The sequence below is a fragment of the Triticum aestivum genome, chromosome 1D, assembly GCF_018294505.1.
Source record: "Triticum aestivum cultivar Chinese Spring chromosome 1D, IWGSC CS RefSeq v2.1, whole genome shotgun sequence".
NCBI classification, from domain to species: Eukaryota; Viridiplantae; Streptophyta; class Magnoliopsida; order Poales; family Poaceae; genus Triticum; species Triticum aestivum.
This window is the reverse complement of record NC_057796.1, coordinates 276,209,981-276,282,069: the sequence shown is the minus strand read 5'-3', so window position 1 is coordinate 276,282,069 and position 72,089 is coordinate 276,209,981.

Sequence of the window (72,089 nt, the reverse complement as noted above, 5' to 3'; positions counted from 1 at the left end):
AGAAATATTCGGGACTTTGGAGGATTTCGGGGGTCAACCTAATCCCAGATCTGGATCGGGAGCTGGCACGGAAGTCGAGGCAGCAGCGCGAGCTCGCCGGAGATCGAGGACTGGGACGCCGAAGGAGACGGGGCCGGAGCGGCGGGGCGCGGCGCCGGCGGGAGGTCGGAGGAGGCGGCGGTCGCGGGCTTCGGCGGAGGAGCTCGGGCGCGGCGAACGGCGGGCGGCGGCGCGGGCTGGTGGACGGCGGCGGATGCAAGGCAGCAGGGAGCCGCGGCGGAGACGGATGGCGGCGAGCGGCGGCGGAGATCCGGGGCGCGGGGGAGCCGCGGGAGGCGCTGGCGGCCGCGGGTGCGGGGCCGTGGGGGCCGGTGGACGCGCCCGGCGGGCCGGCGGCGGAGGAACAGCACGGTGCTGACGTGGCGGCATCTCACTGGAGCGGGGCGGCAGCGGGTTTCGTCCGGCGGCACGTGGACATGTCCGCCGGGCGAGAGGGAGGAGAAGGCTAGGGTTTGGACGCAAATTTCGGAGGGGGAGGTGCTTATATAGGCATAGGAAGCTAGGAGAGTCCAAATGAGGCACGGTTTTCGCCCACACGATCGTGATCGAACGACCGAGAGCATGGAGGGGACTTAGAGGGGTTATTGGACTGTTTGGAGGGGTTTTTGCTGCAACACACAAAAGGACTTTGCGATTACCTGGTTAACCGTTGGAGTATCAAACGACCTCCAAATGGAACGAAACTTGACAGGTGGTCTACCAGTGGTGTACCAAGGCCACTTGGCAAGACTCGGTCCATTCCGAGAAAGTTTAACACCTGCTCACGAAAAGAGACAAGAGGGGGTGCGCCGGTGCATGTGGGAGTGCCGGATTGCAAAACGGACAACGGGGAAAATGCTCGGATGCATGAGACGAACACGTATGCAAATGAGATGCACATGATGACATGATATGAGATGCATGACATGAACAAAATGCAAAACGAAAGACAAAACCCAACCACGGAGGGAATATCATAACACATGGCCGAAAATGGCAAGAGTTGGAGTTACAAATATGGAAAGTTACATCCGGGGTGTTACAAGATGGCCACCAATTTATCTTTAGCTTGTTCGTCCATCCGAATGAGTTTCTTCTCGCGTTCAGTGTGGACCTGGGGCACTTCAACCATGAATCCAGTCTGCACCACGTTCCACATAACATCATCAATAGCTTGAAGACGGATCTTCATCTTCTCTTTCCAGAAGGATAGTCTGTCCCATCGAAGATAGGAATCTTGAGGTGTGACTTGTAGCTCACTAAAGACATACTTAAACTCCAAGGTGGTTAGACCAAAATGAGCAAAGCCAAGGAGTACCTTGCTCTGATACCAATTGTAGGAATGAAGTATGTCTACCATATGGGGGCGAATGGGAGTTTCAAAATTTCTTCGGAAATATCAAAACTCTCAGAACCCAGCAGTGGAGCGAATGAAAATAGTCTAGAGCGAGCGAATACAAACTAATGAATGGAAACTAAAAGCATGCATCGAGACAATTCACATGATTGAAACAGTTCGAATGTAAAGAGGAGAAGCAGAGGTAACCAGTGATGCTCAATGGAGACAAGGAATTTGGTAGACCAGTTCGCCCTTCTACACAAGGACTACGTCTAGTTGGAGGGGTTGTGATTTAACACAGAAGATAAACTCTCTTCGCCCTATTCTCCTCAACAATTGGTTCATCAACCAATGTTGATCACTTGTGATAGATACTTGAGGCGATCTCTGAAACTTTATAGACTTCTTCTTCGAGAACCACAATTACTCTTGGTCTCTGAAGAAATTGACACCTAATCGTCTAGAGAGTTTGCAGCTCTCAAGAGTGATAGGCGGAGCGTACTGGACTTAGATTCGAATGATGTTGAACCACTATCTAATTTTTTGGCTCTAGGGGTTTTCTCTCGGTAGATTTTAAACTCAAATCACTCTAGAGAGTGGATTGCTCAACAATCTTCTCACAATCAAATGGAGCAGCCACCGGACAACGCCGATGCGGGGTGGCTATTTATAGCCGGAACCTTCCCTGGTGCGAAATGACTATTTTGGACACGCGGTCCAACCAATGGCCAACCAACACGTTCACAACGGTTGGATTTCAAGAGCAATGGTAACATACTTGAGGACCAAGTAATGCTAACTCCTTGGTCAGAGACAAATCTCTCGCAGCGAAGAAGATCATAGTCTCTTGCTGGCAAGTATTTGCTCAGAACACAAAGAGATTTCTCTCACAACTTTCACAGCATTTGGGTTTAGCATCAGAGAATCAAAGCTTCGAACGCTACACCCCTCTTAGTAGTACAGTGGTCCTGTGACTCAATAAAGAGAACAGAAACAAAGAAATAAATGCTACGTCTTCACTTTATCTTCAATCTTCTCGGTCATAGTCACTTTCTTCGGACGAGCACCGAGCCAGTTGCTTCGCATCAGCAATTTTTTAAGGGTCACTCTTGTTATCATAATCTTCGGTGATAACGTTCACTTCCACGCAAGGGATTATCTTCAGAGTTTGAATCAAACTCCTCTTGACTCTAGGGACCTATTACTCTGTGTGCACTAGCAAACACATAAGTCTCATACTGTTTATGTCAACAAACTCCAAAACATAAGGAGGCAAATTATTGCACCAAACACAAGAGCCATCAACCGCTGGTAGAGATCTTGGGGATCTTCACCTTCATTCATGACAAAATCATCGGTCACATCCAGTATGACCTCAAAGTTGGAGCATTGAATGCTCGAGCTTCGCTTGTACAAAGAGTTGGTTTGCTCCCATGCATCTTTGGCAAGAGTGAATGGTCGCAAGTGTGGGAGCTCTTAGGGGGGCATGAATGCTTGGAGAATGAACAAAGCGGATGTGTTGACTTGGTTGTCCACTTATTCTCTTGGTGTCAAGTTTCTTGGATCATATAGATGATAGCCTTATTCAATGATCCTCCAAAGTTGAGTAGAGGAGTTGTTCAAATGAGACTTAATTTGAAAACCCCAATTAGTGAAGTTAGTCAAATAAAGTCTAGGAGGAGGGCCATGATTGTATATATGCAGCGAGGGAAGCGGAAAACAATAGGCCGGAGGAGGGCGACCTTGGCACGGATGCCCGACCCATTTTTCCCTAGGGAGATTGGACCCCAAGCCCCTAGTTGCATCATTGGCGGAGTCGGCATCCACGCCCGAGGAGGAAGCATCCACTACCTTTTTGGGAATGGTCACGACTGTGGGTAAGACCGATAGGAATTTTGACAACAGACCTTTCACCTGACTTAGAATTGATGTTTTAGGTGAGTCCATGGACCCATTCAAAACATCTCTAGTAATTATCGTGTTGTGCGGGATGGGAACAACAACTTGTTGAGGTGGAAGTTGTTGAAGGATAACTAGGTTACCATCAACCACACCATCATCATCATCCATACTCTTTAGGTGGTGAAGCCCTAAATAAAGAGATGAGGCTCTGATACCAATTGAAAGGATCGGTATAGTCGACTAGAGGGGGTTGATAAGGCGACTAACGGAATTTTAATCTCTTTCACAAATTTATGGCTCGACAATAAATTAGGTTTTCTAGAGATGCAACTATGTGGACAACCTATATGACGAGCAATACAGGTAACAAGTCAAGCAAGAGTAAACACAAGATATAAACTTGCACAAAGTAAAGGACCGAAATAACCGCAAATGGAGTCGATGAAGACGAGGATGTGTTTCTGAAGTTCCCTCCTTTGGGGAAGGTACATATCCGTTGGAGGGGTGTGGAGGCACGATGCATTCCAAGTGTCCCAGGTACTCACCCTATTCTCTCACACTCTCGCACACAATGCAACACTACTGCAGGATGCTGCTAACACGACACGACAATCAGAGACCCTTCGACGTAACTGTGTGCGATGCATTAATCGCAGATGATGATGGAATAAAACCGTCAAAAAAGATACAAAATGTTTGCGATGGCGTAGCCAACAATCACGTTTCAGATTTTAGTTGCGTGTGTGATGCATGTCATACAGTTCACTCGAATGAACTGTTTAGGATGAGCTTAACAACAGAAATGGGCAACTAGATGAAGGTGTGTGCTATATACGACATACAGTTCACCCTGATGAACTGTTTGTGATGAGCAAAGACAACAGAAACGGTCAGCCAGATCAAGGTGTGTGTGATATACGACATACAGTTCACTCGGATGAACTGTTTTCAATTAGGCAACACAACAGAAATGGTCAGCCAAATCAAGGTGTGTGCGATAGAAGGCATACGGTTCATTCTGATGAATTGTTTACATTTAGCCAAGAGAACATAAATGATTCAACTTAACAAGGTGTGTGTAATACGCGGCAAACAGGTCCGTAATCAGAAATGTGTGCGAAGACCGATAATAACACAGACGAGTGCTACTAATAAGCCGTGTGTGTTGTGGGCAAACGCTTGCTGGTATACAATTGTCAGTGATTGATGACATCATCACCGACGGGTTCCCTAGTATGGTCCATGTGGATGTCATTGCACACAGAACAACAACATATGTACTTATAACTTATAAGGACTTGATTCCATAAACAAATTGAACATCCAATTACATAGGTGGCTAGTATACACATGACCTTTGCACACACTAAAGTATGTTCCAAAATGCCTAGAAAACTCAAATAATGTGTAAAAGGCAAATGTAACCCTGAATAATTTCATATTCTCTGTAAAATAAATCGAGGCGGGAAGAGACAACATATGTCATTTCACATACATTGGTGACAAGTTCCCTCTCGGAACCATGAGGCTTTTTGAGAGAAGCTCCGTTTGTAAGAAGTTTATACCAAAACTTGTCCCAAATTGGACTAATTTTTTGCCACATCATAGTACCATGCCAAGTTTCACGATTTTTAGGCGAGTTTTGGATTTACAATAATTTTAAAACCAGGTTTCTCAATGTTTACTGTCAAGTCGACACCGCCTTGGATAGGCTTTTTCCTCGTGGGTCCCAAATGTCAGAATCCAAATATGTCACTACCATGCAGCTTTTCTTATTAAGAATTATAGCCCATTTTGTGTGCTAGCTGAAAATAAGTTTGTGGGCGTTGCGGGGGCTAAGAACTTGCGGGTTCTGTAATCAAGAAAGATCTCAAGGATCCGACGAGAGTGATGTTCTTTCCCTATGTTGAGATTGCTCATAATATTTATGTCTTAATTAAAGAAATGGCAAGCCATTAGCCCAGTGTGAAAGAAAAATATGGGTCAAAGCCGAGTTGAAAAGGGTAACAATATCTAACTCCAGCTTACAAACGTTCCAAAAGCACGAGGATTAATTGTTCATCAGGTTTAGACAAAACCTAGATTAAACAGGGCAATAACATCTAATTATACCAAAGTTTTGGGCAGCCACAATCAAATGGATCGGTCTGATCCATAAAATCAAGACCCCTGGCCAGAAATTCTACAAGTACATGAGGACAAGTTGTTGCACATAGAAGTCGAGCATGTTCAGAAGCCCTTTTGTCCACCTGAAACTTCTTTTTATGCTGTTAAACACTTGCAGTCGTGAGAAATTTTTCATTACGAAACTTAATCCTCACGAACAATAGTTCCCTCGCATTCAACATGAAGAATGTGACAAAGCTAGTGTTTGAAGGGTTGGATGCATATCCTTCCAGCGTTACTGTCGTCAAATGAATGTCATGAGATCTGAAAATCCTGGTGCTTCTTGAACCATTGATTGGTTATACCTTTTTCTCCTTGTGTTAGTGCCTAAATAGAGATGAAGATAGAAAACAGTTAATTTCTCAAAAAGAGTATGTTGAAAGAGCGATATCTGAACAACTAATTATAGTACATTATATATGGGCTTTCAATGTGCGTGAAATCATCACCTTTATATACAAATTCTCCAGACATGGAAAGCATTGCAGCAAGCCAATAATCGTGTTCAGATCAAAACACCACATACTGATATGTAAGGTCTTGATAGAATCCACCACCATTGATAGGATGGACAAGCTCTTCATTGAGCATAGAACATAATATTAGTACCAAAAGTGTACTCCAAGATGATACTTAACTTATGCGCACAAATGAAAAATGCAGACTACACCAGTGTACGTGAATAAGATACAGTACCTCAATAGGTGTGAAGCCAAACACCATCTTGAACCATCTAAAAGGATAACGAATTGCACCCAAGGTCTCTAGTTTAGGCGCAGAGACCACATTTATTTGCGAAGGTACTATACAAGAATCAAGGAGCAACCTTTGAAGTGACGGGGCATCTTTGATGATTAAATCATGTCCGAGAAAACAAATTCCCATGCTTACAAGGTGAGGAGACTTTATTTTGAGACAACGGATACGAATTTCTATTCCAAAAGCAAGCATCAAGTGCTCCAGGGTAGGGCAACTGGAGTGGATGATGTTGTGCAGTGCGGCCTCCGATACATCAACCAACACAAGCACAAGTTTTTTAGCAGTGGGAGTCGAATCATTTGTACCAGATCGTCTGCTAGATGGCACTGGGCGAAGGTGGTGGTGTGGAGAGAGGAGGAAAACCACGAGATGGACATCGTGTTGGGGAACGTAGCAATTTCAAATAAATTCCTACGCACACACAGGATGATGGTGATGCATAGCAACGAGAGGGGAGAGTGTGTCCACGTACCCTCGTAGACTAAAAGCGAAAGCGTTATGACAACGCGGTTGATGTAGTCGTACGTCTTCACGATCCGACCGATCCAAGTACCGAAAGCACGGCACCTCCGAGTTCAGCACACGTTCAGCTCGATGACGTCCCGCGAGCTCCGATCCAGCAGAGCTTCGCCAGAGAGTTCCGTCAGCATGACGGCGTGGTGACAGTGATGATGATGCTACTGACGCAGGGCTTCGCCTAAGCACCACTACGATATGACCGAGGTGGAGTATGGTGGAGGGGGGCACCGCACACGGCTAAGAGAGATCAACTGATCAACTTAGTGTGTTCTAGGGTGCCCCCTACCCCCGTATATAAAGGAGCAAGGGGGAGGCCGGCCGGCCCTTGCAGGGCGTGCCAGGAGGAGGAGTCCTCCTCCTAGTAGGAATAGGACTCCCCTTTCCTACTCCTACTGGGAGGAGGAAAGGAAGGAGGAGAAGGAGAAGGAAGGAGAGGGAGGAAAAGGAGGAAAGTGGGGGCCGCCCCCCTAGTCCAATTCGGTTTGGGCTAGGCCGCGCGCCCTGCCTCCTCTCTTCCACCACTTGGCCCATGAGGCCCATTACTTCTTCCTCGTATTCCCGTAACTCCCTGGTACCCCCGAAAATACCCGAATCACTCGGAACCTTTCCAATGTCCGAATATAGTCGTCCAATATATCGATCTTTACGTCTCGACCATTTCGAGACTCCTCGTCATGTCCCCGATCTCATCCGGGACTCCGAACTACCTTTGATACATCAAAACACATAAACTCATAATACAAATCGTCACCGAACGTTAAGCGTGCAGACCCTACGAGATCGAGAACTATGTAGACATGACCGAGACACGTCTCCGGTCAATAACCAATAGCGGAACCTGGATGCTCATATTGGCTCCCACATATTCTACGAAGATCTTTATCGGTCAAACCGCATAACAACATGCGTTGTTCCCTTTGTCATCGGTATGTTACTTGCCCGAGATTCGATCGTCGGTATCTCAATACCTAGTTCAATCTCGTTACCGGCAAGTCTCTTTACTCGTTCCGTAATGCATCATCCCGCAACGAACTCATTAGTCACATTGCTTGCAAGGCTTATAGTGATGTGCATTACCGAGAGGGCCCAGAGATACCTCTCCGATATATGGAGAGAAAAATCCTAATCTCGATCTATGCCAACTCAACAAGTACCATCGGAGACACCTGTAGGGCACCTTTATGATCACTCAGTTACATTATGAAGTTTGGTAGCACACAAAGTGTTCCTCCGGTATTCGGGAGTTGCATAATATCATAGTCATAGGAACATGTATAAGTCATGAAGAAAGCAATAGCAATAAACTAAAACGATCAAGTGCTAAGCTAACGGAATGGGTCAAGTCAATCACATCATTCTCATAATGATGTGATCCCGTTTATCAAGTGTCAACTCATGTCTATGGTTAGGAAACTTAACCATCTTTGATCAACGAGCTAGTCAAGTAGAGGCATACTAGTGACACTCTGTTTGTCTATGTGTTCACACATGTATTATGTTTCCGGTTAATACAATTCTAGCATGAGTAATAAACATTTATCATGAAATAAGGAAATAAATAATAACTTTATTATTGCCTCTAGGGCATATTTCCTTCAGTATCCCACTTGCACTAGAGTCAATAATCTAGTTCACATCGCCATGTGATTTAACATCAATAGTTCACATCTTTATGTGGCTAACACCCATAGTTCACATCGACATGTGACCAACACCCAAAGGGTTTACTAGAGTCAGCAATCTAGTTCACATCGCGATGTGATTAACACCCAAAGAGTACTAAGGTGTGATCATGTTTTTCTTGTGAGATAATTCTAGTCAACAGGTCTGTCACATTCAGATCCGTAAGTATTTTGCAAATTTCTATGTCCACAATGCTCTGTACGGAGCTATTCTAGCTAATAGCTCCCACTTTCAATATGTATCTAGATCGAGACTTAGAGTCATCCAGATCGGTGTAAAAGCTTGCATCGACGTAACTCTTTACGATGAACCTTTTGTCACCTCCATAACCGAGAAATATATCCTTATTCCACTAAGGATAATTCTGACCGCTGTCTAGTGATATACTCCTAGATCACTATTGTACCCTCTTGCCAAACTCATGGTGAGGTACACAATAGGTCTGGTACACAACATAGCATACTTTATAGAACCTATGACTGAGGCATAGGGAATGACTTTCATTCTCTTTCTATCTTCTGCCATGGTCGGGCTTTGAGACTTACTCAATTTCACACCTTGTAACACAGGCAAGAACTCTTTCTTTGACTATTCCATTCTGAACTACTTCAAAATCTTGTCAAGGTATGTACTCATTGAAAAAACTTATCAAGCGTCTTGATCTATCTCTATAGATCTTGATGTTCAACATGTAAGCAGCTTCACCGAGGTCTTTCTTTGAAAAACTCCTTTCAAACACTCCTTTATGCTTTGCAGAATAATTCTACATTATTTCTGATCAACAATATGTCATTCACATATACTTATCAAAAATGTTGTAGTACTCCCACTCACTTTCTTGTAAATACAGGCTTCACCGCAAGTCTGTATAAAACTATATGCTTTGATCAACTTATCAAAGCATCTATTCCAACTCCGAGATGCTTGCACCAGTCCATAGATGGATCGCTGGAGCTTGCATATTTCGTTAGCACCTTTAGGATTGACACAACCTTCTGGTTGCATCATATACAACTCCTCTTTAATAAATCTATTAAGGAATGCAGTTTTGTTTATCCATTTGCCAGATTTCATAAAATGCGGCAATTGCTAACATGATCCGGACAGACTTAAGCCTAGATACGAGTGAGAAACTCTCATCGTAGTCAACACCTTGAACTTGTCGAAAACCTTTTGCGACAATTCTAGCTTTGTAGATAGTAACACTACTATTAGCGTCCGTCTTCCTCTTGAAGATCCATTTAATCTCAATGGCTCGCCGATCATCGGGCAAGTCAATCAAAGTCCATACTTTGTTCTCATACATGGATCCCATCTCAGATTTCATGGCCTCAAGCCATTCCACGGAATCTGGGCTCATCATCGCTTCCTCATAGTTTGTAGGTTCGTCATGGTCAAGTAACATGACCTCCAGAACAGGATTACCGTACCACTCTGGTGCGGACCGTACTCTGGTTGACCTATGAGGTTCGGTAGTAACTTGATCTGAAGTTTCATGATCATCATCATTAATCTTCCTCACTAATTGGTGTAGGCATCACTGGAACTGATTTCTGTGATGAACTATTTTCCAATTCGGGAGAAGGTACAATTACCTCATCAAGTTCTACTTTCCTCCCACTCACTTCTTTCGAGAGAAACTCCTTCTCTAGAAAGGATCCATTCTTAGCAACAAATGTATTTCCTTCGGATCTGTGATAGAAGGTGTACCCAACTGTCTCCTTTGGGTATCCTATGAAGACACAATTCTCCGATTTGGGTTAGAGCTTATCAGGATGAAAACTTTTTCACATAAGCATTGCAACCCTTAACTTTAAGAAACGACAACTTAGGTTTCTTGCTAAACCATAGTTCATACGGTGTCGTCTCAACGGATTTAGATGGTGCCCTTTTTAACGTGAATGCAGTTGTCTCTAATGCATAACCCCAAAACGACAGTGGTAAATCGGTAAGAAACATCATAGATTGCACTATATCCAATAAAGTACGGTTATGACGTTCGGACATACCATTACGCTGTGGTGTTCCAGGTGGCGTGAGTTGCGAAACTATTCCGCATTGTTTCAAATGAAGACCAAACTCATAACTCAAATATTCTCCTCCACAATCAGATCGTAGAAACTTTTATTTTCTTGTTACGATGATTTTCCACTTCACTCTGAATTTATATGAACTTTTCAAATGTTTCAGACTTATGTTTCATCAAGTAGATATACCCATATCTGCTCAAATCATCTGTGAAGGTCAGAAAATAACAATACCCGCCGCGAGCCTCAGTATTCATCGGACCACACACATCAGTATGTATGATTTCCAACAAATTTGTTGCTCGCTCCGTTGTTCCGGAGAACGGTGTTTTAGTCATCTTGCCCAAGAGGCATGGTTCGCAAGCATCAAGTGATTCCAAAAGCCCATCAGCATGGAGTTTCTTCATGCGCTTTACACCAATATGACCTAAACGGCAGTGCCACAAATAAGTTGCACTATCATTATTAACTATGCATTTTTGGCTTCAATATTATGAATATGTGTATCACTACGATCGAGATCCAACAAACCATTTTCATTGGGTGTATGACCATATAAGGTTTTATTCATGTAAATAGAACAACAATTATTCTCTAACTTAAATGAATAACCGTATTGCAATAAACATGATCAAATCATATTCATGTTCAACGCAAACACCAAATAACACTTATTTAGGTTCAACACTAATCCCGAAAGTATAGGGAGTGTGCGATGATGATCATATCAATCTTGGAACTACTTCCAACACACATTGTCACTTCACCCTTAACTAGTCTCTGTTCATTCTGCAACTCCCGTTTCGAGTTACTAATCTTAGCAACTGAACTAGTATCAAATACTGAGGGGTTGCTATAAACACTAGTAAAGTACACATCAATAACATGTATATCAAATATACCTTTGTCACTTGGCCGTCCTTCTTATCCGCCAAATACTTGGGGCAGTTCCACTTCCAGTGACCAGTCCCTTTGCAGTAGAACCACTCAGTCTCAGGCTTAGGTCCAGACTTGGGTTTATTCACTTGAGCAGCAACTTGCTTTCCGTTCTTCTTGAAGTTCCCCTTCTTCCCTTTGCCCTTTTCTTGAAACTAGTGGTCTTGTCAACCATCAACACTTGATGCTTTTCTTGATTTCTACCTTCGTCGATTTCAGCATCACGAAGAGCTTGGGAATCGTTTCCGTTATCCCTTGCATATTATAGTTCATCACGAAGTTCTAGTAACTTGGTGATAGTGACTAGAGAACTCTGTCAATCACTATCTTATCTGGAAGATTAACTCCCACTTGATTCAAGTGATTGTAGTACTCAGACATTCTGAGCACATGCTCACTAGCTGAGCTATTCTCCTCCATCTTGTAGGCACAGTAATTGTCAAAGGTCTCATACCTTTCGACATGGGCATGAGTCTGAAATACTAATTTCAACTCTTGGAACATCTCATATGCTCCGTGGCAATTTAAAAAGCGTCTTTGAAGCCCCGATTCTAAGCCGTAAAGTATGGTGCACTAAACTGTCAAGTATTCATCATATTGAGCTTGCCAAACGTTCATAACGTCTGCATTTGCTCCTGCAATCGATCTGTCACCTAGCGGTGCATCAAGGACATAATTCTTCTGTGCAGCAGTGAGGATAATCCTTAGATCACGGATCCAATCCGCATCATTGCTACTAACATCTTTCAACTTTATTTTTCTCTAGGAACATATCAAAAATAAAACAGGGGAGCTAAACGCGAGCTATTGATCTACAACATAGATATGCTAATACTACGAGGACTAAGTTCATGATAAATTAAAGTTCAATTAATCAAATTACTTAAGAACTCCCACTTAGATAGGCATACCTCTAATCATCTGAGTGATCACGTGATCCAAATCAACTAAACCATGTCCGATCATCACGTGAGATGGAGTAGTTTTCAATGGTGAACATCACTATGTTGATCATATCTACTATATGATTCACCCTCGACCTTTCGGTCTCAGTGTTCCGAGGCCATATCTGCATATGCTAGGCTCGTCAAGTTTAAACCGAGTATTCTGCGTGTGCAAAACTGGCTTGCACCCGTTGTAGATGAACGTAGAGCTTATCACACCCAATCATCACGTGGTGTCTCGGCACGACGAACTTTGGCAACGGTGCATACTCAGGGAGAACACTTTTATCTTGAAATTTAGTGAGAGATCATCTTATAATGCTACCGTTAATCAAAGCAAAATAAGATGCATAAAGGATAAACATCACATGCAATCAATATAAGTGATATGATATGGCCATCATCATCTTGTGCTTGTGATCTCCATCTCCGAAGCACCGTCATGATCACCATCGTCACCGGCGTGACACCTTGATCTCCATCGTAGCATCGTTGTCGTCTCGCCAACTATTGCTTTTACGACTATCGCTACCGCTTACTGATAAAGTAAAGCAATTACAGGGCGATTGCATTGCATACAATAAAGCGACAACCATATGGCTCCTGCCAGTTGCCGATAACTCCGTTACAAAACATGATCATCTCATACAATAAAATATAGCATCATGTCTTGACCATATCACATCACAACATGACATGCAAAAATAAGTTAGACGTCCTCTACTTTGTTGTTGCAAGTTTTACGTGGCTGCTACGGGCTGAGCAAGAACCGTTCTTACCTACGCATCAAAACCACAATGATATTTCGTCAAGTTAGTGTTGTTTTAACCTTCAAAAGGACCGGGCGTACCACACTCGGTTCAACTAAAGTTGGAGAAACTAACACCCGCCAGCAACCTGTGTGCAAAGCACGTCGGTAGAACCAGTCCCGCGTAAGCGTACGCGTAATGTCGGTCCGGGCCGCTTCATCCAACAATACCACTGAACCAAAGTATGACATGCTGGTAAGCAGTATGACTTGTATCGCCCACAACTCACTTGTGTTCTACTCGTGCATATAACATCTATGCATAAACCTGGCTCGGATGCCACTGTTGGGGAACGTAGCAATTTCAAAAAAATTCCTACGCACACACAGGATCGTGGTGATGCATAGCAAAGAGAGGGGAGAGTGTGTCCACGTACCCTCGTAGACCGAAAGCGGAAGCGTTATGACAACACGGTTGATGTAGTCGTACGTCTTCACGATCCGGCCGATCCAAGTACCGAAAGCACGGCACCTCCGAGTTCAGCACACGTTCAGCTCGATGACGTCCCGCGAGCTCCGATCCAGCAGAGCTTCGCCGGAGAGTTCCGTCAGCACGACGGCGTGGTGACGGTGATGATGATGCTACCGACGCAGGGCTTCGCCTAAGCACCACTACGATATGACCGAGGTGGATTATGGTGGAGGGGGGCACCGCACACGGCTAAGAGAGATCAACTGATCAACTTGTGTGTTCTAGGGTGCCCCTGCCCCCGTATATAAAGGATCAAGGGGGAGGCCGGCCGGCCCTTGCAGGGCGCGCCAGGAGGAGGAGTCCTCCTCCTAGTAGGAATAGGACTCCCCTTTCCTACTCCTACTAGGAGGAGGAAAGGAAGGAGGAGAAGGAGAAGGAAGGAGAGGGAGGAAAAGGAGAAAAGGGGGACGCCCCCCTAGGCCAATTTGGTTTGGGCTAGGGGGGCCGCGCGCCATGATCCTCTCTTCCACCACTTGGCCCATGAGGCCCATTACTTCTTCCTCGTATTCCCGTAACTCCCCGGTTCCCCAGAAAATACCCGAATCACTCGGAACCTTTTCGATGTCCGAATATAGTCGTCCAATATATCGATCTTTACGTCTCGACCATTTCGAGACTCCTCGTCATGTCCCCGATCTCATCCGGGACTCCGAACTACCTTCGGTACATCAAAACACATAAACTCATAATACAAATCGTCGCCGAACGTTAAGCGTGTGGACCCTACGGGATCGAGAACTATGTAGACATGACCGAGACACGTCTCCGGTCAATAACCAATAGCGGAACCTGGATGCTCATATTGGCTCCCACATATTCTACGAAGATCTTTATCGGTCAAACCGCATAACAACATGCGTTGTTCCCTTTGTCATCGGTATGTTACTTGCCCGAGATTCGATCGTCGGTATCTCAATACCTAGTTCAATCTCGTTACCGGCAAGTCTCTTTACTCGTTTCGTAATGCATCATCCCACAACTAACTCATTTGTCATATTGATTGCAAAGCTTATAGTGATGTGCATTACCGAGAGGGCCCAGAGATACATCTCCGATATACGGAGCGACAAATCCTAATCTCGATCTATGCCAACTCAACAAGTACCATTGGAGACACCTGTAGACCACCTTTATGATCACCCAGTTACGTTGTGATGTTTGGTAGCAAACAAGGTGTTCCTCCGGTATTCGGGAGTTGCATAATCTCATAGTCATAGGAACATGTATAAGTCATGAAGAAAGCAATAGCAATAAACTAAAACGATCAAGTGCTAAGCTAACGGAATGGGTCAAGTCAATCACATCATTCTCATAATGATGTGATCCCGTTTATAAAGTGACAACTCATGTCTATGGTTAGGAAACTAAACCATCTTTGATCAAGGAGCTATTCAAGTAGAGGCATACTAGTGACACTCTGTTTGTCTATGTATTCACACATGTATTGTGTTTCCGGTTAATACAATTCTAGCATGAATAATAAACATTTATCATGAAATAAGGAAATAAATAATAACTTTATTATTGCCTCTAGGGCATATTTCCTTCACATCGGTGGTGAGGGCACAGATACATCGGTTCGTGGTATGTTACATACATAGTCATGGTAGAACTCAAGCTACTCGAGTTTTTTGAATTGACGGGATGTCAGCCAGGCGCCCACCGTGCAGGGTATGTCCAGCACGTAGCATGCCGGGATGGGAATGCGTTGAACGGGGCCCTGGTGGGAGGAGATCATGGCTCCGGGGAGTTCAGAATCATCATCGACAGATAGCTAACGACAATCGAGATTAAGAGGCGCAGCGCGCCACTGAGTGTGCTACCGAGACGGGAGGACTTGTGTGTGGCAGCCATCCTTGGTGGGGATAAGGGAGATGATCTCATGAAGGATGGCAGGAGATCACCGATGTGGTCCGCCGGAGATTCTACGGGTTCTTCAGATCCAGGGGGCCCTGGCCGCTTCTGGTCGCACTACCGTGTGCAAGATCTACAACTGACAGCGCCGCTGGCCGGAGCCTCATCTATGTACATACCAATCTGAAATAAAAATGGCAGAAACATATATGTAGGACATTCAAAATCAATTCTCAAGATCTGGAAGAAAAAAAGGTACAAACATATATGTAGGACACTCAAAATCAATTCCCAAGATCTGGAAAAAAAGGCACAAACATATATGTAGGACATTCAAAATCAATTCTTAAGATCTGGCCATGAATTATTAGCACACACGCTAACCCTAGTCGGATTATTAGCAAATCATGTGTACTCTGATTTCATGGACTGAGAGAACATAACCATAGGATTTGTATTCGAAATAAAATAGAGGGGGTGGGGAGTAACCAGACAAAACACATGATATGTTTGCCACACAAATGGGTATAGATGACTAACCGGTTTTTCATCGAAGTCGCAGTCGTTGCCGGAATTGCTGTGGACCTCCGGCTCCGGCTGGGGGCGGGGGGCACGACGGCGCCGACGAAGTAAAGGTCATGTTGATGCGCCCGCGAGACCTCGTCGGTGGCGACGACAACCTCTGTGCCCAGCTTCACGCATTGCATGGGTGCTTCACTAGCCCCGGCGTCGCCTCTCCCTTCGATGGTGCGCTTCGGCGGCATCCTCATACACTCCAGACGGCGGTGACCACTCTGGACCAGGGGTGCGGCCGCCTATTATGGCCAGTGGCTCGGGCGCGCCATTAATATGGAGCAGTGGGAGCAAGGGGGGCGGCGGTCAAAGGCTGTCTTGCCTCCCGGATAGCCTGCGCGGCGGACTTCTGGCATGCCTACCATAATTTCACACAGCTACTCGCACACCTCCCGATGACACGGCGCAGCGAAAACGCCTCCCGCTAATTCACACGCCTGCACGCACGCCTCTCGATCTGTCTACACGGCGGACTACTGGCATGCGTCCCGTCAACTCACACCTGCTCGCACGGCAGACGGGGCATGTGGCGCCACGTATATTGTTTTTCTTTTTTGATGATTAGTTCTGCCGCTTTATTTCTTAACCGAAGCATGGCACGTATATATTGCTGGTGTAACGCACACGGTCCGAATATATAATCCGTATGTGATATTTGTTGCCAATTATTAACAATCTCCCGTTTGTAAGAAGATTATATCAAAACTTGTCTCAAATTTGACGAAAAATATAATATCACAGTCTACTGGTGTCCATATGACACCACGATAAGTTTCATGAATTTCAAGTAAGTTTTGGATTTACTAAAATTTGAAAATCAATATTCTCAATGTTTTGAAATCTCTTGCACGGGGAAACATGCACCCAGGGTGTAGCGACCAGACCTCAAACAGTCTAATCTCTGTGCATCAGTGTCATCCCTGGATCGGTAATGCTGACAGGCACAGTACTTGAAGGATTTATAACAGAGTAGCAATCACACACTCATTACATAGAATGTCTCAAAAGAGAACTTATTACAATAAATATGGCTTGAGGCCATCTAATACGATAACAGCGGAAGGCTTGGAGTATAAAGTGAGTCCATCAACTCCAACGGCATCACTGAGTGAAAGACCACGACCTAAGGCTCCTTACTCGTCGTCTGAAAAGTCTGCAACATGATACGTTGCAGCCCGAAAACGGGTCAGCACATGGAATATGCTGGCAATGTAACACAAGAGAGTAATGAACAGAATAAAGCTATCACTATATGCATATATGGCTGGTGGAGGCTATATGGTTAATATGTTTTGCGAAAAGCCAATTTTTTCCTACAACAAAGGAATAAATTTTTATTTAACTATCATGGTGGTTGTTAAACATTGAGGATGGTAAACCCCATCTCAATCCCAATTAAAAGGTAATTAATAACCCAATCAAAATTAATCTTGTCATAGAGTGATGAGATCCACATGATAATCCAAGAACCAGATACTCAAGATGTCCATAACCGGGGACACGGCTAATCATGATTAGTTTGTACACTCTGCAGAGGTTTGTGCACTTTTCCCCACAAGACTCGATCTCCTCCGTTGGATTTCTCGCACTACATGATGTTTGAGAAACGGATGACCGAGCCACGGTCATTCCGAAGAGGTCCCCTTAACCGATAGATAGGCTTGTACACCTACAATCCCCTACATCTGCTAGCCCATCATGGAAAAGTATCCCACAACTTAGTCAACTATGCCAGAGCCCATAATGGCATGTGGCTGCACACAGAAGTTTCTAGCATGAATAATCTTATGATCCCTTTGAGCCTGGGTGGCAGTCCATAGTAGAATCACAAGGTACCCCAGGATTTCCAAAAATACAGGCAATCACAGGAATTCCCCAGGTGCCTCAATCCACCCAGATGTGTATTAAAGTTGCCACCTTAAGTTAACCATTAATTAACAATACTCACATCTGTCATGAATACACTCAAACCCAATCCACGTCTACGAGCATAGCATAGTAGTATAAGAAACGTAGAAGTAACTCCCAAGGTTTGATAATAAACAGGTGAATAGGTACTACCTCATCTACTTCCCAAACCCACAATTTAAATCAGATCCTAACCATGCAATTGTTTGAGGCTTGATCTAATGCAATAAAACTGGGTAGTAAAGAGGTATGATCAAAGTGTTACTTGCCTTGCTGATGATCCGCAAAACCTAGAGACTCGTAGTAGCACGCTTCACACTCCGGGTACTCTATCGCAAACAAAAAAGCATACAATATGCAATCAAGCAAGGGCACGGCTAAAACTCAAATAAGAGATCTAACTAGAAAGTTCAACTTAAGAACTCTGGTTTGCAAAAAGAATCAAATCAAACGAAGCAACAAAACTCAAACGGCGAAAGAAACAAGCTTCATTTACTAATCTGGACTAAAGTCAAATTTTACAGTAGCAAAATCTTGTTCAAGTTGGTTAAACAGAAAGAGGGCTTCAAGACGACACTCTAAGCGCTTGAATCGCCTGATTCCGATAAACGAGCGAAAAGTTAAACTAAAACGAAACTCGGATCAGAAATCGCGATCGAAAATAATCGCGGAAAATCCGAGAAATGGAAAAACTGACGAACAGGCTAACGAACGAATGTTCGCTGTCTGCGGCTAAATGGTGAAAACCGTTCGTTAAAACGAACGTACGAACGGGCGTTCGCTAAATAACTAAACCGAACAAATAAAACCGAACCGATCTAATCTAAAAAAACGAATCTAGGTTTTCTAAAAAAAGGTTGACCAAAAAAATAAAACGGAGACGAACGGCGGCGGCGGCGGTCCGGCGAGGCGGGGCGGCTCCGGCGGCGGCGGGCTTCGGCGCGGGGCGGCGGCGGGCGACGGCGGCGGCTAGGGTTAGGGTTTGGGCGCGGGCGCGCGGCGGGCCGGCGGCTGGGCCTTGGGGCGGCTCGGGGCAGCGGCTTATAAAGCCCCCCCCCCCCCGGACGGAGTCCCGCTCGGGTACGGCCCGGAGTCGGTTTCTCTTTAAAAAAAATTCCAACGTGCAGAAAAAGAGAGAAAAGAAGTACTAAACGGACTCCAAAAATCCCGAAATAAAATTTCCCCGTCCTCTAAAAATAGGCCGGACAAGGTGAACATTTATTTGGGCCTAAAATACAATTTTGAAAAACGCATATTTTTCCTAATTCAAATAAAATAGCGATAAAACTCCGGATAAAAATCTTATTTGATTTTAATATTAAATCTCCAATATTTCTTTATTTTGAGGAAGTCATTTTATCCTCTCTCTTTTTATTTTTATAAAAGAAATATTCAAGAGAAAATAATTAAAATCAAACGATCCTCTTTTCAAATTCGAGAAAAACTCGAATATGAAAATAATGAAATCCCCAACTCTCTCCGCGGGTCCTTGAGTTGCGTAGAATTTCTAGGATCAAACAAAAATGCAAATAAAATATGATATGCAATGATGATCTAAGGTATAACATTCCAAATTGAAAATTTGGGATGTTACAAACCTACCCCCCTTAAGATGAATCTCGCCCTCGAGATTCGGGTTGGCCAGAAAATAGGTGAGAGTGATCCTTCCGTAGGTCTTCCTCTCGTTCCCAGGTGGCTTCATCTTCAGTATGGTGACTCCACTGAACTTTGCAGAACTTGATTACTTTGATGCGTGTGACACGGCTGGCAAACTCAAGAATCTTAACTGCCTTCTCCTCGTAGGTCAAATCGCTATCCAACTGTATCGCTTCCAGCGGCACTGTATCTCTCAGAGGAATATCAACCATCTCTACGTGGCACTTCTTCAACAGAGAAACGTGGAACACATCGTGAACTCCGGACAATCCTTCGAGTAATTCCAACTTGTAAGCAACTTCTCCCATACGTTCCAAAACTTCGTATGGTCCCACAAAACGTGGTGCTAACTTTCCCTTAACTCCAAAGCGCTTCACTCCTCGAAGTGGGGATACACGAAGATACACTTGATACGTCTCCAACGTATCTATAATTTATGAAGTATTCATGCTATTATATTATCCATCTTGAATGTTTTATGGGCTTTACTATGCACTTTTATATTATTTTTGGGACTAACCTATTGACCCAGAGCCCAGTGCCAGTTCCTGTTTTTTCCCTTGTTTCAGTGTTTCGAAGAAAAGAAATATCAAACGGAGTCGAAACGGAATGAAACCTTCTGGAGAAGTTATTTTTGGAAGGAAAGCAACCAGATAGACTTGGAGTGCACGTCAGGAAAGAAACGAGGGAGCCATGAGGTAGGGGCGCGCCCACCCCCTATGGCGCGCCCTCCACCCTCGTGGGCCCCTCGTGGCTCCCCTGGCGTACTTCTTCCTCCTATATATACCCATATACCCTAAAACGATCGGGGAACAGAATAGATCGGGAGTTCCGCTGCCGCAAGCCTCTGTAGCCACCAAAAACCAATCGAGACCCTGTTCCGGCACCCTGCCAGAGGGGGATCCCTCACGGGTGGCCATCTTCATCATCCCGACGCTCTCCATGACGAGGAGGGAGTAGTTCACCCTCGGGGCTGAGGGTATGTACCAGTAGCTATGTGTTTGATCTCTCTCTCTCTCGTGTTCTTGAGGTGGTATGATCTTGATGTATTGCGAGCTTTGCTATTATAGTTGGATCTTATGATGTTTCTCCCCCTCTACTCTCTTGTAATGGATTGAGTTTTCCCTTTGAAGTTATCTTATCAGATTGAGTCTTTAATGATTTCAGAACACTTGATGTATGTCTTGCCGTGCGTATCTGTGGTGACAATGGGATATCACGTGATCCACTTGATGTATGTTTTGGTGATCAACTTGCGGGTTCCGCCCATGAACCTATGCATAGGGGTTGGCACACGTTTTTGTCTTGATTCTCCGGTAGAAACTTTGGGGCAATCTTTGAAGTACTTTGTGTTGGTTGAATAGATGAATATGAGATTGTGTGATGCATATCGTATGATCATGCCCACAGATACTTGAGGTGACATTGGAGTATCTAGGTGACATTAGGGTTTTGGTTGATATGTGTCTTAAGGTGTTATTCTAGTATGAACTCTTGAATACATCGATCCGAAAGAATAACTTTGAGGTGGTTTCGTACCCTACCATAATCTCTTCGTTTGTTCTCCGCTATTAGTGACTTTGGAGTGACTCTTTGTTGCATGTTGAGGGATAGTTATATGATCCAGGTATGTTATTATTGTTGAGAGAACTTGCACTAGTGAAAGTATGAACCTTAGGACTTGTTTCCTAGCATTGCAATACCGTTTACGCTCACTTTTATCATTAGTTACCTTGCTGTTTTTATATTTTGAGATTACAAAAACCTATATCTACCATCCATATTGCACTTGTATCACCATCTCTTCGCCGAACTAGTGCACATATACAATTTACCATTGTATTGGGTGTGTTGGGGACACAAGAGACTCTTTGTTATTTGGTTGCAGGGTTGTTTGAGAGAGACCATCTCAAGCTACGCCTCCCACGGATTGATAAACCTTAGGTCATCCACTTGAGGGAAATTTGCTACTGTCCTAGAAACCTCTGCACTTGGAGGCCCAACAACGTCTACAAGAAGAAGGTTACGTAGTAGACATCAGGCAGTTTCTAGCGCCGTTGCCGGGGAGGTGAGTGCTTGAAGTTATATCTCTAGATCTTGCAATCGAATCTTTTAGTTTCTTGTTTTATCACTAGTTTAGTCTATAAAAGAAAACTACAAAAAAAATGGAATTGAGTCTACCTCATACGCTTCATCTTTTTAATATCTTTCGTGACTATGATGGGACGGAAAATTGTGCCAAAGTGTTAGAAGAAGAATGCATTAGAATGTTTGGCACTAAATATTTGAATGATGAGCATGCTTGCAATGTTGTTAGTATGAATTCCTTGAATATCCATGATGATAATGATATGCAAAGCCACAAGCTTGGGGGAGCTATGTTTGATGAAGATGATATGTTTAGTCCCCCAAGTTTTGATGAGCAAATTTATTATGATGAAAGCATGCCTCCTATCTATGATGATTATTGTGATGACACGTATGCCATAAAGAATAATGATAACCATGAAACTTGTCATCTTGATTTCAATTTTCATTCCCATGATAGTTATTTTCTTGAATTTGCTCCCACTATTCCGAATGAGAAGAATTTTGCTTATGTGGAGAATAATAAAATTTCTATGCTTGTAGATCATGAAAAGAATGCTTTAGGTGCTGGTTATATTGTTGAATTTATTCATGATGCTACTGAAAATTATTATGAGGGAGGAATATATGCTTGTAGGAATTGCAATAATATCAAGTTTCCGTTCTGTGTGCTTAAAGTTTTGAAGTTATGCTTGTTTTGCCTCCCTATGCTAGTTGATTATTGTTCCCATAAGTTGTTTGCTCACAAAATCCCTATGCATAGGAAGTGGGTTAGACTTAAATATGCTAGTCATATTCTTCATGATGCTCTCTTTATGTTTCAATTCTTATCTTTTATGCGAGCATCATTGAAATCATCATGCCTAGCTAGGGGCGTTAAACGATAGCGCTTGTTGGGAGGCAACCCAATTTTATTTTAGTTTCTTGATTTTTGGTTCTGTTTAGGAATAAATAATCCATCTAGCTTCTGTTTAGATGTGGTTTTGTGTTTTAATTAGTGTTTGTGCCAAGTAGAACCTTTGGGAAGACTTGGGTGAAGTCTTTATGATCATGCTGTAAAAAAACAGAAACTGTAGCGCTCACGAGATTAGCTTAAAATTTTTACTGGAGAGTTATATTTAGTTGATTCTTTTTGCAGATGATTACTAGACAAATTCCTCAGGTCCACCAATTTATTTTAGAATTTTTGGAGTTCCAGAAGTATACGTTTGATACAGATTAATACAGACTGTTCTGTTTTTAACAGATTCTGTTTTCATTGTGTTGCTTGCTTATTTTGATGACTCTATGGCTAGTAAAATAGTTTATAAATCATAGAGAAGTTGTAATACAGTAGGTTTAACACCAATATAAATAAATAATAAGTTCATTACAGTACCTTGAAGTGGTGTTTTGTTTTCTTTCGCTAACGGAGCTCACGAGATTTTCTGTTAAGTTTTGTGTTGTGAAGTTTTCAAGTTTTGGGTAAAGATTCGATGGACTATGGAATAAAGAGTGGAAAGAGCCTAATCTTGGGGATGCCCAAGGCACCCCAAGGTAATATCCAAGGACAACCAAGAGCCTAAGCTTGGGGATGCCCTGGATGGCATCCCCTCTTTCGTCTTCGTTCATCGGTAACTTTACTTGGAGCTATATTTTTCTTCACCACATGATATGTGTTTTGCTTGGAGCATCATTTTATTTTGTTAGTATTTTCTTTCTGTTACTTAGAATAATGTTTTGCATCTCTATTTTCAATAAAAATGTCAAGGATAGCCTTTACCATGCTTATTTTGCAAGTATACATGTTGCTGTTTCAAAACAGAAAGTTTACCGCTGTTGCAAAAATTCCCTAGAAAAGTCAGAATGTAATAAAATGTTGAAACCTTTTGCATAATAATATCTGATAAATTTACCACAGTGGGAATTTTCTTTAATAATTTTTGGAGTTAGGGAAGTATGATGAATCTTGCATTCTTTACAGACTGTACTGTTTTGGCAGATTGCTGTTATGTTGGCATTGTTTGCATATGTTTGCTTGTTTAATGATCCTATTTGAGGATAGGACTATTAAATATGCAGAGGCATTTAGTATGCAATGTTGAATAATAATTTTAGTGATTTGCTACAGTATAGTATGATAAAGTTTTTGCATTGGTTTATACTAACTTATCTCACAAGTCCTTGTTGAGTTTTGTGTGGATGAAGCTTTTGAGATTTAGGGAGACCGTGATATGAGAGGAATTAAGGAGACACAAAAGCTCAAGCTTGGGGATGCCCAAGGCACCCCAAGATAAAATTTCAAGAAGTCTCAAGCATCTAATCTTGGGGATGCCCCGGTAGGCATCCCACCTTTCTTCTTCAACAATTATCGGTTAGTATTGGTTGAACCTATGTTTTTGCTTCTTCGCATGATGTGTGATATCCTTGAAATGTCATTTATTTTGTTTTGCTTGCTGTTTGAATAATATCCCAAGATCTGAAATTCTTAAATGAGAGAGAGTCTTCACATAGCTACATAATTATTTAACTACTTATTGATCTTCACTTATATCTTCTTGGAGTAGTTTTTCATTTACTCGTGTGCTTCACTTATATCCTATGAGTAAATAGTTGAATGATTTGAATGTCATAAATTATATATGTTTCATATGCTTATCCCATGCGGAGTAATGACTCCACATATAAGAAGTAGAGGTGGTAAATTTATTGAAGGTTAGCAAACATTGTATTGGTCACTTGAACAATTCATGAAAGAATATTGAAGGAAGAGAGATTTCACATATAAATATACTATCTTGGACATCTTCTATGATTGTGAGCCCCATTAATTATTTTCAAACCTGAGCAAATTAGTTGAAGTTGGACAAGGAAGACAACATAATGAGTTATGCTTGGGTATATTTGTATAGAAGTTATATTGTTATGGATCCTATAACATGTGGTGCTTGCTATTTAGAATCCTTTGCTAGCCAAAATATCTGTACTAAGCGGGAATACTGCTTGTGCATCCAAATTCCTTGAACCAAGTTTCTTCCATGAGTGTCCACCATATCTACCTATATGCGGTGTTTACCTGTCGTTCCAAGTAAATTTGCATGTGCCAAACTCTAAACCTTCAAATAATAATCTGTTTTGTATGCCCGAATCGCTCATGTAGCGACTAGGGCTAGCAGTATCTTCCATGCTAGGTGGGTTATTCTCACGATGAGTGGACTCCGCTCATTAGTCACGAGAAAATGGCTGGTAACTGGGATGCCCAGTCCCATGATCAAAAGATCGAAATCAAATCAAAAATAATTGCAAACAAAACTCCCCCAGGATTGATGTTAGTTGGAGGCACCCGTTGTTTCGGCCAAGCCATGGATTGATGATTGTTGGTGGAGGGGGAGTAAAAATCTTTACCTTTCTGTTTGGGAACCGCCTATAATGTATGTAGTATGGAAGATATTGGGAACTCTTGGTCGTTATCTTGACAATGAAAGCATAACTCTCAAAATTATTTTCATCTCTGTTTTTGCTTCGACCTCTGGCAACTCTGCAAATCCCTGCTTCCCTCTGCGAAGGGCCTATCTTTTACTTTTATGCAAGGGTCAGTAGTATTCCTTCTCATTCCAACCTACTCTTTAGTTGGCAAGCATCATGTGATGGAAAGATCTAAGCATATAGGGCCATTCAAATATATTTGAGCATGAATTATTAGGTTGACATTACCCTTGAGGTAAAAGGTTGGGAGGCGAAACATTAAGCCCCTATCTTTCTCTGTGTTCGATGAATACTTTTTTTCTAAAAATATGCTTTGAGTGGTAGCAATCATGGAAGACTAAATGATAGTTGAGTATGTGAAGTTTGCTGAATCAAAGCTCTGACATAGACTCTTCCTGAAAAAAGATGAATTGCAATTGTTTGATGACTGAGAACATAGTTTGTTAGTTTTCAAGAAAGTTTATGATCTATACATTAACATGTGAATAGTTTGTTACTTGATCATGAAAAGTTCTATGAGTTGAGCTACTGTTATGACATATAATGATGCTAGAAAAGGTGATTGAAATTATCATTGATCAAACTTGTGCACCTGCTAGCATTCACACTTCATAAATTATTTCTTTTATCATTTACCTACTCGAGGACGAGCAGGAATTAAGCTTGGGGATGCTGATACGTCTCCAACGTAGCTATAATTTATGAAGTATTCATGCTATTATATTATCCATATTGAATGTTTTATGGGCTTTACTATGCACTTTTATATTATTTTTGGGACTAACCTATTGACCCAGAGCCCAGTGTCAGTTCCTGTTTTTTCCCTTGTTTCAGTGTTTCGAAGAAAAGGAATATCAAACGGAGTCGAAACGGAATGAAACCTTCTGGAGAAGTTATTTTTGGAAGGAAAGCAACCAGATAGACTTGGAGTGCACGTCAGGAAAGAAACGAGGGAGCCACGAGATAGGGGGGCGCGCCCTCCACCCTTGTGGTCCCCTCGTGGCTCCCCTAACGTACTTCTTGCTCCTATATATACCCATATACCCTAAAACGATCGGGGAACAGAATAGATCGGGAGTTCCGCTGCCGCAAGCCTCTGTAGCCACCAAAAAGCGATCAGGACCCTGTTTCGGCACCCTGCCGGAGGGGGGATCCCTCACGGGTGGCCATCTTCATCATCCCGACGCTCTCCATGACGAGGAGGGACTAGTTCACCCTCGGGGCTGAGGGTATGTACCAGTAGCTATGTGTTTGATCTCTCTCTCTCTCTCATGTTCTTGAGGTGGTACGATCTTGATGTATCGCGAGCTTTGCAATTATAGTTGGATCTTATGATGTTTCCCCCCCTCTACTCTCTTGTAATGGATTGAGTTTTCCCTTTGAAATTATCTTATCGGATTGAGTCTTTAATGATTTGAGAACACTTGATGTATGTCTTGCCGTGCGTATCTGTGGTGACAATGGGATATCACGTGATCCACTTGATATATGTTTTGGTGATCAACTTGCGGGTTCCGCCCATGAGCCTATGCATAGGGGTTGGCACACGTTTTCGTCTTGACTCTCCGGTAGAAACTTTGGGGCAATCTTTGAAGTACTTTGTGTTGGTTGATGAATATGAGATTGTGTGATGCATATCATATGAGCATGCCCACGGATACTTGAGGTGACATTGGAGTATCTAGGTGACATTAGGGTTTTGGTTGATATGTGTCTTAAGGTGTTATTCTAGTACGAACTCTTGAATAGATCGATCCGAAAGAATAACTTTGAGGTGGTTTCGTACCCTACCATAATCTCTTCGTTTGTTCTCTGCTATTAGTGACTTTGGAGTGACTCTTTGTTGCATGTTGAGGAATAGTTATATGATCTAGTTATGTTATTATTGTTGAGAGAACTTGCACTAGTGAAAGTATGAACCTTAGGCCTTGTTTCCTAGCATTGTAATACCGTTTACGCTCACTTTTATCATTAGTTACCTTGCTGTTTTTATATTTTGATATTACAAAAACCTATATCTACCATCCATATTGCACTTGTATCACCATCTCTTCGCCGAACTAGTGCACCTATACAATTTACCATTGTATTGGGTGTGTTGGGGACACAAGAGACTCTTTGTTATTTGGTTGCAGGGTTGTTTGAGAGAGACCATCTTCAACCTACGCCTCCCACGGATTGATAAACCTTAGGTCGTCCACTTGAGGGAAATTTGCTACTGTCCTACAAACCTCTGCACTTGGAGGCCCAACAACGTCAAGAAGGTTACATAGTAGACATCAACACTCTGTCTCCAACTTCGTAAACTGTCTCCTTGCGTTTAGAAACTGTATAACTCTTCTGCCTGGGCTGGGCTACCTTGAGTCTTTCGCGAATCAGCTTAACCTTCTCCTTAGACTCTTTAATCAAATCTAGTCCAAACAACTGTCGGTCTCCAACTTCGTCCCACAACAACGGTGTTCTGCACCTCCTTCCGTACAGTGCTTCGAAAGGGGCCATCTTCAAACTGGCTTGATAACTGTTGTTATAAGAGAACTCTGCATACGGCAAATTATCGTCCCAACTAGATCCATAGTCTAGCGCACAAGCTCTCAACATGTCCTCCAGAATCTGATTGACTCTCTCAGTCTGTCCAAGAGTGGTTCCCAAAGTTTCATGCAACTTATTCCAAAACTTTGAAGTAAACTGGGTTCCTCTATCTGATACAATGGTCCTCAGAACTCCATGCAGACATACGATCCTGGTCATGTATATCTTTGCCAACTTAGCACTGGTGTAAGTGGTCTTCACTGGGATGCAATGAGCTACTTTCGTCAAGTGATCGACTACAACCCATATCGAGTCATAGCCTGAATGAGTCCTGGGTAATCTCGTGATAAAATCCATGCCTGGCTTGTCCCACTTCCATTCGGGTATCGGCAATGGTTGTAGCAATCCTGTTGGCTTCTGATGCTCTGCCTTCACTCTCTGACATACATCACAAACTTCTACATACTCTGCAATATCCTTCTTCATTCCGGTCCACCAGAAACTATCCTTCAAATCCAGATACATCTTGGTATTTCATGGGTGAATCGAATATGGCGAATCATGGGCCTCTTGCAGAATCAACTTCCTGATCTCCTGATCATTCGGCACATATACGCGGTCCTCAAACCATAAGGTATCGTGCTCATCCTCATGAAATCCTTTCGCTTTTCCTTTGCTCATTCTTTCCTTTATTTCGGCTATCTCCTTGTCCGTCTTCTGAGCTTCTCTGATCTTATCCATCAAAGTAGACTGAATCTCTAAAGCTGCTACATAACCTCTCGGAACTATCTCCAGACATAGGTCGCGAAGGTCTTCTGCCAACTCCTTGGGTAATTCTCCGGTCATGAGTGTATTGACATGACTTTTTCGGCTCAACGCATCAGCTACTACGTTAGCCTTTCCGGGATGATAATGTAATCTCATATCATAATCCTTAATGAGCTACAACTATCTCCTCTGCCTGAGATTCAACTCCTTCTGCGTGAAGATATACTTCAAACTATTGTGATCCGTGTATACCTCACAATGGTTTCCGATGAGAAAATGTCTCCATGTCTTCAATGCATGCACTACGGCTGCTAACTCCAAATCATGCGTAGCATAATTTAACTCATGGGGTTTGAGCTGTCGTGAGGCATATGAAACAACTCTTCCCTCCTGCATAAGTACGGCTCCAAGTCCTCGACGAGAAGCGTCGCAATACACTTCATAATCCTTGCGTTGATCTGGCAGAATCAACACTGGTGATGTAACCAAGCGTCTCTTCAACTCCTGAAAACTAGCCTCACATTCCTCAGTCCATTTGAACTTAGTGTCCTTCTTCAACAACTCCGTCATAGGCTTTGCAATCTTTGAGAAATTCTCAATGAACCTCCGGTAGTATCCTGCGAGTCCAAGGAAACTCCGGATCTCTCCAACTGTCGTGGGTGACTCCCAATTTGTCACAGTGACAACCTTGGTGGGGTCTACGCTATTCCTTCTCCGGATATAACATGTCCAAGGAATCCAACTTCCTTCAGCCAAAACTCACACTTGCTGAACTTGGCGTATAACTGATATTCTCTGAGCTTCCCAAGTGCCAAACGCAAGTGCTCTTTATGTTCTTCATTCTTCGAGTAGACCAGAATGTCATCAATGAACACCCCGACGAACTTATCCAAAAACTCCATAAACACCTTGTTCATCATGTTCATAAAATAGGTAGGTGCGTTAGTCAGGCCAAATGACATAACGGTATACTCATATAGCCCATACCTTGTGGTAAAAGTTGTCTTAGGTATATCCTGCTCTCGAATCTTCAGCTGGTGATACCCTGATCGCAGATCAATCTTGGAAAACACCTTAGCTCCTTGCAGCTGGTCAAACAAATCATTGATCATCGGTAGTGGGTACTTGTTCTTGATCTTCACTTCATTCAATCCTCGATAATCAACAACCATCCTTAACGATCCATCCTTCTTCTCCACTAGAAGTACTGGGGATCCCCAAGGTGACGAACTTGGGCGGATATAACCTTTATCCAGTAACTCCTTAATCTGCTTCTTAATTTCCTCCAAATCCTTTGCGGGCATTCTGTATGGTCTCTTAGATATTGGCCCTGTGCCTGGCAAAAGCTCAATCAAAAACTCAATGTCTCTATCCGGTGGCATGCCTGGCAACTCTTCTGGAAATACATCCGGGAAATCCTTTACCATTGGTACTTCCTCCTGTACAACTCCTGATAAGGAATTTACTTTAGTCCTATTCGGCACATGCTGGGATACATACTTGATCCTTCTTCCTTCTGGGGTGGTGAGCAAAATCATCTTACTGGCGCAATCGATGTTTCCTCCATACATCGATAGCCAATCCATAACCAGAATCACATCCAAACCTTGTGATTCCAAAATTATCAGATCTGAGGGGAAACATGCCTACCTATGGTCAATGGCATCTGAAAACATCCTTGGCTTGCCATATACTCTGCTCCTAGCGAGCTTACTAACAAAGGTGTACTAAGAACTTTGGTGGGCAGTTTATACTTATCCACAAATCCCCTTGATATGTATGAATGCGATGCACCCGTATCTAAAAGAACAACTGCAGTAAATGTCTTAACCAAAAACTTACCTATTACTACATCTGGTTGAGCTTCAACCTCTTCCAGGTTAACGTGGTTCACTTGTCCCTTGTTGAAAGGGTTGGGCTTCTTCCCAGAGCTTCCATTGCCGTTTCCATTCTTAGCTTCAGGACATTCATTGGCGTAATGTCCGGTCTTCTGACACTTGTAGCAAGTAACGTGGCTTAGATCTTTCTTGGCGGGTGTTGCCGGGTTGTTACGGTTCTGTCCGCTACTTCCTCCATTACCATTCCCATTCTTGGGGCCACTATGATTGTGCGAACTTCCTCCATTATGAGTGTGGCCTCCATGGTTATGAACAAGTCTTCCCGAGTTCGGGGGTGAAACGGGGTCTCTGCTGAGCTCCAGAATTATACTTCCCTTGTCCATACTTCCTCTTGCGGCTGTCAATCTGCTGCTGCTTCCCTTCAAGCATGAGAGCTCTATCCACCAACTCCTGGTAGTTATTGAAATTTTCCACCATCAACTGCATGCTCAGCTCATCATTCAGTCCTTCCAGAAACTTCTCCTTCTTAGCTGCATCTGTAGCGACGTCATCCGGGGCATAACGTGCTAGCTTACTAAAGTCATCCACATACTGGCCAACAGTGCGCCCTCCTTGGCGTAAGTTGCGAAACTCACGCTTCTTCATGGCCATAGCTCCTGCTGATACATGGGCAGTGTGAAAAGCTTGCTGGAACTGGTCCCATGTCACAGTGTCAATGGGGTAAGTGACTATGAAATTCTCCCACCATGATGTTGCGGGTCCATCAAGCTGATGTGCGGCAAAACGCACTCTCTCCGCATCTGTGCATCCTGCAGTAGTCAACTCCCTTTCAATCTTGCGGAGCCAATCATCTGCAACAATCGGCTCGGTGCTACTAGAGAACACCGGCGGATTCAGCCTAAGAAAACGGGCTAAGTGATCAACTGGTGGTGGTGGTGGTGGGTTGTTGTTGTTTTTGTTCCCCTGGTTCTGATTCTGGACTAGTATCTGCATCAATGCATTCTGTTGCTGGATCAACTGAGTGAGCTCAGGTGGGAAAGCAAATCCATTGTCGCGTCTCGGAGGCATCTGCTGGGTTTAGAAAAGATGAGAAAACATAGTAGAATGAGGTCTAGGGGAAAACACTACCCATATGCACATGAGACAAACACAAACATATCACTCAATCAAATCAAACAAGGGCATACAATCGGTCTAGAACTATCGTTACAAAAGTGCTTGGACTATACTATATACATGGTGGAATACTACTACTGATATGGTGGTCGACTAGAAAAATTGATCGGTCGAAGACTCCATGATATCTGCTCCAGCTTCATCAATATAGTCATCATCGCTATCGTCAGGGTTCGAGTCAGTGTCGTCGATGATGATGTAGTTCTCCGGGCAAGTGGAATCGTCGTCTTCTCCTCCTGGCGCGGGGTCTCCCATGAAAACTCCTAGCTTCCTTGTCAGGTCGTCATTCTTCTCCAATAGTGTGCGATTTCCTCCTCATATCATCGCGTGTAGACTTGAGTTCTTCCTCCAGTTCCGTGATCCTTGTCATCGCCTTCTTCAAATCTGTCATGCCTGCGCACATCTGGTTCTCCTAGTGTCGAATGTGCTGGTTTAACTCCTGGATGAAAGCAGCAATCGATCTATCCTTCCTGGTGCTGATCATCTCCCATTGGTCATCTCGGCGCCCACAAATCTAGTAGACAGTATCCTTGAGATCCTGGTGGTAAACTTCTCCAATGCGTCCCATGGTGATGTGGGCTGCCATACTCTTTCCTAGACTCTAGGTTGATGCATCAAAGGAAAACTCTATGGGCTCAGTGACTGGCGTGAATGTCCTTCCTGGAACTTGAACTTGAATCATCCAGCTCTCCTCTTCTGGTAAAGTGGTGTTGTAAGTCCCGGTGAAGCTTGGTATTCCGATGTTCAGGTACCTAGTGACTTCCTTCAAGTGGCGTCCAAAAGGGGTGTCTTCATCCGGTTGCGTGAACCTGATCCTTGCATCCGCCATCCAAAAGAGTAGAAAATGGAGAGGAGTTAGAAATGAGAAGAGAGTAGTGATCTAGGGCTTTAGCTTAGTGGTCGTGTCCTACAGTCAGCGTGTGCTCTGATACCATCTTGTAGCGACCAGACCTCAAACAGTCTGATCTCTGTGCATCGGTGTCATCCCTGGATCGGTAATGCTGACACGCACAGTACTTGAAGGATTTATAACAAAGTAGCAATCACACACTCATTACATCAAATGTCTCAAAAGAGAACTTATTACAATAAATATGGCTTAAGGCCATCTAATACGATAACAGCGGAAGGCTTGGAAGATAAAGTGAGTCCATCAACTCCAACGGCATCACTGAGTGAAAGACCACGACCTAAGGCTCCTTACTCGTCGTCTGAAAAGTCTGCAACATGATACGTTGCAGCCCGAAAACGGGTCAGCACATGGAATATGCTGGCAATGTAACACAAGAGAGTAATGAACAGAATAAAGCTATCACTATATGCATATATGGCTGGTGGAGGCTGTATGGTTAATATGTTTTGCGAAAAGCCAATTTTTCCCTACAACAAAGGAATAAATTTTATTTAACTATCATGGTGGTTGTTAAACATTGAGAATGGTAAACCCCATCTCAATCCCAATTAAAAGGTAATTAATAACCCAATCAAAATTAATCTTGTATAGAGTGATGAGATCCACATGATAATCCAAGAACCAGATACTCAAGATGTCCATAACCGGGGACACAGCTAACCATGATTAGTTTGTACACTCTGCAGAGGTTTGTGCACTTTTCCCCACAAGACTCGATCTCCTCCGTTGGATTTCTCGCACTACATAATGTTTGAGAAACGGATGACCGAGACACAGTCTTTCCGAAGAGGTCCCTTTAACCGATAGATAGGCCTGTACACCTACAATCCCCTACATCTGCTAGCCCATCATGGAAAAGTTTCCCACAACTTACTCAACTATGCCAGAGCCCATAATGGCATGTGGCTGCACACGGAACTTTCTAGCATGAATAATCTTATGATCCCTTTGAGCCTGGGTGGCAGTCCATAGGAAAATCACACGGTACCCCGGGATTTCCAAAAATACAGGCAATCACTGGAATTCCCCAGGTGCCTCAATCCACCCAGATGTGTATTAAAGTTGCCACCTTAAGTTAACCATTAATTAACAATACTCACATCTGTCATGAATACACTCAAACCCAATCCACGTCTACGAGCATAGCATAGCAGTATAAGCAACGTAGAAGTAACTCCCAAGGTTTGATAATAAACAGGTGAATAGGTACTACCTCATCTACTTCCCAAACCCACAATTTAAATCAGATCCTAACCATGCAATTGTTTGAGGATTGATCTAATGCAATAAAACTGGGTAGTAAAGAGGTATGATCAAAGTGTTACTTGCCTTGCTGATGATCCGCGAAACCTAGAGACTCGTAGTAGCACGCTTCACACTCCGGGTACTCTATCGAAAACAAACAAGCATACAATAAGCAATCAATCAAGGGCACGAGTAAAACTCAAATAAGAGATCTAACCAGAAAATTCAACTTAAGAACAATGGTTTGCAAAAAGAATAAAATCAAACGAAGCAACAAAACTCAAACGGCGAAAGAAACAAGCTTTGTTTACTAATCTGGACTAAAGTCAAATTTTACAGTAGCAAAATCTTGTTCAAGTTGGTTAAACAGAAAGAGGGCTTCGAGACGAAACTCTAGGCGCTTGAATCGCCTGATCCGATAAACGAGCGAAAAGTTAAACTAAAACGAAAATCAAATCAGAAATCGCGATCGAAAATAATCGCGGAAAATCCGAGAAAAAGAAAAACTGACGAACAGGCTAACGAACGAACGTTCGCTGTCTGCGGCTAAACGGTGAAAACCGTTCGTTAAAACGAACGTACGAACGGGAGTTCGCTAAATAACTAAACCGAAAAAACCGAACCGATCTAATCTAAAAAAACGAATCTAGGTTTTCTAAAAAAACAAATGGTTAACCGAAAAAAATAAAATGGAGACGAACGACGGCGGTGGTCCGGCGAGGCGGGGCGGCTCCGGCGGCGACGGGCTTCGGCGCGGGGCGGCGGCTGCAGGCGGCGGCGGCGGCAGACGGCAGCGGCTAGGGTTAGGGTTTGGGCGCGGGCGCGGGGCGGCTGGCGGCTGGGCCTTGGGGCGGCTCGGAGCGGTGGCTTATAAAGCCCCCCCGGGCGGAGTCCCGCTCGGGTACGGCCCGGAGTCGGTTTCTCCTTTAAAAAAAATAATTCCAACGTGCAGAAAAAGAAAGAAAAGAAGTACTAAACACACTCCAAAAATCCCGAAATAAATTTTCCCCGTCCTCTAAAAATAGGCCGGAAAAGGTGAACATTTATTTGGGCCTAAAATGCAAATTTGGAAAACGCATATTTTTCCTAATTCAAATAAAATAGCGATAAAACTCCGAATAAAAATCTTATTTGATTTTAATATTAAATCTCCTATATTTCTTTATTTTGAGGAAGTCATTTTATCCTCTCTCTTTTTATTTTTATAAAATAAATATTCAAGATAAAATAATTAAAATCAAACGATCCTCTTTTCAAATTTCGAGAAAAACTCGAATATGAAAATAATGAAATCCCCAACTCTCTCCGCGGGTCCTTGAGTTGCGTAGAATTTCTAGGATCAAACAAAAATGCAAATAAAATATGATATGCAATGATGATCTAATGTATAACATTCCAAATTGAAAATTTGGGATGTTACACAGGGACACACATATGATTTTGCAATCCATTTTGGTGCACATGTAGCTCAAATTTGATTTTTGCACATTAAATCCCTAGGAAATCAATCAATATATAAAAACGATCGAATGTTCACTGCAGAAAAAGTTTGACATGCCTCAGAGTGGCGGCGGTGGTGCGGGATGTGTGTGTGTGGGGGGGGGGGTCCAGCAGTACACTACGAGTCGTGAGCCTCCGTGTGGGATTGATCATTTTGTGAGTCATATATGCCACATCAAAGTCGTGAATTTGTTATTTAAAACATTACACAACCCTTTCATACATACATGTTCGGGCCATATGCATGCATTAATTGGTGGTCCTCTCGGACACTCCCTCGTGCGGTTATCAGCGATGTGCCCATTCGTTAGCCCGCAAAGGTTTTCAGTTTCCACCGACAACGAGAGGCATTTGACCAAATTAAAGGTGGATTCATGTTCGCATGCGTGTTACGGTGTGGATCATGGTGAGATTCCATATCAAAGTTTGGGCATGTGCGTACACATGAGTCCCTCCCATCGGCTCGAAGTGAGGGGGCTACCCGTCGTGAACCTCCGTGTAGTGCGTTTCCAGTTTTTGAAGCATGTGCCACATCGAAGTTGTGCATTGGGTATTCAAACATCACACAACACACTTCTTTTGGGGACATGCATGTGGTGGTTGTCCTATGACACTCACTCGCATGTGACTCTCTCCATGGGCCCACGAGGTCGTCGTCGATCAGTTGAACCTACAGTGAGAGAGAGGTTAATTTGACCAACAAGGATGGTTCTTTTTTGGTTTGTGTTACATATATGCACGGTCGGAGTATGTAGTACATGTCAAAGAGGGGGCAACATGTATACTATATATGCGTCATAACCTTGCTCCATGTGGGGACTTTACAGTTCCCGATCGAGGCAGGTGCCACATCAAAGTTGTGCATTGGTATTCAAACATCACGCAATACCATGCAGGTGGTGGTTGCCCTATAGGAACTCACTCGCGTGCGGCGCTTCCATCTGTGGGACCGCGAGGTTGTCCTCCATCACTTTGACCCAACAAGAGAGAGGTTAATTTGACCATCAAGGAATGATTCTTTTTGGTTGGTGCTATAGTAGGAGTATATATATACCACACGTCAAATGGGGGGTAGCACATACCACGCATCATGCATGAACCTCGCTCTCTGTGGGGACTTTTCGGTTTCCACACATATATAGGTGCCACATCAAAGTTGTGCATTGCGTATTCAAACATCACACAAACACCTCTTTGGGCCACATGTAGATGGTGGTTTTCCTATATAGGACGCTCACTCGCATGCAACATACGCTTCGCTCTTGTGGGCCCGTGAGGTCGTCGTCCATCACTTTGACCCAACGAGATAGTGGTATATATAGTTTGACGAACAAGGAGGATTAATTCTTTTAGGGCTGTTACGGTAGAGTATATATATAGTAAGTGTCGAAGGGGGGATAGGACCAACATATAATAGGTGTCATGAACCTCACTCCTTACGGATTTCGAGGCAGAGATGCCACATCAAAGTTGTGCATTAGGTATTCAAAACATCGTAACCACACACCTCTCCATATATATATATATGTTTGGCACACATGCATGCGATGGTAGTTGTCCTCTCGCACTCACTCACACGGTTATCGGCGATGCTTCCATCTGTGCGCCCGCTTGGTCCATCACTTTCACCGACAGCGAGAGAGGGTTAATTAATTTGACTTAGGAGGGGATTAATTTTTTGTTTGTCTCATGGTATAGGTCATAATTAATAGCGCAAGTGTACACATGAATCCATCCTGCTGGATCAAAGTGGCGGGGAGGCGAGCACACGACACGTCATGAACCTCTTGCTCTGTGTGGGGACCTGTGCGATTTTCAATGCATGCACCACATAAATGTTGTGCATTGGGTATTCAACACATATGCACGCATCACGCACCTCCATAAATATGTTTGGGACGCATGCATGCAATGGTTGTCTTTGGACACTCTCACTCGCTTGGTTATCGGCGGCAAGCCTATATATATTCGTGGGCCCACGTGGACGTCCATCATTTCGATCGACGACGAGAAAGGTTACCAGGGTGGATTCTTCTTCTTTGGTTCGTGTTACCATATAGTAGGTCGACCATTCCAGGCCTAATTAACCAAGTTTGAGTGCATGTTACGCGTCGTGAACCCTCTCTCACTGTGGGGATTTTACGGTTCCAAAGCATGGTGCCACATCAAATTTGCGCATTGGGTATTCAAACACCACACACCACTTCCATATACATATGTTTGGGCCACATGCACAGATGGGTTTTGTCTTCAGGCACTCCCTCGCGAGGTTATTAGCGACAAAAGCTAGCACATTTTGTGGGGCCGTGTGGACGTCCATCACTTTGACCAACAAAGAGCGAGAGAGGTTATACGACCAAGTTGGATTCTGCTTGGTCCGTGTTACAATACATCTTGGTGAGATCCCCCCCCCCCCCGACGTGTGTGTGTGGGGGGCTTCTTTGCACTACCTGCAACCTCCGTGGGGTCGGGGAAGTCCGGTTAATTTGCGAGGCACATGTGCCACATCAAAGTTGTGAATGTAGTTAAATATCACACCGCACCCTTTTCATACATATAGTAGGGCCACCCGCAGGTGGTTCGTATGTGGTCTCACCCATCTCGCGCCACAAAGCACACATTTGTGGGTCGACACACGGTCCACCTTTGTCCGGAAGCGAAAGGGAAAGTTTGACCATGATGGACTCCTATAGGTTTTGTGTTACGGTAGGGTGAGATTTCAGACCTAGCTATTTGGGGGCATGTGTTCATAGCTAGGATTCCGTTACCGCCGACACGAAGTGGGGTTCGTAGGAGGTGGCTGACTAGCAATACTGTGCGCTTTGTGCGACAGGTGCCACATTAAGGTTGTGCATTGGGTATTTGAACATCAAACCACCCTTTTGATACATATATTTGTTCCACATTCAAGTGTGTTTGTTTTCTGACCCTTTCCCGCGTTATTCTTTTGCCAAATTTATAAACAACACACGAGTTGGATGCAGCAACCGTCTGCGATTGGGGACGCAAAAGACACAGTTTGCTCAGACTACCTATGTGCCACGCCCGTTCCCCTGTCACTCACATCAGCATAGTAGATTGGGCTCAATCCGCTCTTGAAAATATCTACTACCTCGCAATCTCGAAAATATCTACCGCCTGGAAGGGTTTTATGTTTGATAGCACACGATTAGTATGTGTGGACCATGTGCAATTTGTGTTACTCCCGCTCTGCTTCAATCCATTGATTCAAAATTTTAGTAGCCCCGACATTTTACTCCCGCCTCTGCATCCCTCGCAATCTCAAACATATCTGCTCGCCCTTGATTCAAATTTTCTGTAGCCCCAACTTGTTACTCCCACCTCTGCATCCCTCGCAATCTCAAAAATATCTGCTCGCCCATCATCCAAATTTTTAGTAGCCCCGGCATTTTACTCCCGCCTCTACATCCCTCGCAATCTCAAAATTATTTGCTCGCCCTTGATCCAAATTTTCAGTAGCCCGGCTTTTACTCCCGCTAGTAAAATTTTCAGTTGCCGCGGTATTTCCTCAAACACCACCTTGGCCGCCCTTCCACCCCCCCAAAACCTCCGCTCACACAGACACACACCACCCCTCCCTCGCTCGAAACAATTGGTAGGTCGCCGCCATCGCTGTTGCCATCGCCTCCATCCTCAACCTCTGCCTTTGTGACAGGGAGCTCAAGGAGCCAATGGCCCAAAAGAGGTTTATCACGGCCTCTTTGCCCGACGTCGGCAAGGTGGCCGCCGAGGTGTCCTCGTCATCCTCTGCGGGCTCTTTATCAAGCAGTCATCGCCGGTCGCCCGATCCGCCCACCACCGCGCCCCTACGCCGGTTGGAGGACTTCCCCGTCCTCCCTCGAGCCCGGCCGCCGATGAGGTCCTACCACGGGGTCTGACAGCGATGGTGGGGGACGTGGGTTGCGGAGATTATGGATCGGGAGACCCACACCCGCCGGTGGCTCGGTAGCTTCCACACGGTCGAGCTCGCGGCCATGGAGTATGACCGCTGGTAGGTCCGCTAGCACGGCGTGGCGGCTAGGCTCAATTTCCCCTCTGGAACATGTCCGATTGACCTTCTCCCGCCGAACCCAAGGGTGGTGAGCTCGTCTATGGCGCGGGAGGACCGTGAGGTGACGGAGCACCTCGAGGCCGAGGCCGCCGACGAGGCCTACATGCATGAGCTTCAGTCGGCAGCACTCGGAGCTCATGGAGGTGGAGCGGATGATCTTTGACAGCGTGGAGGGTGGAGTGGTTGTCGTGCTCTCCTTTGATGATGAGGTTGAAGGCGGCAAGGACAACAGCGCAGAGGGCGTCGAGGTGGGCGGCGAGGACAAGGAGATCGACGTCGACGAGTGGAGGAGTGTCTTCCCCAACGACCCCGACGACGGCACCGGCCTGGGCCCGGCTCGCGGCACACTGTACCTGACGACGAAGGATTGGCTCGACCTCCACTTCAACCAAACGTAGTTTAGTTTAGTTTAAATTTATGTTTTATGTTAAGTTATGCAAAACTATCTATGTTTATGTTTGAATGCATGCTACTTTCGGTTGAACCTGCTTTGAACTTGATTAAATTGAAGTTTACAATGTTAAGTTTAGGGGATCGACTAGAAACAGCGAAAAATTACTGGACTATATATATACTCACTAAGGTTTTACTCCGTTAACTTGTAGGGGATCGGCTAGAGATGGCCTTATGCCTTGTTTATTTCATTTATTCACAATGTGGTGCTCTATATGTACAACTATTTGCCATGTAGTTCAATTTCATCAATAACAGTTTCAACAATACCACTATGAATTATGATATTTGGTTGTTGTTAAGGATGTTGCAGTTAACACGCCTTTCCATTTTATTCACAATAACTAGTGTACTTTAGACCTGCACAATACCAGTTGAATGATCATATTTGCATGTTTTTAAATGTAATGCCTGTTGCAGTTAACACACCTTTCCACTTCTTGTTTTCCTTAACTAGCGTGCTTAAACCTGCACACTGAAGCTATCATTTGGAGATTATGTTGTCTACCATGGATATATTTGGTTGATGTTTAGCCTGTTGTGCTTAACATGCCTATAGCTGTACTCACACAGGACAATATTGGGTACAGCTGTTGTTTTCCATCGAGGTTAGTTTCATCGCATTGCTTATATATACTCACTATTCGGGATATCGGTAGCTGGGACCATATAGCCCGGGGGCTGATAAGGGATTGATCATTGAATCTGACATTTCATTGAATATATCTGTAACCCATTTATCGGTAGGTTAACTAGGGCAATATTTAATATATCTGAGGCTACATAGGAACATGCATTGTACTGAATGACTAAATATGCAATCCCAGGCTACATAGCAACAAGGAAGAGTGTTACCTTAATGTTCTGATGATGTCTAGATATACATGTAATAAGATCTTATATAACGGGATGGAGGGAGTGTTGTACTACATCATTTTGCAAATTGTTGTTTAGCTTCTAATATTAACTTGGTGCTTTTAGGTACATATGTCATTGCCAAAGATCCACGCTTCGACCCTTTCTGCGTATGGGGGCAATGAGATATTCATGAACCAGCATCAAGTGAGGAAACTGATAAAGATTGTTTTAAAATGGGTCAAAAGATGTCAATTGAACTATTTGTTTACACTTTATGCAAGACAAAAGTGAACTGTAGGATGGTAAGTAAGAACTCTGTAGCCTTCTTTTTACTGCCCATAATGAGTTGTATTAGATTACAATGTCTAAATCTTTTTCCTTTGCAGTGGTTCCTGAAGCAGTTTACTCAAGATTACCTCTCAAACTACATGATTGGCGCCGACCATCACAAGGGGTTTGACTAGAGTCGTGCGTGCCTTCTGCATGGAGGAGAGCACAATAGGGGCATTCTGCTTCACCTTGTTCAGCAACCAGAATGTCTCTCGTCTCTTTCTTTACCATCTTTTATAGTACAAGTATACAACCCTGGTTTATCATTCTTTATTTGGTGCTTATGTAATTCTTTTTTTGATGTAATTCTTGAACATATGTACCTGTGAATGGTTTAATGAATTGGTTGTTTGAGCCTGATGGATATGAATAAAGCTATAGCATACTTTCAAATTCAAATTTAGTACAATTTTAAATAGTAGCAATTAAATTAGGGTGAAATTACGCTCTGCGGGTCATTACGGCGCACACGGTCCATAAAATACAGCGTGTGTGATATACATCATAATCCGACATGGTTCACGGAGAGGAAACGTGGGTAACCATGCACATAGTTTTTGTTTGCAAAGCGTGTGTGATGTCAGACAATATCACAAATGTTGCAAGAAAACTAAATATGTGTGATTGTCGCCTTATCGTACATGCTTTACAATCATGATCTGTTTGTGATGTGGCGCGCATCATAAATGTAGAGCCAGTTTGGTACGTGCCTGGAAAAATCTTGTGCCTGGCCTACGCCTGGTATAAGGTAAAACCACACAAGTCCGACTGCGATGGTAATGAGAGCAAAACGAGTAGCAAGGATGGAGCGTTTGGGATACATGCCGGCAACGTATACGCTTAGTTATCGAAAACATATGCATCTCTACTCCCTATCCCCGATGGCTTCTGGGTCATGTGGAAGGACCCCCCTATCGCCCACACTCACTAGGCGACGTTTTAAAATGCCATCATGGAAAGGGGTTAAAAACTGTTTGTGTAGCAACTCCCTGTACTAGTGCAAGGTGCCATGAATCCACTAGCAGTGCCCTTGAAGGTGGCAATCGGAACCTTTACAAACAAGGTTGGGTCTCTCTTCACAACTTAATTGGATGCTCCCAACACCACCATGGAACTTCATGATAACCCATAAGTATAGGGGTCGCAACAGTTTTCGAGGGTAGAGTATTCAACCCAAATTTATTGATTCGACACAAGGGGAGCCAAACAATATTCACGAGTATTAGCATTTGAGTTGTCAATTCAACCACACCTGGAGAACTAAATATCTGCCGTAAGGTGATCAGTAGCATAGTAGTATGATAGTTTGATAGTAGTAGTAACAATAACAATAGCAACAATAACAGTAACAGTAGCAGTTTTTGTAGTGATTATAACAGCAACAGTAGCAGAAGTAACTTTGCAAAGATCAATATATGAAAAGCGTAGGCATTGGATCAGTGATGGATATTGTGTTGGATGACATTCGTCATATAACACTCACAACCTAGAGCGACACACAACTAGCTCCAATTCATCAACATAATGTAGGCATGTATTCCGTATATAGTCATACGTGCTTATGATAATAACTTGCATGACATCTTTTGTCCTACCCTCCCGTGGCAGCGGGGTCCATAGCGATATTAAGGCCTCCTTTTAATAGAGAACCAAAACAAAGCATTGACACATGGTGAATAGATGAACTCCTCAAACTAAAGTAATCCCCGGAAAGAATCCCAACTATTGTCACTTTGGGGTATGCAGATCATAACACGTAATAGGTGCGTATAACTTGCAAGATAGGATCAATATCTCAAATATATTCATGAAAATATAATAGGTTCAGATCTGAAATCATGGCACTCGGGCCCTAATGACAAGCATTAAGCATAGGAAAGTCATAGCAACATCAATCTCAGAACATAGTGGATGCTAGGGATCAAGCCCTAACAAATTGACTCGATTACATGATAACTCATCCAACCCCATCACCATCCGGCAACCCTACGAAGGAATTACTCACTCCCGGTGGTGGGCATCATGAAATTAGTGATGATGAAGGGTTGGTGATGATGATGGCGTGGAATCCCCCTCTCCGGAGCCCCGAACGGACTCCAGATCTAGCCTCCCGATGAAGAACAGGAGGTGGCGGTGGCTCCGTATTGTAAAACATGATGAAACTTCCTCTCTTCTTTTTTCTCAGGAAGATGGAATTTATAGGCTTAAGATGAGGGTCAGTGGAGCTCCGTGGGCCCCACAAGGTAGTTGGGCACGCCTGGGGGGGCGCCCTGCTGCCTTGTGGGCAATAGGGGCCCCCCTCTGGTGGGTCCTGGCTCCAGTATTTTTCATATATTCCATCAAAAAATCTCCAGAAAGTTTCGTCCAATTCGATAACTTTTATTTCTACACAAAAGAGAACACCATGGTAGTTCTGTTTAAAACATCGTCAGTCCGGGTTAAATTCATTCAAATCATGCAAATTAGAGTCCAAATCAAGAGCAAAAGTTCTTGGAAAAGTAGATACGACGGAGACGTATCACTTCACCACAATGGATTGTGGCTCCGAGGTGACCTCTTCCGTCTAGGGTGCCAAAAAGCCAAGATCCATACGAAATGTATGCGGGAATCAAATTTCCTTTGCTGGAAGTGTAGATCTAGTTCTCCTCCCTCAATCCCTAGTAAATCAACAAGTTTGGTTGGCTACAGAAGAATATCGGGCAATGATGTCTACTACGCAACCTTCTCCTTGTAGACGTTGTTGGGCCTCCAAGTGCAGAGGTTTGTAGGACAGTAGCAAATTTCCCTCAAGTGGATGACCTAAGGTTTATCAATCCGCAGGAGGCGTAGGATGAAGATGGTCTCTCTCAAGCAACCCTGCAACCAAATAACAAAGAGTCTCTTGTGTCCACAACACACCCAATACAATGGTAAATTGTGTAGGTGCACTAGTTCGGCGAAGAGATGGTGATACAAGTGCAATATGGATGGTAGATAAAGGGTTTTGTAATCTGAAAATATAAAAACAGCAAGGTAACTAATGATAAAAGTGAGCGTAAATGGTATTGCAATGCTAGGAAACAAGGCCTAGGGTTCATATTTTCACTAGTGCAAGTTCTCTCAACAATAATAACATAATTGGATCATATAACTATCCCTCAACATGCAATAAAGAGTCACTCCAAAGTCACTAATAGCGGAGAACAAATGGAGAGATTATGGTAGGGTATGAAACCACCTCAAAGTTATTCTTTCCGATCAATCCATTGAGCTATTCCTATAAGTGTCACAAACAGCCCTAGAGTTCGTAGTAAAATAACACCTTAAGCCACACATCAACCAAAACCCTAATGTCACCAAGATACTCCAATGTCACCTCAAGTATCCGTGGGTATGATTATACGATATGCATCACACAATCTCAGATTCATCTATTCAACCAACACATAGAACCTCAAAGAGTGCCCCAAAGTTTCTACCGGAGAATCAAGATGAAAACGTGTGCCAACTCCTATGCATAGGTTCATGGGCGGAACCCGCAAGTTGCCAAAACATACATCAAGTGGATCAATAGAATACCCCATTGTCACCACGGGTATCCCACGCAAGACATACATCAAGTGTTCTCAAATCATTAAAAGACTCAATCCGATAAGATAACTTCAAAGGGGAAACTCAATCCATTACAAGAGAGTAGAGGGGGAGAAACATCATAAGATCCAACTATAATAGCAAAGCTCGCGATACATCAAGATCGTATCACCTCAAGAACACGAGAGAGAGAGAGAGGGAGAGAGAGAGATCAAACACATAGCTACTGGTACATACCCTCAGCCCCGAGGGTGAACTACTCCCTCCTCATCATGGAGAGCGCCGCGATGATGAAGATGGCCACCGGTGAGGGATCCCCCCTCCGGCAGGGTGCCGGAACAGGGCCCCGATTGGTTTTTGGTGGCTACAGAGGCTTGCGGCAGCGGAACTCCCGATCTATTCTGCTCCCCGAAGGTTTTAGGGTATATGGGAATATATAGGCGAAAGAAGTCGGTAAGGGGAGCCACGAGGGGCCCACGAGGGTGGAGGGAGGGCCCCCTGCCTCGTTGATCCCCTGACGTGCACTCCAAGTCTCCCGTATTGCTTTCTTTCCAAAAATAACTTTTCCGAAGGTTTCATTCTGTTTGGACTCCGTTTGATATTCCTTTTCTGCGAAACACTGAAACAAGGGAAAAAACAGAAACTGGCACTGGGCTCTGGGTCAATAGGTTAGTCCCAAAAGTAACATAAAATTGCATAGTAAAGCCCATAAAACATCCAAGATGGATAATATAATAGTATGAATACTTCATAAATTATAGATACATTGGAGACGTATCAGGCAAGAACAAGCTTTGGGTATTAATGGAGGAGGGAGAGAGAGAGAGAAAGAGGCAAGAGGTAGGTTGGAGGTGGAAGAACCATTTATATAGTGCTTCCCCAAATCCAACCGTTGTGTGCAATAAAGCATAGGGGCGGTACACCCATTGGGGAAAGCGGTACAACCACCCAAGGACAAAGTGCATGCTTGCAGCATGTGGGCAGTACAACCTCCTGGCCTCCCAGTTGTACCGCTAAATAGAGATTAACCGGAACAACTGTTTGACCACCACTCTTGTACTGCTCATCAACCGAAAGGAAACACCCTTAAGCGGTAGTTTGAGTGGTACAACCGCCCAGAATGCATTCTCTAGTGGCCACTAAGTCTGGGAGGTACAACCGCTCGGCACCCCAGTAGTACCTGTTAAATACTGATAAACTGGGACTATCAGGCAACCACCAATGAAGCACCGCTGCTATACCCGTGGGCATCACCCACAGGTGGTGGTTGTGCCGATGCACGAGCTGGTAGTACCGCTTACGAAGGAGGCAGTACAACCGCCAAAGCAGTGAGTGTGTTAACTGATCCACAAGGGAGTAGTAGAACCGCAGTCACCTGTGGTACAACTGCTTTGAGGCAGTTTTGCTACATAGATTAGATATGGAGCTCTCTCCTCAAAATAGAAGGCTATACGGTGGGTGTAATATGAATTTGTGTACGTGTTTGTTTCGACCGTACCTTCTGATACGGACACCCTCTTAATAGTACGGAATTATTGCGACCAAAGAAACAAAACACGTCGAAAATGCCGGCTTCGCTTTTTTCCATCCGGAGGGGTGCCCAACCGTCTTGTGCCATATAAAGTATACCTGAGTAGCTTAGGCACACCGTTAGTCCGTAAATTGCATTTTCATCAACACCAAAACACTTAATGCGGGAAATGCCCTTTCACATGCTTTAAGTGAAAAATACTTTCTGCATACATTCAGGGAAAGGGATTTCTATTTTTGTGCCCAAAACAGCGTGTTTCCATCAACTTAATGTAGTTAACTGTTACCTGGCGCAGATACTGGCGCGTGGGACACATAGAACCCACCTGTCAGTTTCTAGTTTATTAAGAAAAAAATAGTGGAATATAATGACGCGTGGGACACCCTAAGACCCACATGTCAGCGTCTGATTTATTTGCAAAATGAAGGGTGGAATATAATGTTGCACGTGTGAAAGTGCAACTAATCCCTGGGTGGTTTTGGTAATTCATAACAACATATATCTCATTGAACTAATGTCCATTCAAGATAAATATTTCAGGACGTTCAGTGATTGGCATGGCAAGGACTAGAGATGTGGACACCTCAAAATGCTAAGGACAAAGACTAGAAAAAGCTCAAGACTCTACATTTTTGTTTAGGTGATCCAAGATCACATTGAGTCCATAGGAAAGCCAATACTACTAAATGGGGATGAGGTGTTGCTTAATGATCTATTTGCTCAAGTGCTTAGTGATATCGCTCCAAAACCCTCAGTCACTTTCTCCATTCAAACATGTCCAAACCCTAAATTCCAACTCGGCCACACCGATATTTCCTACCCGGAGCCACCGAGTTCATCTGGACTAAGCCACTGCCAAAACCCTAACAATTCAGGTCCACCGATATGGATCTCGGCCCCACCAAGATGGCCTTACCAGATCTCTGTTACTTGTTGCAATTATTTTGGCCCCACCGAGAATTGCAATCGTTCTCACCGAGATGGCTTGACCAATTCTCTGTTGCCTTGTTGCTTCACTTTGGTCCCACCGAGATGATGTAATCGATGCCACCGAGATGAGGTTCTCCCTAAGCCCTTGCACATCAGTCCCTCGGGGTTGTTCCCGTTGGTCCCACCGAGATTCCTAACATTCATATTTTTACACAGATTGGTGCCACAAGTTTTCTGATCAGTGCCACCGAGATAGGTCAAAAGTGTGTAACGGTTGGATTTTGTGTGGAGGCTATATATACCCCTCCACCCTTCTTCCTCATAGAGGAGAGCCATCAGAACATGCCTACCCTTCCACCATTCACTTTCTGAGAGAGAACCACCTACTCATGTGTTGAGATCAAGAGATTCCATTCCTACCATTTGAACCTTGATTTCTAGCCTTCCCCAAGTTGCTTTCCTCTCAAATCCTTCTTCCACCACAGCCAAATCTGTGAGAGAGAGAGAGTTGAGTGTTGGGGAGACTATCATTTGAAGCTCAAGAGCAAGGAGTTCACCATCAACACACCATTTATTATCTTTTGGAGAGTGGTGTCTCCTAGATTGGTTAGGTGTCGCTTGGGAGCCTCCGACATGATGTCTAGTTGAACTAAGAAGTCTGTAAGGGCAAGGAGATCGCCTACTTCATGATGATCTACCCGAGTGAGGCAAGTCCTTCATGGGCGATGGCCACGGTGGGATAGACAAGGTTGCTTCTTCGTGGACCCTTCATGGGTGGAGCCCTCCGCGGACTTGCGCAGCCGTTACCCTTCGTGGGTTGAAGTCTCCATCAACGTGGACGTATGATAGCACCACCTATCGGAACCATGCCAAAAATCTTCGTGTCTCCATTGCGTTTGCCTTCTCCAAACCCTTCTCTTTACTTACATGTGCAATGTTTTACATTCCGCTGCTATACTCTTAGACTTGCATGTGTAGGGTGTTACTTGACTTGTCATAATTGCTAAAATCTGCCCACAACTAAAATTGGGAAAATGATAGATTTTTATTTGGTCAAGTAGTCTAATCACCCCCCCTCTAGACATACTTTTGATCCTACAAGTGGTATCATAGCTTTGGTCTCAGTAAGCCTTGATTTCCGTTGCTTTGGTGATCATAGCATTGGTTTCACAACCTAGGAGAGTATGGCGTCTAGTGAGGGTAACTATCACCATAGAGGTCCTTACTTTGATGGTATAAATTTTTCTAGTTGGAAGCATAATATGGAAATGCATATTCTTGGTCATAACCCCACCGTTTGGGCTTTTGTTCGTATTGGCTTGCAAGGTGAATTCTTTGAGGATGGTAGAGAACCGGATCATGAAGTGACCGCGGAAGAATTGAAGTTGTTGCAATATAATGCTCAAGCTTGTGATATTCTCTTCAATGGATTGTCCGCTGAGGAATTCAACAAAATCAGCCGCCTTGAGAATGCAAAGGAAATTGGGATACTTTGGTTGATATGCATGAAGGTACCGAGTCCGTCAAGGAATCCAAGTTGGATGTGCTTCAAAGTCAACTTGACAAGTTCAAGATGAAGGATGGTGAAGGAGTCGCTGAATTGTACTCTAGGCTTGCTCTCATCACAAATGATATTGCCGGCTTAGGAACTGAAGGGATGACCGACAAGTTCATCATCAAGAAGATCCTTAGAGCTTTGGATGTTAAATATGACACCATGTGCACATTGATCCAAATGATGCCCAATTACAAAGATCTCAAGCCCATGGAAGTCATTGGTAGAATTGTTGCTCATGAGATGTCACTCAACACTATAGAAAAAAGACACATCCGTGACATTTTGGGCCAAACGATTTTTTCTGTCATGCTTATGACACTTCTATGATGATAATTGTGACAAAACCACGTATCATCATAGATGTGGTGGGCTCCTATTTCTATGACAAAAAATCATGACAGAAAATGGGCTTTTCATCCTGGGCAGGCCGGGGATGTACCTGCATGACATTCTTTGGGCCGTCCATGACGGAAAAAATCATGGTAGAAGTGAGGCGAGGAAAATATCGGGGAGTTCCCGGTTACGATGGGTGTCGGGGCCGAGCGATGCACGGAGGATTGCGCGTTTCTCTTGTACATGTACGCGCGTGTGTGCGAGGCGTTGGGCTCTAACTGAACACGAGCGAGGCGTTCACTTACTGAACCCGAGCGATTGCACTAGCTACGTTACTGAACCTGAGTGATCGATCCCTTGGCTGTTAACTGAACTCGAGCAATTCCTTCGCTACTGCTGCTAACTGAAGCCGGTCGAACCAACTGCCTCTTGATGAATAGTGACCATTGTTGGGGGTTGGGTGAACAGTTCCCGGTGGGGGTTGGATGAACAGGACCCCATGGTAGTAGAGGTCGCTGCCTCTGGATGAACAGGACCCCGATTGAGGAGGTGGGGGTGGATGAGCAGGACCCCGTGGAGGGCTGGTTGAACAGTAGCCGGTGGAGGCTGGATGAACAGTGGCACATGGATGAACAGTAGCTGGTGGATGAACAGTAGCAGGTGGAGGATGGAGGAAGTCAACGGTGGATGAACAATAGCCCCGTGGAGGCTGGAGCAAGGCAGTAGACGGTGGATGAACAGTAGCCCGTGGAGTCCTGTTTTGCGGTACGCCACACCCCTCCCGATGAATAGGACCCCGTTTCGACCATAGGCGCTCCAACACAAGTCCGTTTCCTCCGTTTTGCGGAACGCCACACCCCTCCCGATCAACAGCACCCCATTTTGACCATCAGAGCTCGAACACAAGTCCATATCCTCTGTTCTGCGGTACACCACACCCCTCCCGATGAACAGGACCTCATTTCGACCGTAGGCGGTCAAACAGAAGGCCGTTTCCTCCGTTCTGTGGTACGCCAGGCCTCCTTTCGGTTGTTTCGTCCAAGCCGGTTGGCTCCCGATGAACATGGCGTATTCCGACCCAGTCGGTTGCCTCCCGATGAACACGACGCTATTTCCTCCGTTCCGACCCAACCAGTTGGCTGCCGATGAATAGGACACCGTGTCTGTACGTGTTAGAGACCCCGCCCGTATGTATGTATGTAGCCGTATTTACTTTCTTGCAGCATGGTTGTACGTACGTGCACACGATATAATAGACGGGACTGTGTGACATGCTACGTCTGCGCCTCTACTACGACACGTTTCGCTCCTTACTTGGCCATGGTTCATCTCCGCAGAGACACCGATCTACCAGTATGTACGTACACGGTCACAACCAAACAGATAACGCTACGTATGCTTCGACCGGATAGGTCCTAGCTGTCAGGGAGGATAAGGAGGCACTTCCTTGCGTGCGAAGATATAGCTGGTGGGTCCTAGTTGTCAGGGGGAAGAATCATTTTTTCTGCCCGTAACATGGACACACTTCCTTGCGTGTGAAGATGTAGCTAGTGGGTCCCAGCTGTCAGGGGGCACACTTTTTTTGCAAAATTCAAAGGCCCTTCTGGTGGGTCCCCGCTGTCAGGTGGACGAATCATTATTTTGCGCGTAATAAGGAGGCACTTCCTTGCTGCGGCCGTGGACCCAACTATCAGCCTCTCCACGTACAGTCCTCTTCTGATGACTCTCGTTTTTTGACCACGTTGACCATGCCACGCCGAGCTCACCAAAGCGGTGGACGATGATGAGGCCCCGGACGGCAACGAGCCGGTGATGGGAAGGCGTGGCAGTGGGTCGCAGAAGGAGAGGTGTACGAGGGTTAACTGGTTCTAGTGCGGCGTGGTTCTGCAGTCAGCGGAGAATAACATGAGGTGTGTGTCGGATTCAGGGCTCCGCAGACCCAAGAAAGGTTCGAACTCTGGGGCGTGTGCGAAGAACTCAACCTCTCCGACCAACCAACCCATAGTCCCATGATACATCTCCAACGTATCTATAATTTTTGATTGTTCCATGCTATATTATATTCTGTTTTGGATGTTTAATGGGCTTTATTATACACTTTTATATTATTTTTGGGACTAACCTATTAACCGGAGGCCTAGCCCAAATTGCTGTTTTTTTGCCTATTTCAGTGTTTCGCAGAAAAGGAATATCAAACGAAGTCCAAACGGAATCAAACCTTCGGGAACGTGACTTTCAGAACAAACGTGATCCAGAGGACTTGGAGTCCACGTAAAGAAATCAACGAGGAGAGCACGAGGCAGGGGGCGCGCCTACCCCCCCTAGACGCGCCCTCCACCCTCGTGGGGCCCATGTTGCTCCACCGACGTCCTTCTTCCTCCTATATATACCTACGTATCCCCAAACCATCAGAGGCATCCACGAAAACTTAATTCCACTGTCGCAACCTTCTGTACCCATGAGATCCCATCTTGGGGCCTTTTCCGGTGCTCCGCTGGAGGGGGCATTGATCACGGAGGGCTTCTACATCAACACCGTAGCCTCTCCGATGATGTGTGAGTAGTTTACCTCAGACCTTCGGGTCCATAGTTATTAGCTAGATGGCTTCTTCTCTCTTTTTGGATCTCAATACAAAGTTCTCCACGATTCTCGTGGAGATCTATTCGATGTAATCTTCTTTTGTGGTGTGTTTGTTGAGATCGATGAATTGTGGGTTTATGATCAAGTTTATCTATGAACAATATTTGAATCTCCTCTGAATTCCTTTATGTATGATTGGTTATCTTTTCAAGTCTCTTCGAATTATCAGTTTGGTTTGGCCTACTAGATTGATCTTTCTTGCAATGGGAGAAGTGCTTAGCTTTGGGTTCAATCTTGCAGTGTCCTTTCGCAGTGACAGCAGGGGCAGCAAGGCACGTATTGTATTGTTGCCATCGAGGATAAAAAGATGGGGTTTATATCATATTGCATGAGTTTATCCCTCTACAGCATGAATCTTACTTAAAGCATTACTCTGTTCTTATGAACTTAATACTCTAGATGCATGCTGGATAGCGGTCGATGTGTGGAGTAAATAGTAGTAGATGCAGAATCGTTTTGGTCTACTTGTCGCGGACGTGATGCCTATATACATGATCATACCTAGATATTCTCATAACTATGCTCAATTCTATCAATTGCTTAACAGTAATTTGTTCACCCACCGTAATACTTATGCTCTTGAGAGAAGCCACTAGTGAAACCTATGGCCCCCGTGTCTATTTTCCATCATATTAATCTTCCAACACTTAGCTATTTCCATTGCCATTTATTTTACTTTGCATCTTTATTTCTCTTTATTATAAAAATACCAAAAAATATTATCTTATCATATCTATCAGATCTCACTCTCGTAAGTGACCGTGAAGGGATTGACAACCCCTTTATCGCGTTGGTTGCGAGGTTCTTATTTGTTTGTGTAGGTGTGTGGGACTCGAGTGTGGTCTCCTACTGGATTGATACCTTGGTTCTCAAAAACTGAGGGAAATACATACGCTACTTACTGCATCACCCTTTCCTCTTCAAGGGAAAACCAACGCAGTGCTCAAGAGGTAGCAAGAAGGATTTCTGGCGCCGTTGCCGGGGAGTCTACGCACAAGTCAAGACATACCAAGTACCCATCACAAACCCTTATCCCTCGCATTACATTAATTGCCATTTGCCTCTCGTTTTCCTCTCCCCCACTTCACCCTTGTCGTTTTATTCGCCCTCTCTTTCAAATCGCCCTCTTTTTCGCTTGCTTCTTGTTTGCTTGTGTGTTGGATTGCTTGCGTGTCACGATTGCTCAAGATAATACTAAATTGTGTGACTTTACCAATACCAACAACAATGATTTTCTTAGCACTCCGATTGCTCCTCTTACCGATACTGAATCTTGCGAAATTAATGCTGCTTTGTTGAATCTTATCATGAAAGATCAATTCGCCGGCCTTCCTAGTGAAGATGCAGCTACCCATCTAAATAGCTTCGTTGATTTGTGTGATATGCAAAAGAAGAAAGATTTGGACAATGATATTGTTAAATTGAAGTTATTTCCTTTTTCTCTTAAAGATCACGCTAAAGCTTGGTTTTCATCTTTGCCTACAAATAGTATTGATTCATGAAATAAGTGCAAAGCTACTTTTATCTCTATGTATTTTCCTCCTGCTAAAATCATCTCTCTTAGAAACGATATTATGAATTTTAAGCAACTTGATCATGAACATGTTGCACAAGCATGGGAGAGGATGAAATTAATGATACGTAATTGCCCTACACATGGTTTGAATCTTTGGATGATTATACAATTTTTTTATGCCGGATTGAATTTTTCTTCTAGAAATCTTTTAGATTCGGCCGCGGGAGGCACTTTTATGGAAATCACTTTAGGAGAAGCTACCAAACTCCTAGATACTATTATGGTTAATTACTCTCAATGGCACACCGAAAGATGTACTGATAAAAAAGTGCATGCAATAGAAGAAATTAATGTTTTGAGTGGAAAGATGGATGAACTTATGAAATTATTTGCTACTAAAAGTGTTTCTTCTGATCCTAATTATATGCCTTTGTCTACTTTTATTGAGAATAATAATGAATCTATGGATGTCAGTTTTGTCGGTAGGAATAATTTTGGTAACAACGCGTATAGAGGAAACTTTAATCCTAGGCCGTTCCCTAGTAATTCCTCTAATAATTATGGTAATTCCTACAACAACTCTTATGGAAATTTTAATAAGATGCCCTCTGAATTTGAGACTAGTGTTAAGGATTTTATGAATTCACAAAAGAATTTCAATGGTTTACTTGAAGAAAAATTGCTCAAGGTTGATGAATTGGCTAGGAACGTTGATAGAATTTCTCTTGATGTTGATTCTTTGAAACTTAGATCTATTCCACCTAAGCATGATATCAATGAGTCTCTCAAAGCCATGAGAATTTCCGTTGAATAGTGCAAAGAAAGAACCGCTAGGATGCGTGCCAAGAAAGATTGCTTTGTAAAAGCATGTTCTTCTAGTTTTTATGAGAATAAAGATGAAGATCTAAAAGTTATTGATGTGTCCCCTATTAAATCTTTGTTTTGCAATATGAATCTTGATAATGATGGGACTGAATATGATCCACCTTTACCTAGAAAGCGTCCCAAAAATTCGGAGTTTTTAGATCTTGATGCTAAAATTTGTAAAAGTGGGATTGAAGAGGTCAAAACTTTAGATATCAACGAACCCACTATTTTGGATTTCAAGGAATTTAATTATGATAATTGCTCTTTGATAGATTCTATTTCCTTGTTGCAATCCATGCTAAATTCTCCTCATGCTTATAGCCAAAATAAAGCTTTTACTAAACATATCGTTGATGCTTTGACGCAATCTTATGAAGAAAAACTTGAGTTGGAAGTTTCTATCCCTAGAAAACTTTATGATGAGTGGGAACCTACTATTAAAATTAAAGTTAAAGATCATGAATGCTATGCTTTGTGTGATTTGGATGCTAGTGTTTCCACGATTCCCAAAACTTTGTGTGATTTGTTAGGTTTCCGCGAATTTGATGATTGCTCTTTAAACTTGCACCTTGCAGATTCCACTATCAAGAAACCTATGGGAAGAATTAATGATGTTCTTATTGTTGCAAATAGGAATTATGTGCCCGTAGATTTTATTGTTCTTGATATAGATTGCAATCCTTCATGTCCTATTATTCTTGGTAGACCTTTCCTTAGAATGATTGGTGCAATTATTGATATGAAGGAAGGGAATATTAGATTCCAATTTCCATTAAGGAAATGCATGGAACACTTCCCTGGAAATAAAATTAAATTGCATTATGAATCTATTATGAGAGCCACTTATGGATTGCCTACCAAAGATGGCAATACCTAGATCTATACTTGCTTTTATGCCTAGCTAGGGGCGTTAAACGATAGCGCTTGTTGGGAGGCAACCCAATTTTATTTTAGTTTTTTCCTTTTTGCTTCTGTTTAGGAATAAATATTTGTTATAGCCTCTGGTTAGATTTGTTTTTATGTTTTAATTAGTGTTTGTGCCAAGTTAAACCTATAGGATCTTCTTGGATGATAGTTATTTGATCTTGCTGAAAATTCCAGAAATTTCTGTTCACGAAAACAATTGTTGAAAATCACCAGAACGTGATAAAATATTGATTCCAATTGCTGCTGATCAATAAACAAATTTTCTAGGTCTTCCTATTTTGGTAGATCTTTTTGAGTTCCAGAAGTTTGCGTTAGTTACATATTACTACAGACTGTTCTGTTTTTGACAGATTCTGTTTTTCGTGTGTTGTTTTCTTATTTTGATGAATCTATGGCTAGTAAAAGAGTTTATAAAACATAGAGAAGTTTTAATACAGTAGTTTTAACACCAATATAAATAAAGAATGAGTTCATTACAGTACCTTGAAGTGGTGTTTTGTTTTCTTTCGCTAACGGAGCTCACGAGATTTTCTGCTAAGTTTTGTGTTGTGAAGTTTTCAAGTTTTGGGTAAAAGATTTGATGGATTTTGGAACAAGGAGTGGCAAGAGCCTAAGCTTGGCGATGCCCATGGCACCCCAAGATAATCTAAGGACACCAAAAAGCCAAATCTTGGGGATGCCTCGGAAGGCATCCGCTCTTTCGTCTACTTCCATCGGTAACTTTACTTGGAGCTATATTTTTATTCACCACATGATATGTGTTTTGCTTGGAGAGTCTTGTATGATTTGAGTCTTTGCTTTTTAGTTTACCACAATCATCCTTGCTTTACACACCTTTTGAGAGAGACACACACAAATCGGAATTTATTAGAATACTCTATGTGCTTCACTTATATCTTTTGAGCTATATAGTTTTTGCTCTAGTGCTTCACTTATACCTTTTAGAGCACGGCGGTGGTTGTATTTTATAGAAATTATTGATCTCTCATGCTTCACTTATATTATTTTGAGAGTCTTAAAACAGCATGGCAATTTGCTTTAATTATAATATCATGAGAAATTTGATGCTTGATAATTGTTTTGAGATATAAAGGTGGTAATATCATAGTTGTGCTAGTTGAGTAATTGTGAAATTGCGAAATACTTGTGTTGGAGTTTGTGATTCCCGTAGCATGCACGTATGGTGAACCGTTATGTAACGAAGTCGGAGCATGAGGTATTTGTTGATTGTCATCCTTTGTATGGCGGTCGGGATCGCGCGATGGTTAACTCCTACCAACCCTTCCCCTAGGAGCATGCATAGTAGTACTTTGCTTCAAGGGCTAATAAATTTTTGCAATAAGTATATGAGTTCTTTATGACTAATGTGAGTCCATGGATTATACGCACACTTACCTTTCCGCAATTTTCTAGCCTCTTCGGTACCGTGCATTGCCCTTTCTCACCTTGAGAGTTGGTCCAAACTTCGCCGGTGCATCCAAACCCCGTGATATGATACGCTCTATCACACATAAACCTCCTTATATCTTCCTCAAAACAGCCACCATACCTACCTATTATGGCATTTCCATTGCCATTCCGAGATATATTGCCATGCAACTTTCCATCGTTTCGTTTATCATCACACGCTCCATCATTGTCATATTGCTTTGCATGATCATGTAGTTGACATCGTATTTGTGGCAAAGCCACCGTTCATAATTCCTTCATATATGTCGCTCTTGATTCATTGCATATCCCGGTACACCGCCGGAGGCATTCACATAGAGTCATATATTGTCCTAAGTATCGAGTTGTAATTCATGAGTTGTAAGTAAATAAAAGTGTGATGATCATCATTATTAGAGCATTTTCCCAAGTGAGGAAAGGATGATGGAGACCATGATTTCCCCACAAGTCGGGATGAGACTCCGGACTAACAAAAAGACGCCATAAAAAAGGAAGAAAAGGCCCAAATAAAAATAATAAAAAAATGAGAGAAAAAGAGAGAAGGGACAATGTTACTATCCTTTTACCACACTTGTGCTTCAAAGTAGCACCGTGATCTTTATGATTGAGAGTCTATCATTTTGTCACTTACATATACTAGTGGGAAATTTCATTATAGAACTTGGCTTGTATATTCCAATGATGGGCTTCCTCAAATGCCCGAGGTCTTCATGAGCAAGCAAGTTGGATGCACACCCACTTAGTTTCTTTTGTTTGAGCTTTCATACACTTATAGCTCTAGTGCATCTGTTGCATGGCAATCCCTACTCCTTGCATTGACATCAATTGATGGGCATCTCCATGGCCCGTTGATTAGCCTCGTCGATGTGAGACTTTCTCCTTTTTTGTCTTCCCACATAACCCCTATCATTATACCTTATTCCACCATAGTGCTATATACATGGCTTGCGCTCATGTATTGCGTAAAAGTTGAAAAGGCTGAAGCGCGTTAAAAAGTATGAACCAATTGCTTGGCTAAAACCGGGATTGTACATGATATGAATATTTGTGTGGGGAATATGGAGCATAGCCAGACTATATGATTTTGTAGGGATAACTTGCTTTGGCTATGTTATTTTGATAAGACATAATTGCTTGGTTAGCATGCTTGAAGTATTATTGTTTTTATGTCAACATTAAACTTTTATCTTGAATCATATCGAATCTGAACATTCGTGCCACAATAAGAAGAACTGCATTGAAATTATGCTAAAGTAGCATTCCACATCAAAAATTCTGTTTTTATCACTTACCTACCCGAGGACGAGCAGGAATTAAGCTTGGGGATGCTTGATACGTCTCCAATGTATCTATAATTTTTTATTGTTCCATGCTATATTATATTCTGTTTTGGATGTTTAATGGGCTTTATTATACACTTTTATATTTTTTTTGGACTAGCCTATTAACCGGAGGCCTAGCCCAAATTGCTATTTTTTTTGCCTATTTCAGTGTTTCGTAGAAAAGGAATATCAAACGAAGTCCAAACGGAATGAAACCTTCGGGAACGTGATTTTCGGAACAAACGTGATCCAGAGGACTTGGAGTCCAGGTGAAGAAAGCAACAAGGAGAGCACGAGGCAGGGGGCGCGCCTACCCCCCAAGCGCGCCCTCCACCCTCATGGGGCCCATGTTGCTCCACCGACGTACTTCTTCCTCCTATATATACCTACGTACCCCCAAACCATCAGAAGCATCCACGAAAACCTAATTCCACCACCGCAACCTTCTGTACCCGTGAGATCCCATCTTGGGGCCTTTTCCGGTGCTCCGCCGGAGGGGGCATTGATCACGGAGGGCTTCTACATCAACACCGTAGCCTCTCCAATGATGTGTGAGCAGTTTACCTCAGACCTTCGGGTCCATAGTTATTAGCTAGATGGCTTCTTCTCTGTTTTTGGATCTCAATACAAAGTTCTCCACGATTCTCATGGAGATCTATTCGATGTAATCTTCTTTTGCGGTGTGTTTGTTGAGACCGATGAATTGTGGGTTTATGATCAAGTTTATCTATGAACAATATTTGAATCTCCTCTGAATTCCTTTATGTATGATTGGTTATCTTTGCAAGTCTCTTCGAATTATCAGTTTGGTTTGGCCTACTAGATTGATCTTTCTTGCAATGGGAGAAGTGCTTAGCTTTGGGTTCAATCTTGCGGGGTCCTTTCCCAGTGACAGCAGGGGCAGCAAGGCACGTATTGTATTGTTGCCATCGAGGATAAAAAGATGAGGTTTATATCATATTGCATGAGTTTATCCCTCTACATCATGTCATCTTACTTAAAGCATTACTCTGTTCTTATGAACTTAATACTCTAGATGCATGCTGGATAGCGGTCGATGTGTGAAGTAATAGTAGTAGATGCAGAATCATTTCGGTCTACTTGTCATGGACGTGATGCCTATATACATGATCATACCTAGATATTCTCATAACTATGCTCAATTCTATCAATTGCTTAACAGTAATTTGTTCACCCACCGTAATACTTATGCTCTTGAGAGAAGCCACTAGTGAAACCTATGGCCCCCGGGTCTATTTTCCATCATATTAATCTTCCAACACTTAGCTACTTCCATTGCCATTTATTTTACTTTGCATCTTTATTTCTCTATTATAAAAATACCAAAAAATATTATCTTATCATATCTATCAGATCTCACTCTCGTAAGTGACCGTGAAGGGATTGACAACCCCTTTATCGCGTTGGTTGCGACGTTCTTATTTGTTTGTGTAGGTGCGTGGGACTCGAGCGTGGTCTCCTATTGGATTGATACCTTGGTTCTCAAAAACTGAGAGAAATACTTACGCTACTTTACTGCATCACCCTTTCCTCTTCAAGGGAAAACCAACGCAGTGCTCAAGAGGTAGCATCCCACGGCCTAGCTCTATGAACAGGAAAGAAGATGAACATGGCAGTTTACCCATGTTCGGGCCTCCTTGCGGTGTAAGACCCTACTCCTGCTTTGTGGTGGATTTGCCTCACGGGGGGCTGAGGCTGAACTAGTACAAGGGAAGAACAACCTCGCGAGGTCTGCTTTGGTGAGGGGATGAGTCAATGAGGTGAGGACGGATCGGGGTTGGCCTGGATCGGATCCCGTCCATGGTGGTGGCTAACCTATATTTATAGTGGCCTTGGTCCTCTTCCCTCGAAATGTAGGCGGGAAGGGATTCCATAGTGGCCAATTTGAACGGGGACAAGTAGTACATCTTATCCTGACGAAAGGTGGTCTTCGCTTACAAAGCTTCTGGTCATGACACTGTGGTGGGCTCGGCGATGACATCTGTCCCGCCGTCCTGGCGGTCTTGGTCTCGTTGCACGGGAATGGAAACCTTTGACTGATTCCTCGGGACCCTGCGCTCGCCTGGCCTGGGTCGTCATGGCTAGCGTCACCGCAACCTCATTAGGTTGTGCACTTGCACAGGAAACTCCGCTCCTCAGGAGCAGCCCAGGTGAGGCCGCTCCCTAAGGAGGTCTTAGTGTCGTTCGCTTCGCGAGACTTGGCCCCTCGCGAGGGACTTGGCTTGCTGTTGTTGCAGATGGGCCAAACCATGCCATCGAAGGAGCCATAACATGGGCCGCAGGTAGGCTAGTCTGGGTACCCTGGTTCCCAGAACGCCGACAGTAGCCCCCGGGCCCAAGGCACGCTCGGACTTGGCTTCGAGGCGAAGCCAAGGGGCAAGGGCGAAGAGCCGCGGGCCCCAATCGCCTGCGGACCAGGCTATCACGTGGAGCTTGACGGGATGTGGGAGTCTCCACTTCCCCACTCCGCCTTGGCAACTGCCCGACTTGACAACTGCCTGGCGCATGCAGAAAGGCCATCATTTCCCGGAGCGTGAGAGGCTGGCGGTTAGCATTCCTCCGGCTACAAATGGGAGAGTAGCGGAGCCCCCAGCCCATCTTCATCTTCTCGCCTCTCGCTTCTCCTTCTCCTTTGTCCCGCCACCTCGCCAGAGTGTCCATGGTGCCAGTGAGGAGGTTCTTCGCCGCGGAGAAGGGAAAGGCTCCTCAGGTGGAACCTGAGCTGCTCCCGCCAAAGAAGAGGCACGATTGCTCTCACGATGCCCCCGCGGCGCCCATGGCAACACGGCCTTGGCACGAATGCGCCCCATCGGGCTTCCCAGTCAGCGTGTATGCTCTCGCGCAAAGCCCCACACATGGGAGCGGTGGCAGACGCCACGAGGAGCGAAGCCGTGGTGGAGAACAAGCGGTGGCTGTACAGCCACCCCGCCCACGGACTCATGCCGAAGGCACGGCCCGCGAGTTTGTGGAGTGGGCGGCAATGCCGCCACACACATGGATCCGGCTCCCGCGGTCTCTGGCAAGGGAGATACCGCTGCGGGGGCCTGTCGAGCTATGGCTGTTGCACAACGGCTGCTGTAGCGAAGCCTCGGAGGCGGAGGTTGAGGTTGTCGACTCCGGCGATGTCTTCATGACTCGGGGATGGGGTGCGATCGCCCGCGCCCATAACTCGGAGGGGAGGCACGTCATCCACTTCGAGTACGATGGGGCTTCGACGCTCCTCTTCAAGGTCTTTTGGGAGGACGGCCAATGCCTGGAATGCTTTCCCAGGGGAGGCGTCCGAGGCAGCGGCTCCCCCGCGGGTCGGCGAGGCCACCAGTGGTGAACTTGCCCTTGGCCTTGTCCACGACTCCTACGATAGCAGCAGCACTTCATCCGGACTAGGCTCGAGCGGCGATGGCAGCTACGAGCCGCCGCGTCGCCGCGCCCGGGCCTAAGGGAGGAGTAGCGCCATCCCGACGTCGCTGGTGATGCTGCCAGGGCCATGGTTCTTTAGGAGGTTTTCCCTTTTGCTTCATTCCTGCGCAAAAATCATGACGGACCCCGTGGGGGCATGTAAAAACTGTGATGCTCGTACTTTAACGTTATCATTTCTAATTTGGTGTCGTGTTTGCGTCTCTCACCCTAGCATGGTTCCCCCTTTCATTATCGCGGTAGCTTAGTGCTCTACACCAGCAGGACCCAGTCCCCAGGCAAGCTTCAGCCGTCGCTGGTATGCCAGGTCGCGATGGCATGGTCAAGGCCAGGAGGTGAGCGGCCCAAGGTCTGGTAAGAGCCCCTGAGGCGCGATGCTCAGGAAGTCCCCTTTGGCGCGCAAGCAGCTCCCGAATGACTAAAAGGGAAGTTTCCTTGCTCGAGCGAGATCGCAAGGGACGAAACGCTGATCATGGGGTTCACGCCTGCGCGTGCGAGGTGACTTATCTTGGCGAGCCTGGGTGGTTCCTTTGCCGCGTGGGCGATCTTCTTGTGCGACGTTAGGCCATGCCCTTCTCCCGATGGCACCCCCTGCAGGGCTCCTGCCAACTCCATCTCCCCCGCTTGCCTGGGTGCTTTACGTCCTCGGCACCTGGCTCTCGAGTGAGGCTCGGCCACCGCTGGTATGCCAGGTCGTGATGCCATGGTCAAGGCCAGGGGGTGAGGGCCCGAGAACCGGTAGGAGCCCCTGAGTCGCAGTGCTCAGCCCCCCCTTTAACGCGCAAGCGGCTTGTGCGAGAAAAGAGTGGTTGGCTGCAAGGAGGGGTTACGCCCCTTGGCACGTAGCATGGCATTCTTCCATGGTACGAGGTGCTGGTAAGGCCGCTAGTGGCCCTGCCTTCGGGGCTCCTGTGAGTTAACCAAAACCATAACAGACGGTCCTGCCGGTGATCTTTCCGCAAGAAGACGAAGGCACTAAGGACCCGGTGAGGTGACGTGCGCGGGGCCGGCTGTGAACCAGAGCTCGGTCTCTTAGGTTTATCAGTGCTGCAGGGGCGGACCCAAGCACAGGCGCCGTGCCAGTAGCCCCCGTTGCGGGATGAGCAAGAGGCGGGTTAGCAACACACGGAGGTCGCAAAGGGCAGCTCCATAGATAACGAGACGGCAGGCGTAACATTAATAACCAGAATATCCTGAGCATGCATAACTGGTTCAGAGTAAATAAATCAAAATGATGCGGCTGCAGGGGTGGGCCCTTGAGGATAATGCAGCCCGAGGGGCGCCCTCAACTGAACAAACCAAAAAGTCACCTGGCACCGTCGTTGTGGAAGTGTTGGAGTAGCCGGAGATGCGTGCTGCAGAAGTCGCTCCTCATGAGCCGGCCGGCTCCTGAGTCCCGGGGGGCTCCAGAGGTCCGGGGGGTTCACGAGGTTCCGACACCTCCTCTGCCAGTATCGTCTGGCGCCTAGCCTCGTGAGCTGCCAGGACGCCCCGCATGTAGCGCTGGTGCGAGGCAGCCATGTTCGGCAGGCCGAATGGCATGCGGACTTAGCCGTGAGGGTGGCCTCTACACCGGCCAACGCAGGACGGACAGAAGAGCTCCTGAGAAGCAGCCCTGTTGAGGCCTGGAATGTTGACGCAGACGCGTGCTACCTCTTGAGCATGCGTTGGGTTTCCCTTGAAGAGGAAAGGGTGATGCAGCAAAGTAGCGTAAGTATTTCCTTCAGTTTTTGAGAACCAAGGTATCAATCCAGTAGGAGATTACACGCAAGCCACCTAGTACCTGCACAAACAATCAAGAACCTTGCAACCAACGCGATAAAGGGGTTGTCAATCCCTTCAGGTCACTCGCAAAAGTGAGATCTAATAAAGATAATAAGATAAATATTTTTAGTATTTTCATTGTATAGATTGGAAAGTAAAGATTGCAAAATAAAATAAATAGGAAACTAGAATTGTAGATCGGAAACTTATATAATGTAAAATAGACCCGGGGGCCATAGGTTTCACTAGTGGCTTCTCTCATGATAGCATGTATTATTTGGTGAACAAATTACTGCCGAGCAATTGATAGAAAAGCGCATAGTTATGAGAACTAGCATCAACCCGTGCAACCGCACGGGCTACTTATTTTGGCAACAACTTTGTGCAATAAATTTAACATATTGGTTATATGTAAGAACACACGATTTATGAATTCATACACTTTCTAGTGCTCTTGAAATTAAATTCTTACCATAGTTTCATCTTTAGTCATACATTTAATTAACATTTGTATGTCCCATCAAAACACAATATTTTGTTTCCCTTAGCCTAGAAAATCTTAATCGTTTCTTCAACATGTGTCAAAAGCTGCGAAAAACAAAAAAAATTGAAAAATTCTTAGTCTATGAAAGAAGTTCCACCATTTATTTACTCCCCCGTGTGTATTAATTATATAAAAATGTTCCACGGAAAAAGTGAAGCACACAATTACTAATGCTTCAATTGTGGAAACAAATGATATTCGGATGTTTACAAACAAAACTGCTGACAATACTTTCTTAAATATAGTGTACAATTACTGAACCACAGAGCAGCGTGATGTTTGTAATCATGCCATACTGTCAAGCAACTAAATAAACTTGAGTCCATGAGTGTCTGCCATGCTGTTATATTAAGAAACACATGATTTCTTCGTATACTCATTAGGAATTCTCCATGCTGAATTGTTGAAAGATTGTACACACTGAACATCACAAACACAATAAGTTTGTTTTCGACTATATAATTATCAAAAAAATTCATATAAAATATAAACATGCACAATTTTTACAGACAACAGTACACCTGCACAGCCATCTCTTCCACGTACCTAAAAGAGAATAGCGGCCACTTGATTATTTGCCCAATCTCAGAAATCAAGTGGAAGTGCGATAAAATATTCAAATGTTTATACAGTCCACATGCATTGCTTTGGTTCCCTGGTGTCATGTGATCTACATCACTTTACAAAATATGAAAAATTGATTATATATCAGCAAGAAATAAAAATTGAGTGGGCCAAGATTAATATAATGAATTATGCAAAGAAAAATATAGGTGAATCGGAAACATTTTAGAAACATTTTTCGTTCTTTTCAACATGAACCAATATTACGTGTTGTTTTTTAGTTAGAAGGAGAAATAAAAATCATGCATGTAATTAAAATATGTGAGATAATATTACCTTGCTTTATAACTCCAAGGAAAACAATCTAACTTCAAGTTGTCGTATAAATAAATGTACCAACAGGCGACTCCTCCTGAAGTAAAACTTTTCCTAGCAATAGCTTATAAATGGACTCACTACTATGCTAGTTGAGTGATGCTACACATATTGTCCTATCCTAGTACAACCAATGGCTTTCTCATAGAAAAATACGACCAATGACATAGTATATTGGTATCTCTCTTGTTTTCAACCTGTATGGTCCACATTTGTGTCCTACCACCATCCGTTAGCAAAGCATCGTATGTGTACCATTTGTTTTTTCAAGATTTGCAGTGTGGTGCTGATGTTTCCTGCCACTGCCATTGCATTGACCGGCCAATTTATTCAACAGTAGTTATGGAGAACAGAAAAAGAAATTTGTTCCTCATGGCCAGGTATGACCAACTTACATTTGATTCAGGTGAGGAAACAGAATTAGGAGGACAGAAAATGTATCAACTCAAGCGTATTTGAAGAGAGACTAAATACAGTCATGTCTCAGAATGTTAGCAAGAGGTTATTCCTATAAGAACATGAGGGCGTGATCCCTGATGTCAACTTTGACATTGTAGAATAACTAAAAATATGAGATAAGACCATCAAATTTATTGAATAGATTATAAGCTGAAGCATGCATTGCTACTTAACAAAAGGACACATTAGGCGCCTGCAAGTGAGTCCATGACTTTTTTCCTTGTGCGTTTCATCTAACATACATGGGAAAATTGAGTGCTGTTTGACATCGTATGGCCATATCTTATCGAGAAATACGATCATACTGGAGGTGGAATTAGTATCATCTAAGCTATAAACTTTTTCCTATCCAAATAGCATTTCCAATTTTTCTTTGCTCTAAGCTACAATACCACTTATGTATGCTTTGCAGTAGTTCTTTGGTCACAGACAACCATATTATAATCTAGAGACGCTAAAAAAAATATTGAGTGGTCTATCAACATGGAGGTATACTTGATCAAGTAGAAAGAAGAAATTTTCTCCCTGAACTCGCACTTTTGGTGATATTGGCATACGGCAACCCCTTACAGTTTTTTTTCCAGATCCAATTAATGTTAACAAAGCCCTCGTAGTCTGCCCGTGAACGAACCTGTAAGTTTGCTAATCATGTTCCAGACCTGTTCTGACCTTCATTGACGCACTATTACCCCTGCCGGCCGACACCTTTTCCTGCAAGTAGCGATCAGTTCACTGACAGAGAAGATCAAAGAACAAAATTTGCATCATGGTGAATATCTTAAAAGCTGTTGTATTTCCTAATACTTTGCATTACATACTTTAGTGCTAGAGTCATCTTCAAGACTTGAGAAGATGCCTAATTCACTACAAAGCAAATCAGCTCGCTGGAGACAACCTGTGGTAGCATGTAATATTAAATCTAAGCAAACTGCATTAGCCATATCAGGGAGCTCAACTAAGAACATCAAGAGTTTGTGCGATCTCTGATTCAGGGATGATCTAGAAGACACAGAGAGGCATATGTGGCTTCTCCACCGAGAATCCAATCATTCATGTATGCATCTATTTATTCAGTCTATTCATCATGAAGTATCTAACTATGCATCCATTAATTATACGTATCCATCAATTCCATATTTGTATCAGTGAGTACCATCGAGATAAAGCATAAAATATATTGTCCGGTCATAGGTTGTTTGCTGGGTACAAATACCTACATGAAGCACGCACAAAAGTAGTCTGAAATGTTGGATGAATTAACATTTTCATCAGGTATTGGAAAATAGTTTAATTAGACACCGACTAAAAGCTAAATAATCCTTCTTTCACAATAATTAGAAGCCAGGGACAAAGGATTAATGTGTCAAGTAAAGTGAAACGATAAATCCCTCTTTACCAGCTAATTTTTTTTAAATAATACATTTTTTTTATTAATTTGCACAAATATTACGCTGAAAAAATAATTTTCAAAAATAATACACTGTCGGCCCGCTGCAGGCCGACTGGGCCTAGTCAGCCCACAGCAGGCCGACTGGGCGTACTCGGCCAGTAGCAGGCCGACAGCTGGCCCGCCTGCCACTTGTCGCACGCGCATTGGGCAGGCCACGTCGCGGGGTGGGGAGAGGGAGCTGTCGGCGCGGCGGTCACGGGGTGAGCCCCTGTCAGCCTACTACGGGCCGATCAGCCAGCTGCGGGCCGACAGGGTGCGGCCCCACCTGCAGCACACCCGGCTCCCTGCGGCTCGAGCATATCTGTTCGCTATCGCACTCGAGCATATCTGTTCTTCCTCTGTTCTTTCCTTCTCCCTTCTGTACACGAAAATGCCTTCAATTTCTACACCTAAATGAGCCAGTTTTTTGCGGATTTGGCACCGTGAATGGATTCAACTTAGTTAGGGCAGCCAAAAGAGTCCTCGATCTACTGATGGGGTAGCTCGTGGTGGTCGTGGTGAGCATTTTGGTAGCTCGTGGAGGTGAAGGTGGTGGTGGTGAAGTTGGGGCAGTGTGGTGGAGGTGGTGGAGGTGAAGCTCGTCGTTCGTCGTTCTTCGTTGGAGGCGGAGCACCGGCAGTTTGGTGGCCGCCGTTCGTCGTTCTTCGTTCGCACGCACGCTTCAAGGGTATATTTTAGCAAACATTTTATTTTTCGTAGGTGCTCCGGTAGTATTTGTTAATATGTTTGGATGTGAAATAAATTAGGTGTGCGATTATTGTTATTTGCCCCGGTAGTATACGTAAATATATTTAGATGTCAACTAATTATTTGTGTAAAAATGTGTAGTTGCTCCGGTAATATTCCGTACTATATGTGGATGTGAAGTATTTAGGAGTGTCAGTATTTGGAGTAGCTCCGGTAAAATCCGTAACATAGGTAGTCAAATATTAAAATATGTAAATATTTGTAGTTGCTCCGGCAAATATTTGTAATATACTTGTAGGTGTGTGAATTGTATTAGTTGCTCCGTTAATATTCTGTAATATATATATAGACATGTCTAATATTTTTTAGTGAATTGTATTTCGTTGTTGAAAAAAAATAGGTGAGCCGAGATGTCAGATGTAGTGAAGTTCAGATTTTACTATGGTCCTGGTACTGTCCAAACAACTGAGATGGGAGCAGATCTGAGTGAATTTACTCACATAGAGGTGCCAATGAGCGCACCTCAAACATGGTCAGTCAGTCAGTTGAAAGAATGGATTGCGGCAAGTTTAGGTCTTGATACTGAAACACACACCGTCGGTGTTCATGCATTATGGACACGGTCAAGTACAATAATTTACTTTTATTTGAGGCCGATAGAGCGAGACTCCGATTGGGTGCGGTGGTTACAAGGTTGTGAACGAAGGGGATGCAATCCTGTTGCTTTAGTGCTTCCCGTCGTGAAGGAGGTCACTGCACATGAAGGCGAGGGTGGCTACGATCCTGGTCATAGCAGTGTAGGGAGGCAGTTATCTATGTCAAATGCTGGAGATGATGGTTACGAACAAGGACAGAGCAGTCAGGTAGAAGGAGGAAATGCTTATGGTTATGAATCAGGGCAGAGTAGTCAGGTACAAGGAGGAAATGCCGATGGTGATTACAATGGCGAGGTGGACGCTGACGAGGTAGATGGGCACATGCAGGACCAGATGGAAGAAGAAGACACCGATGTTGAAAGGGGTCATGCCGATGATTCTGACGAGTCAGATGAAGAAGAAAATGCAGAGGAGGTCCCGAATCCTGCATCGTGGAATCATGACTTCTCATCTGCAATGACCGTGAATGATGGACATGATTCAGCCTGGCAATATCACCAGAACAATATTGCGACGGGTGCTATGTATCCGAACAAGCAAGCCCTGAAGGATGCAATAATTAATTGGGCAATGTCCACGCAAAGGGTTTTCACAGCTCAGGTGTCCAGTCAGAAATTCCTGACAATGGTATGCAAGAACGCAGATTGTCCCGCCAGGGTGCACGGCTTTCTCCCTAAGTATGGCACAAGTTGGGTGATAAGTGACTTAGTTAATCACACTTGTCTTATTCCCTGCATCCCTCAAGATCATGCCAACCTTTCATCCACGCTTATTGCTCGGTTGTTTTACGATGAGATAGTGCAGGGCAAAGCTATGGAAGTGAAGGCAGTCCAGACAAAAGTCTTCGCCAGGTTCAAGTACAGAATTTCTTATGGCAAGGCTTGGAGGGCTAAGCATGCGGCGCTTGAGAGGAGATTTGGTTCTTATTTTGATGCATATGACTCTGTTGTCCACCTCCTCCACACCCTGCAGCAGCGGAATCCAGGCACCTATATCGATATCCAAGACATGTTCATGCCAGAGTTCCCAACTGTGAGGGTGTTGCATCGTCTCTTCTTCTCTTTCGGTGTATGCATCGAAGCTTTCAGGCATTGCCGACCGGTGATATGTGTTGACGGTACTTTTCTCACAGGCAAGTACAAGGGTCAGATCCTGACAGCCATAGGTCAAGACGGCCAAAATCAAGTCGTCCCACTGGCATTTGCTTTTGTGGAGAGTGAGAACATTGAAAGTTGGACATGGTTCTTCAGGCAGTTGAAAATATCAGTTGTGAAGGAGAAGCCCAATGTGTGCATCCTTCATGACAGGCATGCAGGTATACTCAGTGCGATAAGGACACTGACAAACCCAGGCCCTGAGGAACAAGTTCCATGGCAGGACTTGCAGAGCCGTTGGTGCATGCGCCATCTGGGGGCTAATTTCTTCTCGCAGTTTAGAAATAAGAACCTGATGAATCTGTTCAAAAAACTCTGCAAGCAGAACCAGTTATGGAAGTACAATTTGATACGCGACAGACTTAATGTGTGCACGCAGAGACACGTGAGGGACAGGAAAGCTGCAAGAGATGCAGCGGTGAGGGCACATGTTGAAGCAGTAGCTGCACAGTTGGCAACAGGAACAGCGGCCGTGGAGGAGGAGCCTGTTGGGCTATGTGACCTGCCAGGCTTTGACCCACCTGGTACTAGGAGAAGGCTCGGGAGGTCGATTAAAACCTTCGAGCAGTGGATAGAGCATGAGCCTCTGGAGAGGTGGTCTTTGCTACATGACACACATGGAGCAAGGTACGGTGTCATGACAACGAACCTCGCGGAAACATACAACTTTGTCCTCAGAGGAAACCGGGCATTGCCACTTACAGCCATCGTTGAGGGTATTTTCTATGGCACCGTCAAGTATTTCAGAGATAGACGTCAAAAAGCAGAGCAGCATATCTTAAACAACCCAAATACACGGTACTGTGAAAGAGTCACGAAGTACATGGACAACAAGATGCAAAAAAGCTAGGTCACACACTGTAGTCGCCATCGGTAATCAAGAAAGAAGGTTTGAGGTCCGCTTAGCCAACAACAAATTCGGATGTGCAAATGAGTTGAGGACGCATGAGGTGAAAATTGGTAATGAAGCCTGGCCAACGTGTGAGTGCACATGCAACAAACCGAAATTGCTTCACCTACCTTGCTCACATGTACTTGCTGCTTGCGGGCAGCTTGGAATGGACGCAATATCGTTTGTGTCTCCATTTTTTCTGAAAGAGTTGTCCTCAATACCTGGACAGGTGAGCTGATGGGTTTTCGATCAATGGGTAATTTCAACAGCGTCAACCCCGCTGAAAGGCGTTACATTCCAAACCCAGAGCATATGCGTACAAGTAGAGGCAGACGGCAGTGTCAGCGCATCCGGAATGATATGGATGAATCTGAAGCAGGAGGTCCGACTAGGCAATGCATTCTATGCAATGAATTTGGCCATAGGGACACTAATTGTCCCACTTTCGTCACTGGGCGTGGACGAGGCAACCGGGGAAGAAGAGGAGGTAGAGGCAGTAGAGGAGTAAGGGCGAGAGGAAGAAGCTAAGCTAGCAGTAGTATGTTCTGAATTTTTATTGTGTGGCACTATGTTCTGAATTTGTATTAAGTGTGGCACTATGTTCTGAATTTTTATTAAGTGTGGCACTATGTTCTGAATTTGTATTAAGTGTGGCACTATGTTCTGAATTTGTATTAAGTGCGACACTATGTTCTGAATTTTTATTAAGTGTGACACTATGTTCTGAATTTGTATGCATGCGGCGCTTGAGAGGAGATTTGTGTTAAGTGTGACACTATGTTCTGAATTTTTTATGTGCAGGAATGTCGGGATTGTGGTTGCTGAATGGGGACATTGATAGGGTTCATCATTCTGCGATATGGTATGAGCGCAAGCTTGAGCCTCTGGTCACTCGCACTCCTAAGGAAAACTGGATGATACACCCAGGATGGCTTCAGCGGTACGTGCTTTATTAATTTGCACACTGACATGCATATTAATGGGAGACACTAACTGAAATGTTCTCTGATGAAGGTTGAAATGGGCTGGCCTTTTACCTTTCGCGCGTCTGGTTGAGTCTATCCCGGGTGAGAAACGCCTCGCCATCGACGGGTCCTTGCTGAGCTGCTTAGTGGACCGTTGGAGGCCAGAGACCCACACGTTTCACTTCAGATGGGGAGAGATGGCTCCTACTCTGGAGGATGTGTCACTTTTGCTCGGACTACTGTTGGCAGATCATGCCATAGGACCGTTGGACGCACCGGCTGGTTGGGAGCGAGCTCTTACACAACGTTTTCATGGTGTTTTTCCGGATGCTCCGGATCCGGTATGGGAGCATCACGGACCTAAGTATGAGTGGTTGCTCAATTTCCGGGTAATTTCCCCTATCTCTTATCTTCAAGTTATCGTGCATACGGTTTTACAGAAAATAACTGCGGCTTACTAAAACTTTCTCTTTGCTTAATGCAGATCCAGAACTTCCGGGCGCCGTTGACTGCGGAACAGATCACTCGGAGCCTGGAGGCCTACTTAATGTGGCTTTTCGGCAAGGTGATGTTCACAGAGAACCATGTCACCACTATTAGCGCGCTCTACATCCCTATGGCACTCGAGATAGCGAGCGCTCAGACGGCTGATCAGATCAGACAGAGGAGTTGGGGTTCGGCGGTCTTGGCGGCTACATACCGAGGTATGTGCAACGGTTGCCAGCTTACATCGAGAAAGCCAGCCCTTCTTGGATGCCCTCTATTCCTACAGCTGTGGTCGTGGGAGAGGTTCTCTATAGGGCGACCAGATGTACGTGTTCGTGAGCCTATAGACGCCATGTTTGATGTTGACGGCATCGACATGCCTACTTTCGGTCTGTGTTGGACACGTCGCGAGGTATGCACCGTGTTGTAGTTTAATGCAACTTTTTTCTGCACAAGAGATAGTTCGATGCTAGCGGCTACTAACTTTTGTTTTCTGCAGAGACGCTTTGCTAGTGATCAGACTAGGAAGGCATACACATCATTGAACGAGCAGTTCGATGCATACACCGGGGTCATCTGGCAGCCCTACACGGAAGCAGCCATACAAGCGAGATACCCTGGTGGTATGTCTGTGCTATGCACAAGGGACCGAGATTACTGGATGAAATCAAAGATCATCTTCGATGTCTTCGTCGAGGAGATGGCACAACAGAGGGTTATGAGGCAATTTGGTCTTCTGCAGTTGGAGCTGCCTCCCCCTATAGAGAACACGGTGCCAACACACATCCACAGGTATTAACCAGTTTTTCAATGTTGCATTATCTTTCATAGTACTCCATTCGAAGATTTAGGTAATTGTTGAACACACACCACAATTTTAGGACGACAAGGAAGGGCATGACCAGGACAACTGCTGACTGGCTAGTTAGACTAGAGCCGTATGTTATAGGATGGGAGACAGCAAACACACATCTATGGCATGAGAATCACCAATTTGATCTCAATGAATTCAATCTCTATTTGCGGCGCTACATGACCGGAACACGGTTACGCATCGTTGAGCACTCCCACCCAGAGGAGATACCGGATCCTACTCCGTCGGATATGTACCCGAGCTATGACACTTCGGGCTCTAGGCAGTACGCGGTAAGATATATTTTCTTTAAGTACTGTTGTCACATACTTTGACGTGCAA